This window comes from Zingiber officinale, chromosome 8A, assembly GCF_018446385.1.
Source record: "Zingiber officinale cultivar Zhangliang chromosome 8A, Zo_v1.1, whole genome shotgun sequence".
Lineage (NCBI taxonomy): Eukaryota > Viridiplantae > Streptophyta > Magnoliopsida > Zingiberales > Zingiberaceae > Zingiber > Zingiber officinale.
Genome location: NC_056000.1, coordinates 76464727 through 76535959, shown reverse-complemented (window position 1 = coordinate 76535959; position 71233 = coordinate 76464727). Strand labels below are relative to the sequence as shown.

The following is a 71233-nucleotide window of genomic DNA, read 5'->3' as shown; positions in this document are numbered from 1 at the left end:
ACAATGCCTAGATAGAGATGCATGATCCCTTAGTTTAGGGCAAGACCAAATATACATCTCACAAAGAACTATAAGGTGACTTGTATGTGTTTTAATACACGTTAGATACAAGTGAGATGTTAAGATGGTGAACTAAACTCAAGATGTTGATCTAGTGCATCTTGTTGAGTTTTAGGTTCATCAAAACACATAGTTATGTGTCTTCCAATCATTGGGAAAGCTAATGTACAAGTCATGTGCATTGAGCTCAAAGAACGTGGTTGGATATTGGTTTTAAAAATGATTTCAAAATACTTTTGAAAAACCTTGGTGAAGACTATCTTTTGATAGTAATCATCATTGGAAAGTTAGACACAAACTAGGAAAAAACATTGAAATTTTCAAGAGTTTTCAAATTTGTGTCAATCTTTGAAAATAGGAAGTATTTTCATATAAAACTATTTTTCCTTGATAAAGTATACTCTAAATAATGTCTACATGAGTTTTCATGATGAAAACAAGTGTGGTTTGGTTAAGAAAAACCAAAGTGAAGTTTCGGTTGAGGTTAGTTTCATTATTGAATTTTTAACCTCAAAACTTCAAGTTTTGGCTTTCCTAATTATTTAGGAACCCCAAGTCATTGTTGGTGCAATGATAGAAGTTTAACCATGTTTTTAGGGGGAGTTACTCCTTTAAAACATAAAAATCTTTTCCAAGACCAAAAGGACGTCAAATGTTAAGGTAGCACATGACATTGGTATGGGAGGTGTTGCCAAGGACAAGGGAGAGTCATCCAAGGCCAATAAGAAGGAATATGCTAGGGTAGCATATAATTATAGCAAGGATGAGGTGTCCAAGATTAAGGACAAGAAGAAATTAATCAAAGACAAGGTGTCTAAGGTTAAGAAGGTAAGTTTAGTAGGCCAAGTGTCACCCGAGGTGCATCGAAGTGACCTAGCTATAGTGGATGAGTCACCAAGGGAGGTGACTAAGGTTAAGATTCCTAAGGTTAGGAAGAGCCTTTGGGACCCATGGTAGATGGGTTATCAAATGTGCCAAGTGGTTAGGAGACGGACTTAAGTCTCTAACATAGTGGGTTGGCACAATTGAGTTGAGTTTCATGCATAGAAATATGAATTGGGTTCATATTGCATGAAAATTAGTTTTTGATATATAGATGTCATATAAACTAATGCTAGTGAGGCATTATGGTTTAGTATGGGCAAATACATCAAGAGGAAGCCAAAACTAGGACTTTAGGTCAAGGTTCAATTGAACTTTTTAGCTAGTTTTGTGTTTTATGTCAATCTTGGGATTGGTGATAGATATATTTTTTATATATATTTTTCCCAAGTAGATATTGATATAATAGACCTCTCCACAAAATTTGGGGATTTTTGGAGGTCTGTGAAATTTCTGGCGCATTTCTGAAGTTGGCCAGAAAAGGCTGATTTTTTCATGAATAGTGTACCAGTCGACTGGTACAGTTACCAGTCGACTGGTAACACTGTTCACGAGCACAGAATGTCTCTGTAAGCTCGTTTTCATGGAGGCAGTCGACTGGTACTTCTTTCAGTCGACTGATACGGTCTAAAATTGTTTTTCAGCACTAGAAAATGACTAAAAGAGAGGTGAACATGTATGTAATCTTATGGGAAATTAATACATGATGTCTATGGTCATTAGAGGTCAAAGAGTCCGATAATTGGGATATTGTTGGAGCTCTTTTTGATGTATGGCAAAGGGGGAGAAATTTAGGTTTAAGTGGGAAACCTACATACCTTTGCAAGAAATCCTAACTCAAGGGGGAGCTTAGGTGAAGGGGGAGTGATTGCTCATTTATTAGCAAAGGGGGAGAAGTTTACCTCTGCAATAAATCCTAACTCAAGGGGGAGCTTAGGTGAAGGGGGAGCCTAGAGTTAAGTTCCATGACTTATGCATGAGTAGATATGCATATTTATTTATATTGTTATTACATTTATGTTTCCATAACTTAAACGGATTGCCAAACGTCAAAAAGGGAAGATTGTTGGAGCAATCTAGATGCCTTAGGTTTTAATGTTTGGGCAAAGATTTAAGTTAGGTTTATTGTTGTCTTTGATATGCATTATGAGTGTGTAGGATACAAATACAACAAGGACAATCTAAGTGTGATCTTGGCAAAGGAGGAAAGTCCAAGGGTGAGTCTTGGCGGTGTAAGTCCAAGCATGTAGTGTTGGCAACGTAAGTCCAAGTGTAACTTGGCAATGGATGAAGTCCCGAAGGCGTGGCCTCTTGGCAAAAAAAAACCTGACAATATTGGCAAGGCCGATGGAAGCTCCAGAAGGCAAGACATAAAAAATGGGGAGACATCCAAGGGACGTGAGGCTGATGGAGGAGGCTAGAAGATTAGGTCTAGGTTGTGCGGGCAAGGATGAGTGCATGAGAGACTGTACTCAGGGTAAAATTTCATATTACTGTAGCATTATTGTAGCTGTAGCAGTACTGTAGCAGTCGATTGCATGTTTTAGCAGTCGACTGGCAGCGAACAGAATGTGTGAAATCGAGCCGTTGGGGTGTAACGGTCGAATTTCCACAGAGGGCAGTCGACTGAATGTTTTAGCAGTTGACTGGTAGGCGGGGTTTTCAACCCGCGGGCTATAAAACCAAAGCTTGGGAGCTTGGTTTGAGTCGATGAAATTAGACTTGGTTAAGGTCTAATTAGTAGTCTACAAGTGCTCAAGAGTTTTCCTTGTGTCCAAGAGGTCTTGGTGAGTTTGTGGTGATGTTTCTCCACCCACAAGGAGTTTGAGCTAGCCGGAGGTCTTCCGGGGAGTAATCCACCGACGGATAGGGATCGTCCACCTTACGGACACGCCGTGGAGTAGGAGCTTTATCTCCGAACCACGTAAATGATCGTGTAGCTTGGTTTGCATTCTTTCTTGTCTTGTATTTTGTTTAGCTTGTTTATTTTTGTATTATTCCGCTGCGCAAGCTAACAACGTAGGAAGCGAATGATTTGGGTGAGCCGCTATTCACCCCCCTCTAGCGGACATCAAGGTCCCAACACTATGCACTTTTATACTTCCAGCTTTCCTTTTAGCATATTTACTCTTTTGGTTCGGAGATCTGCTTTTTGTGCATTTCTGTACACAGGAGTCGAAATTGGTGAAGATTATGCGTCCTCGGGCAAGCTTGGAAGGAATTGAAGGGAGAGAGCATCAGGCCGTGTACCACACACGGCCGTGTAGTTTTAACAGGAAGGGAAGAGGACATGGCCATGTGAATCTCACACGGCCGTGTCTTGATTTGAAGAAATTAGAGCAGATGCCTTACATGGCCGTGTAGATTTACACGGCCGTGTGAGGTTTCCAGAGGCCAAGTAGGTGGTGGCCGTGTGCACCACACGGTTGTGTAGCATTTCCAGAGAACAGAAGGGTCCTGGCCGTGTGAGTCACACGGCCATGCAGCTTTGGCAGAGAAGGAACTGGACAAGGCCGTGTGAATCTCACACGGCCGTGTCATGGATTCACACGGCCGTGTCATGGGTTCGTGTGGCGCCCGATTTCCTCCTCTATTTAAACCCTCCTTCATGAATTGAAAGGGGATCTCTCCCCCTTTGGGGAGAAGGCAAGATTTGGTGGTATCCTCCCATTCTTGGGAGAATTTCTAGGCGATTCGAGGGGAGTTCTTGACGATTTCGACTCCGGAGCGAGGATTGGATCCGAAGACGAGGCTTCTTCGTAGATAAGTTTTCTCTTTTCCCCTTTTCTTGGTTTCTTGGATTGGGGATTTAAGAAATGCTTGTAATCTTTATTTCTTCGGGTATTCTTCCTCGATTCATGGAGTAGATCTTGTATTCTAGGATTAAGGGAGTATTTGTATGATGGACTGATGTAATCTCTTATGGATTTGCCAATTTCTTGTTTCAATGACATTGTCTTGCTTGTATCAATTAGATCTTGAATGATTAATGGTGATTTGTGCTTAATTCTCATTCTTGATTGATTGTTTGGATTTCTTGTGGACTTTGTAAAGATAAACTCTCACTCGATCATCCGAGGGATCCACGTGATGTGCAAGCCCGTGTAAGGACGTTTGAGAGATAATCTTGAAGAGGAAATAGGAATATTCAAGAGAGTAGGATGGATCTTGTGATTAGTTTCTTGTATCTTGATAGATTAATAAGTTGTAGGCTTCTATGTTGATATCCGAGGAAGGCATAGTAATAGATGCGCTTCTGTGTAAGGACAACGTAGGTTCACGTCTAATTGATCATATTTAGATACATTTCTCAGTCCTTAGCCGGTTATCTATTGCAAGAGAGAACCGGCAACTTTCTACAAGTGTTTGGCAATTGAGGGATAAGAATTGGTGAACCATTTACATTCAAGAAATCTTACAAAGAAACCGAAACTCCTAGAATCTCCCTTTATCATAACCCAAAACACTAAACTCTTGTTTGTTGATCTTTAATATTAGATTTGTTTACCTTCACTTTGCATTTGAAACAATTGGATAGTTGTTTAGCTAATTCGCATTGAGACATTTCTAGTGCTTATTCCAGTCCCTGTGGATACGATAATCTTTTATATTACTTGCGACATTTCCGTACACTTGCGGAGCGTAACAGTAAATGTCTCCTTTATGTGCCTGATCTGAGTTCTGGAATTTCCGGATTCAAATCGATTGATCGGATCGATTCGGATATCGCGGATGGAATGGTAGACGGAAGAAGATCGGAGCTACTGGGAACGCCTCTCGAGCTCCGGTGATGGTGGAAATCACGGATCGGAGAACGCCCCTAAATCCGGATCGCAAACTGGACAGAACCTCAACTGCGGACTAGGAATGCCTCTGCCACTCTCTGTGACCTCGGACGCTGGTCACCACTCACTCAGAGATCGTCGGCGATGAAGAAGTCCAGCTCTCAGATCTAGAAGATGGAACGGGAGCAACGGTGTCGCGTGAAGAAGAAGAAGCTACAGTGTTTTTGTCACGGAAATGTCGAGCCCGAGCAACACTATAGCTTCTCAGTAGATTTAAATCTCTCCCTAATTTGATCGGACGGCCGAGAATCATCGGAGCTTGATCAACGGTGGAAAATAGCCTAAAATCCTATTCAACAGTACTGATCTTCATCTACAGTCCAGATCTGCTCCTCATTAGGTCGAATGGACTAGATGCTTGACAGATGGCTCAGATCTCTCCAATCTTTAATGGACGGTCCAAATTGATCCAAAGCTTGATCGCCTCGTTTAGCCCTAGATTTGAGCCCAAATGTGGCATGATCTGATCAGGTCCATAACTCTTTTGATGCCTACAAAATAATAAACAAATATTAGCATCAAATACCATGAAAATAGACTAATTTGCAATTAGGTCCAAGATCACATGCAATTTATGAAATGTAGAGTAATCATGAGTTTAAGCTATGAATAGACCAATAAAAACATGCATTATGAGTCAAAATAATATAACAAAATCATGATTATCAAATCCCCCACACTTAGTCTTGGACGTCCCGTTCAAGTCAAGAAAACTAAAAAATCATCTCCACACAAATTCTCTTAGCAATACCTAGAAGATGATAAAAAGAATTTAACTAAGATCATCTAAAAATCACAAACATTTATAAATATAATCCAAACAATAATCAGTAGGTATGGTAGTTCCAATCCAATTAAAAAATTAAGCAAGTTGCAATCTCACAAGGCATTTACCTATTCTAGCCCTCACACTCAAATTTGCACATATGTGGAGCTCACTCAGTGCAACTCACAACATTTCACTACCATAAGCTTGCTTATCTTCTAATTCTCCACCACTATAAACATAGCATACATGAATCAAAAGGATTTTTTATCATGAAGAATTGAAATGGAATAAAAAAAACACTTAAAGTAGATGAAATGGCAAAAGAAAAAGTATCAATGAAGAAAATGAGAGTATGGAAGGAATTTACTTGATGAGTTGACCATTTGATGTAAAAAGAGATGTATACCATTTGTCATTACCAATTCAAAAGATCAAGCTAAACTCCCCTTCAATTCGATGGCTATCCAAAAATTTTGATACTCTATCTCTACACTTGATACTCTTTTGTTTTGCCATTGTTTTTCCTTTCTTCTTCACTATTTTTGCACTTCAATTTCAGCTTTTTGAAACTAAAATAATCTCACATCAACTTGCCAAAAAGAGTTCCCTTGGCAATCCCCCACACTTAAAACATTGGTCGTCTCGGACAAAATTATACATCAAAAGATCAACCCAAATGCAATCAAAATGATAACTAGCCAAGGCAACCAATAATTCTGCAGTTCTAGAAATCTGCTCCAATATGTTTTGCCTGTAGAATATATTTCTTTTGTATTCAATATACAGCAAAGCTTTCTCACAATCCATTAAAAGGGCATAGAAATTCAGCATGAATTTAAACTTCCCATGATAGCAAAGTCATTTACCAAACACATACATTTCTGTTATGTATCAAATTCTCAGCTCAAAAATTTCAGAACCCCTTGATAAAATAGATAAGCATTTAACAATACCAGAACAACAGCAGGAATTCAATTTTACAGTGATTAGCTTACACAAAAACCCAAGTAGCACAGCAACAGCAGGTTCTGAAATTTCTGTACAAGTTCTGGACTTGAAATTCATAACATTGCCTCTCCAATTTGATCTCATCTATCCCATTCCATTTCCTTAACACTTGATCTTCATGTAAAAAGGAATACATTTCAAGTAAACTAGATCACAATCACTGAAATTTCAAAACCCAAATTTCTGCAAATTACTCTCATAGATTTTTCAACCTGCAGATTCAGCTTTATGAAACAAGATTAGAATTTAGTTTCAAAAATTCATTTCCATATCCTCTGTTTTCTGATTCTTGCTGCTAAAATAATGAAAGCATTTTAGTTTCAATTCCTTTTGAACTAGGTTACAATTAGATCCTTGTTGTAGAGTTTCAACAGAGAACATGACCCTCCATTTGTTCAAATCCCCAACTTTTCTCTTGTACTCTTTAACCTGATACATATTCTTTGTATCACTATTCTTCATCATGAATTGAAACAAGCCAAGCTTCCTTGAGAATTTCAGTACTGCAGGAACCAATTGCTGGAGATTACATTCCAATTTCAGATACAACAGTACACAGGATTCCAATTTCATATTCTTAGAAATCCAGTATATAAGAAACACAGAATTCTATGCACCAGTAAATGCAACTTAAGTTGAACAATAATCAAAAGGTTAAGTGCAATTTCAAAATTTCATATTTGCCCTTCTTGAATAATGTTTCATAATCCTGAAATTCAGTATCAGTTCTAGTTGCTTCTAGTTTTGAATTGAATTCTACTCTTGAATTATGATACAACCTTTGATACAATATGATCAGCTTCTGATTCCATGCAATAGCATTGAGCAGTTCAATTCCCACAGCCTTTTATTTGTGTTACAATTTCAGTTCCTGCACAGACAAGACTACATTTTAGAATGGGTAGACACAATATTATTTCAGCTCTCCAACAACTCCAAGAAATTAGTCAATTCAGAAACAAAATCTGAATAGAATGCCAATGCTGAGGTATTACTAAGATGATAGAGGTTAAACTTCAGCATTCGTACATAAATCGGAGCACAGCTAGCTGCAAATCTGGATCCTTATAGAGAGTTTTTGACTTTGTATCAATTTGCCCCTGTTTAGCCTAAAAAATTTCAATACTTCTTCATCTTGTCTCTTACTACCCTTTACAATGCATAACTGAGAAGTTTACAAGTTCTAGCAACTCTGCATGCCACGATCCATTTCCCAATTTGGCACAAAATCTCCACATTTCTTTGCAAAATATGCAATGCTTGAATTCTGCACTATATTCATTTCTGTCATTCCAACATCATCCTTCACTGCTTCCTACATAACAGAATTTTACAACTGATATATCTTGACTCCAATCTCAATGATAAGAATTAGCACATAGTTAATCAATAGGAACAAGCAAACAATTGGTATAATTTGAGTTCTGAAACTTTCAGAACTTCCAGAAATTTGAAAAGATCACAAAACCTCAAAGATTCTGATTTTTAATTCTCAATTTCTGAACATTACAGCTTCTATCAGTTCTCCAGTACTGATAATTAGGATTCAGAGATTTAGACAAAGGAATCAGCTTTAATGGAGTTCAAGAAATTTGTTCAGGATATCAGATTTAAACTTAAAAATTTCCTGCATTGTTCAATCATTCTTCACTCTAAAATTCTATTATAAAATTTGTAGAGGCCATAGAAGTAGGAATACTATCTGTTACAGCACGAAGCAGAACTTAGCTTGAGTTTCACATTGGTTTAATTGCTTCTCCTGAATTCTGGCACAATTTTGATACCTTCAATTTTCTGCAGAATTCTACACAGCAACTTCTCATCTTCACTATCCTCAATAACCTATACTAACCCAACTAATTTGCCACTTTTCTTCTATTCTCCTTTAAGGATTACTGATAACTTCATTCTATAAAAGCTATAGCAAAGCTCTTGTGCAGCAACATCCAACAGAATTTTTTAGATTTCAGCATTTTCAACACTTTCTTCCTTTGCATTGCAGCATCAGCTTCTTAGTTTCAAATTTGATCTCCTACATCAGTCCCTGAATTCCATTTGTTGCTTCACGTTACAAAACTTCATGTAAACTTCTCCTTTTCCTAGTTCATTTCTGAATTTCCTTTTACTCATCTCTCAACTTTTACAGAATTTCCCAGTTCTGCATTTCTTTCACAGAATTCTGAATTCCAGATTGGTACATTGATATCCACATCTAATGTTACTACTTCTTCTATCCAAGCTTCAACAATTAATTCCCATAGAACTTAACAATATTTAATCACATAATAACTTGAATTCACCTCTTTTCTCAGCTTATAACATCAATAAGAAAGCTTACTGCAAATTCAAAATTCTGCACTTTAATGCTATCAGCATTCTGTCCAACAAATTTGTAGAGTATGAAAAGGAATTAAACACAAATGATAGCTAGAAATTCAAGAATTTCAATTCATTCCCAAGGGTTTCAAGGGCTGATAATGAAAGAGTTGCACACACTTGTTTCCATCTTTTTCTGAATTCTGTTTCCAGCATTTGTTTCAACTTCCAGGTAGAGTTTCTAAATTCTTCTTTTCTTCACATTGCAGATGACATGCGTGTTCAACAAATTCTTAAAGTTAAATGAAGCTCCCCTCATTGGACATTGCATTCTGAATTATGATACAATTCTGATATAGAATTTCAGCTTCAACTTCAATTCTGCAAATTTCTATTTCTACAAAAACTGACCATGCATACAAAATTTCAATCTATTCACAATCAAATATATCGATATTGGAACAATGACCACAACAAATTTAATAAACCGTGCTCCCTTAATTCTGTAGAATTCACTTCCTCCATCAAAAAATTCTCCACCAAAACAAAAGAACTCAATCAAACTAAACACCTCCCCCACACTTAATCTTTTGTCCATCAAACCAATCAAACTCATCAAGAATCCAACCAAAACTCCCAATGAAATGAAAGCAACGCAAAGTGATCAAGAATTAGAATGCTTGATGAGACTGTTTCAAGAAAATTGTGGAAGAAGAAATTAGAAAGTGTGAGGGAACAAGAATAACAAAGATCCTTCATTTCCATGCATACAAATGCTCTTGTGACTTTGAAAAGAAGCAAAGCAAGTTCTAGAGTTCAATTGTTGTAAGTACATGCCACACAAAAGTATAATAGAGTATAAGCTTGTAGTGGTCCTCTCTAGGTATTTTTATGCAATATGGCTCAATCAATCAAAATGGAATCCACCTCTAAACTAACCAATATCATGTAAGAAAAGCATCCAATCATGTCACATGATCTAAAATTGATGATCAAATTTAAGAGGCTTTTACCATCTTAAAGGTATTACTAGAAAATTTTCCATGAATAATTTTATTCAAATTGAAATGTTATTTGAACTAAACAAAATGCAAAATGTGGAAGCAAAGTGTGGAAGTAAAATGCAAATATAGGAAAATGAAACTAAAGAAATGTATAAAGGAAAAAAGAAATAAAAACAAGGAACAAACTCCCCTTAGCTCCGAGCGGTTGAAGAAGATTTAAAAGAAGAAGTCACGCCGGAAATGGAGTATCCTTGGTTGCAATCAACTTCTTTTTATTTACCATTTTTCCATTGAAAGCTTTTTCTGGAGGGCGGAGGCGGTTCAATTCAAGCATCCACTCCGGGAGCTTATATTCTCCTACAACATCATTAAAAGACAAGACCTCCCATACACATGTGGGATAAAAAGAAAATAAGAGAATATTAGTTTTGATAGAAGATATGTCAAGAAATGAATCACAACTAATAAAATCAACAAATGGTACCTCTATTGAATTTCCTGATAAATCACAAGAAATACTCACTTTGTCCTCTAGAAAGGTACCTAGAGTGGGATTTGTTACCTCCTCTTCATCAAATGAATGCCCAAGTTCTTGTTCTGGTGAGTGTTCATCCTCATGTAGTGATTCTTGGGTGCATGGCTCCATAGCACAAGGTCCTACACTTTCATCTTCAATTCTTGGTGATTCTTGAGGTAATGCTTCCAGTAAGCATTCCCCTACACTTAAATCATCTTCAAAAACATGTTCAGAACCTGAATCACTAACATCATCTTCAACAACAATATCAGTAGGATCAGAAATTTGCATAATTACATCATTATCACAAAAAATACTAGAAAAATCATGTGAAGTAATGGAAGTAGAGTCAGGCATGACAGAATTGCTACTTTCCATCTCTCTACTGGAATTTCATGCTTGCGGCTGATTGATAGATGATGCAATTTGATCTAATTGAATCTGTATGTTCTGTATCCTTGAAAATTGTTGCTCTTGATGCTCACTCATTTGCTGCATAATCTCTCTGAGTTTCCATGTTGTCTCATCCATCTGAGGTTCATTCTGTTGATAAGGATGTGACATAAAAGATGTTGAAATCTCTTGGAACTCATATGAACTCTGGTAAGTTGGATATGACTCAACAAATGGTCCTTGTGCACTTGCATACCTGAAACATGAATTGTCCACCCAATTGGCATTAAAACCATTAGAAAATGACTCATACCTATTTTGTTGATCCATGTTTGGATAAAATTGATACTCAGGCTGAAAATGATAACTCTCCATTCCACCTCCAAAATTCTGAAAATATGGATCCATGCTAAAGAAATCTCCTATTCTTCACTACAATACTAAAAATCAAGATTAGAAGATTCAAGGGCATAAAGTTTCAAACACATGAAAATGTGAACAGTAAAGCACTTAACAATTCAGGAATAAACCAACATGAAAATACAAAAAGAATAGGCAATCAAATCAAGAAAAATGCTAACAAATAAAATCACTCAATGATCAATCTAAAATAAACACACACTACTAGTTACTTCCCGGTAACGGCGCCAAAATTTGATGTTGGCTATTTTGCATGTCAAGAGGCACCCCAAATTGATAAAGATTGGAAACTCACTAAAATTAAGACACATGTCATACTAAGGAGTCTCAAGTCATATTTTTCCAAGGATGACTAGTAAGTGTGTGAAAATCATAGAATTGGTTCAAATGAAATTATTACATCAACAAGTTCAACTTAACACTTCCATTTATCTCACAATTCAAATTAATCTCATCTAATAAAATCAAGAATAGAAACAAGGAAGGGTAAGCTCATCTAACATTATTCTCTTCCGTCTCATCAAGTCAACAACAATTAAGCATCCTTGAATTAAATAAATCAATATCTTTCTCTCCAATTCACAATCACAGTTTCAATTAAATTCTTAAGCTCAAACAAACTGTAGATGAATAGAGGTAGCAATTAAAACATCAGGTCAAGCATTCACCAATTAAACTAAATTACAGTAGCAAGTAATCTCACGAGCTCAAACACCTCAATATTGAACAGAAACTATATTCAAGAGCTTAAATCAAACATCAAATATTCATGCAAGATCATAGTCACAAGATCGGTTGTATCGAGCTAGAAATTGTTGATTAAATAACCAAAGTAACAAGTTAGCAGTTACCTAAACTACAAACAATTAAAACAAAATCCGGATTGTATAAAATGAAACTGCAAATGGAATTCAGATATAGAATTGCAATTGAGATTCAAACAAAACAAAATAGCAAAGAAAGGAATCAAATCTGATGATCTGAGTAGATGTATCAGAAATAAAAAGAAAACAAAACTTAAAATCAAACGTTCACCCCTCACAGATCCTTGCCGCAAGCTCCTTCCCACTTCCGTCACACAATGCCTCCTCTGGGAACGCCTCTCAGGAAATCTTCGGAAATCAGCCAAGCTCACAGCTAGCACAGACGAATTGCGCAGCTCCTGGGAACGCCTCTCAAGCTTGCAATCGTCTGGCACATCAACGCGCAAAGAACAGAGATGCTGAGTTCTGGAATTTGTGGACTCAAATCGATTGATCGGATCGATTTGGATGTCGCGGATGGAATGGTAGACGGAAGAAGATCAGAGCTACTGGGAACGCCTCTCGAGCTCCGGTGATGGTGGAAATCGCGGATCGGAGAACGCCCCTAAATCCGGATCGCAAACTGGACAGAACCTCAACTGCGGACTGGGAACGCCTCTGCCACTCTCTGTGCCCTCGGACGCTGGTCGCCACTCACTCAGAGATCGCCGGCGATGAAGAAGTCCAGCTCTCAGATCTGGAAGATGGAACGGGAGCAACGGCATCGCACGAAGAAGAAGAAGCTATAGTGTTTTTGTCACGGAAATGTCGAGCCAGAGCAACACTGTAGCTTCTCAACAGATTTAAATCTCTCCCTAATCTGACCGGATGGTCAAGAATCATCAAAGCTTGATCAACGGTGGAAAATAGCCTAAAATCCGATCCAACAGTATTGATCTTCATCTACGGTCCAGATCTGCTCCTCATTAGGTTGGATGGACCAGATGCTTGATGGATGGCTCAGATCTCTCCAATCTTTAATGGACGGTCCAAATCGATCCAAAGCTTGATCGCCTCGTTTAGCCCTAGATTTGAGCCCAAATGTGGCCTGATCTGATTGGGTCCATGACCCTTTTGATGCCTACAAAATAATAAACAAATATTAGCATCAAATACTATGAAAATAGACTAATTTGTAATTAGGTCCAAGATCACATGCAATTTATGAAATGTAGAGTAATCATGAGTTTAAGCTATGAATAAATCAATAAAAACATACATTATGAGTCAAAATAATATAGCAAAATCATGGTTATCACCATCATAAGAACTAAACGAGCTATCTAGTTTCACATCATTCCGAGCTCTCTAGGTTCATCAACTAATTTTGGCTGAATGAACATAAAGAGTTTCGACCAAAATCAGTTGATGAACCTAGAAAACTCGGAATGATATGAAATCAGATCATATGAGTTCATCTAGTTCTTATAATTATATCTATACCCTTAGACATCAATTTTATCTACTATATTGAGAGTAGTGATTTTTTGAATACGAATATATCCGAAAAACTAATTCGTATTTAAAAAGTAATTGCTATTGATCCTGTCCAAAAGCTGAATCAACAGACGTTGGGCACGTGGCGCTCTCCCAACGGCTGACGTAGATCTCCTGACTGCCCGCACGGACCTCCGGTGAACCTGCACAGAAGTCGGGCCGGGAAGGGGTTCCCGGCGACGACCCTCCGACGCTCAAGTCAGGTAAGTGGACAAGAAAGTGGCGTCAAATATATGAGATAGCGTACCTCCGGTGAAGTGCGAGGCTCCTTATATAGAGCTGGGAAGGAGCTCATGCACACATACTGAGGCAAATACGTGTCCTCAGCCCATACCTTGGTAAGGGCCTGTCAGCAGGCTTACCTGACACCATACTGCTACAGTCCAAGCATGTCTTCGATGGGACAGCGGAACCCCTTGTCGTAAGATTTGAAGTATGGCCAGATTATAGAGCATACCCGCTGTCAGAAGATGTCCCTTGTCCTTTTCTCCTTACTCCCTGCCGGGCGTCCGGCCGGCCAGCACTCGCCTTAAGTCTGGCCGGTCATATATAGTGATCTACTTGGGAGATTCTCGGTAATGTGCTCTGTGGAGACTGTTAGCAGTATGCTACCTTATGTCTTCGGCCGAGCGTGCCATCCGCTCGGCCCTACGATCCTGTTCAACGAGCGTCGGAACCCCGACTCTCGCCGGGGCGCCTTTTGCCATCAGTTGGACACCGGTCGACCGGCCGAGCAGTCGGCCAACCCTTCTCCGGTCGGCCTATTGATCCAACCTTTTCTCGGGTGTCCGGTCAGTTCATCCTTCTCCTATCGACCACGTGGCCCTTTGACTTCCACGTGGTGTTGACTCCCCAGAACGGGGGTCCCCTGTTCTTACCGCTGGATCACTTGCCTCCCCTTCAAGTCTAGTCGAAGGAGGCGATTAGTCCGACTGACTGGACTGCGAGTTTAGCCAGGCGGCGCCTTCGCGCCATTATCCTTCGCTCGGCCTCCCGCAGGGATGGCCGTAAGGTTAGTCAACAGCAACATTCCTCGAATCTCCTCGTAATCTACGCCAATCTCCGACATTAAGGCTGAGCATGCGCTCATTAAATGCATCGAATGGCTGACTGCCACGTGGCGCACTGCCGTCATCGTACGGCGGCGGCATGGTCGAGCGACGAGATCGAGGTGGTTTGAAATGAACGGTTGGATGTGTGCTTTGGCTCCCGTGACCAGGATCCGACGGTGGAGGTCGCTCGGGCTCCGCCCTATAAGAGCTTCGCTTTCTCCTCCATGGTCTCACTTATGCTCTCGCGTGCCCCCGGTTATTCCTCGCGTTCCAGAGTTCAGGTGATCGTGTTCTCCTATTTCCGGCGATCTCCGGTGGTCCTCCTTCGATCCTCCTCTTCCTTGTAAGGTTCTCTTCTCTCTGGTCTTTGTGCTTTCTCTGCCTTTCTTTCCCAAGTTCCAATCCTTGGGGCCTCTCTTCGTTTGTTGTCTTCTTTCTTCTGCCTTTCTTGGCCTTTTTTATTCCTTCCGATCGGACCATGGCTAGTTCTTCTTATCCTGAAGACCAGTCACTCGGCCCATGGTACACTACCATGGAGTCACGATTTGATCGTCGTGATTTTGATATTCTGACAGATAATTTTGAAATCTCCGGTGATTTTGAACTTCTTTTAGCCGGTCCCTCCGCTCGGCCACACAGGCCGCCGCGCGGAGCTTTCTGTGTCTTCCGCAACCAGTTTACTTCCGGTCTGCGTTTCCCTGTACATCCCTTCATTATAGATGTTTGTAACTTTTTTGGTGTTCCGCTCGTCAGTCTAGTACCCAACACCTTTCGCCTTCTCTGTGGTGTTGTTGTTTTGTTCAAAATCCACAACATCCCCCTCCGATCGGAGGTCTTTTATTATTTCTATTACCCCAAGCAGTCCGAGCCAAGCACCTTCATGTTCCAAGCTAGGCCCGGCTTAGTCTTCTTTAATAAACTGCCTTCTTCCAATAAACATTGGAAGGAGTATTTTTTCTATATTCGTATGCCCGATCAGGCCAATTTTCGGACCAAGTGGCAGGTCGACCTACCCCCCACTCCTGAGCTGAAGAAGTTCAAGACCCGACCGGACTACCTCCATGCTGCAAATATACTAGCCGGTCTGCGGCTTGACATCAATAAGCTTCTTCACGAAGGAGTGATGTACATCTTCGTCCTGAGTCCAATACGGACTCCTCTTCCGAGCAGCTTCGGTAAGAATTTTACTTGGGCATATGCTTTGATTGCTAACTGATTTCTCTTCTTTCCTTTGCAGCGGACATCGTCATGGAGTCGGTAATGGCCGGCATTTTGAAGAAAAAGGCGGCAGCTCTCGAAGCCGCGGCAGCAAAGGAGATGGAAACACTCGGCATCCAGTCGGTCGGCTCAAACAAAGAAGAGAGCAGGACACATGCTGGGGAGTCGGCCGCTCAGGCTTCTCTCCCAAAGCCAGCGGCTGGAGCAACTATTAGTCAAGGGCCTTCCGCTCGGGATGAAGGCTCAGCTCCGGAAGAAGAGCGGCCTCTACAAAAAAGGCGCCGAGTGGAAACTCCCATCCGATCAGCCACGTCTGCGGTTCAACCGTCCGCCCGAGCCACTGCACGTTCTCGCGGCAAGGCTCCAGAGGTCGAAGCTATTTCGTCCGACCGGACGCCCTCTGAATGGGACGAGCCGGCAACCCCTATTGAGCCTATTCCGGTCAGCACCCTTCCGGCCGCTCAACCAGTCCATCGTTCAACCATCCAATCTCAGTTTTCGGCGCCGTCCTCTGATCCTCTTCCGACCGCCGGTCGGACGACCCCCGGTCATGGCCGCACTGTACGGGTCACTCTTCATCTCCCGACTGAAGAGCTGCTGCCAGAGGCCGACCGCCCAACCGCGCCCGAGCACACCATCACCTTGAAGGGGCCCCTAGCTGAAATGTGGGCCGACGCTCGGGCGCGCGTCGCGCTGATCCCCCTCCGAAATTTGGCCAATAGCCACATGCAGGAGGCCACGGGGGTAAGTTTGTTTTCTTCGAAGTTTGGTATGCATTATCTCCACTCGGCCACTAACAACTTCTAATTTTCTTTTGCCAGGGATGGGTGGAGGAGATAGCCGTCCCCAACCGCCTGGCGATGGTAGACGAGGAATTGAAGCAACTGAAGGCAGCAGGCGGTCCGTCTGGCTCTCAAGGCCCTTCGTATGCCGAGCTGCAAAAGGAGCTGAAAAAAGCTCAAGATTTGTTGGCGGCCGAGCAGAAGAAAACGGCCGATCAGGCCCACGCCTTGGCCGAGTCCGAGCGACAAGTCAAATCGCTCGACACAAAAATAACCCTGGCCACCACTCACAAAAACACGGCCATCTCTGATCTGGAGAAAAAGAATATTGAGGCTCGGGGATTGGAGCAGAAAGTCAAAGAGTTGATGGAGCAGCTCGACCAAGAGAAGGAGGGCCGCGCGGCCGACGCAACCAAGCATAAGGACGAGCTGAAAACTCTGCAGGAGTCCCTCGCCGCTTCTCAACTGGCCTTTAAAGAATACCAAGGGGCCGAGCCGAGCCGGGTCGCTGCTCTGAGACAGAATTACATCCGCTCGCCCGAATTTTCGGAAAAAGTTTGCGAGCGGATGTATACTGCCTTCGACCTTGCCATGGCCGCCACCACTACCTACTTGAAGTCCAAGGGGCAACTTCCCGAGTCCCTAGTCATCCCGGCTGCAGATCAAGTGGCGCTCCTTGACAATATCCCCAAGGATCTTTATGATTATTTAGAGTAGAAGCTCAAATGTAATCTAGCCGTTCGGCTATAAACTACCCTTTTTTTTGTAATTTGGCTGCTCGGCCTTATTTTCTTTAATGTAATCTCCTTTTGCTTGCTGCTTCTTTGATATGATATCTTGAATGGAAGTTTATCTGTGTGCCATCCGCTCGCCTTTTATCACACCTTTAGTATTCGAAAGGGATTTTTACGAAGTATTTTGCGTAATCTTTCCGCTCGGCTAAATATGTAATGTTCTGCTAGATAGCAGAGGTCGCTCGCTAGATGCCGATGAAGTACATTTAGGTATAGTGCCGAGCGGATTGGATACAGGAGCGGTCGAACGCTTATCGATGGCGAATACCTTCGGATACTTATTTGCAAATCTTTTTTATTACCTTTTCCGCTCGGAGGGTTTATAGACGCCAGCTCATCTCTCGATTTTTAACATCGAAGCTCGACGGTCTTCCGCTCGGAGGGTTTATAGACGCCGGCTCGTCTCTCGATTTTTAACGTCGGAGCTCGACGGTCTTCCGGTCGGCGGGTTTATAGACGCCGATTCGTCTCTCGATTTTTAACGTCGGGGCTCGACGGTCTTCCGCTCGGAGGGTTTATAGACGCCGGCTCGTCTCTCAATTTTTAACGTCGGAGCTCGACGGTCTTCCGCTTCGGAGGAGGATGCCCTCTCTCGATTTTAACGTCCGAGCTCGACGGTCTTCCGGCGGCGGGTTTATAGATCGTCTCTCGATTTTTAACGTCGGAGCTCGACGGTCTTCCGCTCGGAGGGTTTATAGACGCCGGCTCGTCTCTCGATTTTTAACGTCGGAGCTCGACGGTCTTCCGCTCGGAGGGTTTATAGACGCCGGCTCATCTCTCTATTTTTAACGTCGGAGCTCGACGGCCTTCCGCTCGGAGGGTTTATAGACGCCGGCTCGTCTCTCGATTTTTAACGTCGGAGCTCAACGGTCTTCCGCTCGGAGGGTTTATAGATGCCGGCTCGTCTCTCGATTTTTAATGTCGGAGCTCGACGGTCTTCCGGCCTGCTGGTTTATAGACGCCGGTTCATCTCTCGATTTTTAACATCGGAGCTCGACGGTCTTCCGCTCGGAGGGTTTATAGACGTCGGCTCGTCTCTCGATTTTTAACGTTGGAGCTTGACGGTCTTCCGGCCGGCGGGTTTATAGACGCCGGTTCGTCTCTCAATTTTTAACGTCGGAGCTCGACGGTCTTCCGCTCGGAGGGTTTATAGACGCCGGCTCGTCTCTCGATTTTTAACGTCGGAGCTCGACGGTCTTCCGCTCAGAGGGTTTATAGACGCCGGCTCATCTCTCGATTTTTAACGTCGGAGCTCAACGGTCTTCTGCTCGGAGGGTTTATAGACGCCGGCTCGTCTCTCGACTTTTAACGTCGGAGCTCGACGGTCTTTAAAGCTAATTTGAACACTGCCGTTCAGCGAAGCTATTTTTCATCCTTTGTCATTTTTGTTGCCTGCATTACAAGTACATAGGCGACCAAAACGTATGCAAAATTACATCAGCGCACCTCTTACCCAGCTCGGTACGGCTGGAGATTATTCGCGCTCCATGGTCGATCCAGCTGCCGCCCATCTTCATACTCTAAATAATAAGCGCCCGAGCGGAGCTTTTCGATGATTTTGAAGGGGCCTGCCCAGGGAGCCTCCTGTTTGCCGACGTCGCCGACCGGCTTTACTTTCTTCCAGACAAGGTCGCCAACTTGGAATGCTCTAGGGATCACTCGCCGGTTGTAATTCTGTTTCATTCTTTGCCGGTACGCCATCAGCCGGACGGATGCCTTGGCTCGCTCTTCTTCGACCAAATCCAGCTCCATGTTCCTCGGCTCGGCGTTATCACCATCATAATTCTGAATCCGGACGGACTCGACGCCGACTTCGACAGGAATAACCACTTCGCCGTCGTACACCAGATGGAAAGGCGTGACGCCCGTTCCTTCCTTTGGGGTTGTTCGGATGGCCCATAGGACGCCCGGCACTTCATCGACCCAGCTTCCTCCCAAATGGTCGAGCCGAGCGCGCAGAATACGAAGAATTTCCCAATTGGTTACTTCGACTTGACCATTGCTTTGTGGGTACACCACAGACGTGAAGTGTTGCTCGATGTCATAGCTTTTGCACCAATCTTCGAGCAACTTCCCCGCGAACTGCCGCCCGTTATCGGAAATAAGTCGACGGGGGATGCCGAACCGGCAGATGATATGTTGCCAGATAAACTTCTTGACCATATGCTCTGTGATCTTGGCTAGCGGCTCGGCCTCCACCCACTTGGAAAAATAATCGACTGCCACCAGTAGAAATTTCCGCTGTCCGGTCGCCATAGGAAATGGACCCACAATATCCATTCCCCATTGGTCGAACGGACAGGACACAGTAGCTGCTTTCATTTCCTCCGCCGGTCTGTGTGAGAAATTATGATACTTTTGGCAAGAAAGGCACGTCGCAATGGTCCGAGCGGCGTCTGCTTGTAGGGTTGGCCAGAAGTATCCGGCCAGCAGGATCTTTTTGGCCAGCGATCGTCCGCCCGGATGACCTCCGCATGATCCTTGATACACTTCTTGGAGGATGTACGCCGCGTCTTCTGAGCTCACGCATTTCAACAGCGGGCGGGAGAAAGCCTTTTTGTAGAGTTGATCTCCAATGAGCGTGAACCGACCGACTCTCCTCCTTAGTAGCTGGGCCTCATCCTGATCGGACAATGTAACACCCGAGCGGAGAAACTTCATGATGGGTGTCCGTCAATCGCTCGGAAACGAGAGGCCCTCCATCCGGTCGACGTGCGCCACCAAAGATACTTGTTCAATTGGCTGCTGAATGGCGACCGGGGATATTGAACTCGCGAGTTTAGCTAACTCATCTGCCGCCTGATTTTCCGCTCGGGGTATCTTCTGGATAATGACTTCTCTGAAATTGGCTTTAAGCTTCTCAAAGGCTTCAGCGTAGAGTTTGAGCCGAGCGTTGTTAATCTCAAAAGTACCAGAGAGCTGCTGAGCGGCCAACTGAGAATCTGAATGTATAGTCACCCGTCCGGCTCCCACATGCCGGGCTGCCTGTAAACCGGCTATAAGAGCTTCATACTTTGCTTCGTTATTTGTAGCTCTGTAATCTAGCCGGACGGATAAGTGCATCTTTTCCTCTTGGGGAGAGAGCAGTAGTACTCCAATCCCGCTCCCAAGCCTAGTGGACGACCCGTCCACAAATATCCTCCACATGGCTTCGAGTTCTGGCCTTTGTACTTCGGTGACAAAATCCGCCAAGGACTGCGCCTTTATCGCCGAACGGGGCTGGTATTGAATGTCAAATTCGCTCAATTCCGTTGTCCATTTGATGAGCCGCCCGGACGCTTCTGGGTTCAACAGCACTCTTCCCAATGGGATGTTCGTCCGGACAATGATAGTATGAGCCAAGAAATAGGGACGGAGGCGCCAAGCGGCGAGAACCAAAGCGAAAGCCAGCTTCTCGAGTCCGGTGTAGCGAGATTCAGCATCTTTTAAAATATGGCTCAGAAAATATACAGGCTCTTCTCCGCTCGCCCTTACTAGTGCCGAGCCGATTGCTTGCTCGGTTGAAGATAAGTAGATACAAAGTGGCTCACCCGCAGCTGGCTTGGCTAGTACCAGGAGAGAGTTCAAATATGTCTTCAGATCTTCGAACGCCCGATCGCATTCTTCGTCCCAGTGAAACTTAGTAGCTTTGCGCAAGATTTTGAAAAAAGGTAAGCTCCGGTCGGCGGTCTTGGAGATGAATCTTGACAAAGCAGTTATCCGATCGGTCAAGCGCTGCACTTCCCTCAGATTTCTTGGGGGTGGCATATCTTGTAACGCTTTCACCTTGATGGGATTTGCCTCGATGCCCCGCTCGGTTACTATGTAGCCCAGGAAATGCCCGCCTTTTGCTCCGAACAGACACTTCTGAGGGTTTAGCTTAACTCCATATTTCCACAGCGTTCGGAAAATTTCCTCCATGTCTTAGAAGAGATCGGCCGCTCGGACTGACTTGATGAGAATGTCATCCACATATACTTCGAGGTTTCGCCCGATCTGCTCCTTGAACACTTTGTTCATTAAGCGTTGATAAGTGGCTCCCGCGTTCTTCAGTCCGAACGGCATCACATTATAGCAATAGGTGTCGTCGGCTGTAACGAAACGAAGCTGACTTTTTCTTAATCTTCTCGGGCGAGCGGCACTTGATGATGTTGGAGTGTATACTGAAAGCCTAAGCTTTGTAAACATTCATTATGAATAAAGAATCACATTTGGTCAAATTTTCTACATTTAGTTGTAGTTGTTCAATTAATTTATATTGTAGATAATATAGTATGTGGTGTCACATACAGAAGATGATATTATCAGTACCTTATAAATTATAAACAGTAGCTCACGACCAAAATGGAAAGGAATAAACCATTAGAAGGTCGTAGTGTAATTAGGTGTCAGTTTATCTTGACTGTATAATTACACTAGTACACTCAGAGTGTATTGAGTAGGACCATTTGAGGTCGTTTCTTTTATACTGACTTTATAAAGAAACAAAGACCTCGGTTATTATGGAAGTGTGTGCTCTTAATCCTAATATAATAACAAGCACATATATTTGATATTAATTTCTTTAATTTATCAATGGGTGAGATTTAGTTCGATAAATCAACAAGCCCGATAAATTGGGAAATGATATCACTTATAGTGTGTGTTGTTGATTATAGAAGGAAACTGTGTCCTAGAGATACTAGGTTGATAATGTCCTCAAGAGGAGCTCATAAGGATTGTCATGTTAAACCCTGCAGGTGGACTTAGTCCGACATGACGATAAGGTTGAGTGGTACTACTCTTGGACTTAGATATTAATTAAATGAGTTGTCAGTAACTCACTTAATTAGTGGACATTCGATATCTTAAACACAGGGAGACTAACACACTCATAATAAAAAGGAGCCCAAAAATGTAATTTGGGATTGGTGCGGTAGTTCAATGATAGTTCTCTAGTGGAATGAATTATCATTGATAAAATTAAGTTGTGTGTTCGGGGCGAACACGGGATGCTTAATTTTATCGGGAGACCAAAACCAATTCCTCCTCTCGGTCCCTATCGTAGCCTCTTATTTATAGAGTTCTATACCCACCTATACTCACCTTATATACCCACCCAATAGGGGTCGGCCAAGCTAGCTTGGGAACAAGCTAGGGCCGGCCTAGGTATAAAATTGGGTGGCCGGCCCTAGCTTGAACCCAAGCTAGTAGGGCCGGCCAAATTAAATTAAAAAAGAAATTTAATTTTAATTTTTATTATTATGTGGAAGATATAATTTAAAGAGAATTAAAATTAAAATATCTCTCTTGTAAAAGATCTACAAAAGATTAAAGAAAGAGATTAGATCTCTTTCCTTATTTGTAGATTGGAGAGATGTTTTATTTTCTCTTTAAAATTATTCACATGATAATAAAATTAAAATTATAGAAATTTCCTTTTATTAACCATGAAGAGATTTTAAAGAGAAATTTTATTTTTTAAAATTTCCGGAAACAAATAAGGAAAGTTTTAATTGTTGATTGAAACTTGTCCAATTTGCTTCCTCTTGATGTGGCCGGCCATTAGAGTTTATTTGGGAAATTTTATTTTATTTTTCTCAAATAAATCATGTCAAGGAAATTAAGGAAATTTTATTGTAAATAAATTTCCTAATTTGCCTAGGCCAAGGAATATAAAAGAAGGGGTAGGGGTGCCTTCATGAGACACAACATCTATTATTTTCTCTCCCTCTTTTGTTCCTTGGTGTGGCCGACCATCCTCTCCCTCTCTTCCTCTTGTGGTGGCTGAACCTCTCTCTTCCCCTTGGAGCTCTTGTGGTGGCCGGATACTACTTGGAGAAGAAGAAGAAGAAGGAGAGAAAGCTAGCATCTCTTGGAGCTTGGTTAGTATTTTGGTTTTTCTCCTTGGTGAAGTTTTTCCTTTGTGGCCGAACCTTGCTTGGAGGAGAAGAAGGTGGTTGGTGGTTTCTCATCTCGGTAGATCGTTGCCCACACAACGTCCGAGGTTAGAAGAGGAATACGGTAGAAGATCAAGAGGTTTTTCTATAAGGTATAACTAGTAATTTTTATTTCCGCATCATGCTAGTTATTTATGGAAATAATACCAAATACAAGAGGCTTACGTTCTAGAATTTCGAATATGTTTTTTCGATGTTGTGTTCTTTTGTTTTTTCTTTTCCTTGTGATTTGATTGTTCTCTTTGGTTAACCTAAAGTTATTTTAGGAAATTAAATATTAGCTTTCTATAAAAGGTTTTGTCTAGTCGGTGGTGGTTGCTCTCATATCCAAGAAGGCCATGTGCCTCGCCACATCAGTACTGGGAACCAATTATGGAAATTAATATTTAATGGAATTAATAACTTAAGGAGACTTGGGTCGAACGTGTAAAGTTCCGCAGGAGATCCAAGTCAAAACCTAAAAGAACAAATAGATTAAGTTTTGGATCAAACGTGTTAAGTTCCGCAGGCGATCCAAAATTTAATTTAAAAGAACACATGGTAGCTAGGAAAAGGTTCAGATCTTTGTACAAAATTTTTGTACAGTGGAACCTATAGGTTTTCCGAGTAGCAACCAACAATTGGTATCAGAGCTAGGGTTTTGCCTCTGTGTATTTGGTATTTAGTTTAATTATGCACATGTCATACATAATTTAGGCAGGTTAATAGTAGGATGTGCTAACTTTGTGGATGTAGGATCCAACTATTATGGCTTTTAGTTATTATGTGTGTGATTGGACCCTTGGACATGTCAAGGGCATTTATATGTGTGTGCATGATTGTATTAAAATACAGCAGGAGCTGTATTTAGTTTTATTAGGATTTTATTTTTGATCTAGATACATGTACATTCCTTTTATGGAATATAGGATCAAAATGTAAAATTCTATTTATGTCGCGGATCGAATCTTGCAAAGCGTGGAACCTTCTAAGGACCAGAGGCGCAGCGGAACAAGGAGCAAGATGGATGCGACAGCTAGACCCGGTGGCGGTGGCCAAATATGGCAGCAGCTTGGGATGACAACACACGGAGGACAACTAGAGATAAAAGCCATAATAGTTGAAAATTAGTTTCTCTATTGCTTTTATATTATGTTGTGTGTGCATGTTAGTTTACAAGTAAAGTAGGCTAGCATAGTTAAAATTCCTCATTTATAAATAACTAAGTAGGAGAGGGATTTTTAAATAAATCCCATGGTCTCCATTACTGGTTTGTAAGTGAAGCAAACAAGCTTGCGCGTTGGCTCTGAGTGCCTTCCTTCATAACGGATGAGCTTGTTTGCGGATCACTAGAACAGACTTCCATTTTTGGATGACTATAGGAAGTTAATTAAGAGCGTGTGATCTTCCCCAACGGAAGGGGCATAATCTTATTAATGGACTTAGTGTCAAGTAATGGTATACACTTAGACACATCTAATAGTATCCTCCCAAACGGAGTCACTGCTATTATTTGTGTGACCAAATGATACAAACTATTAATTTTATTTGTCAAAAAGTTAGGTTGACAAGATAATAAAATTAATGGGTTAAAACCCTCCTTTTACAAATGTTGAATTTGTATACGTCCACACTAACGTGGCATACAAAATTCACGGTGTTATGAGGTGTTGGTTAATTTAAAATAGTATTGTTTGAGGAATCAATATTATTCTAAATTTAGAGTTCTGACCAAAAGTTATTTGTGATTCTTAGGATGTCTTTCAACTCACCGTCCATCATACTTCAACAGAATAGACTTCTGGACCAAACTACATAGATTGGAAAAGAAACCCGGACATTGTTCTTACTGCTGAAAGCTATAAATATGTATTGATCGAGCAATGCCCTGATGCACCCATCGGTGAATCTACCCAAGAGGAGATTGAATATCATAGGAAATGGGTAAGCAGATGAGATGGCGGTGTTACATTTTGGCTTCAATGTCAAATGTATTGCAACATCAACATCAAGATTTACCAACTATGATATTATGAACAATCTCAAGGAACTCTTTGGTCATCGTGATAGGGCTTCTAGGCAAGAAGCCATGAGAAAGATAATGACAGCCACCATGCAAGAGGGTACTCGTAAGGGATCATATCCTAAAGATGATGGCTTATCCGAACGAGATACCTTGGAGGAGAAATTGATGGGAAACCCAGATCGATATGATCCTTCAAACGCTACCTAGAAGTTTTGAGCAGTTGAACTATAATATGAATAAGAGGGTTTATTCATTAGCGGAACTAATGAAGCAGCAGAAGGATTATTTCGTCACAATGCTCAAATTCACTATCTCGAAATGGTTCTACTTCTAAACCGAAGGAAAGAAGAAGAAGAAACAAGTCGGTTCAAGAAAGAAAGTGAATAAATCTCGAGTACGAGATTTAAAGTTGGAATGAAGAAGTCAAGGGCAAGTGCTTCATCTGCAAGGTGACATTGGAAGGCGGACTGTCCTCGTAGGAACCAAAACAAAGGTATATCTCATACTCTAGTTGTTGAAACATGTTTAGCGGTGTTATCTACCAAGACCTGGTGTGTAGATACGGAGCCATGATCATGTCTGCAATTCCTTGCAGGGGTTCCAGGAAACCCGACGACTATCGAAGGAGAAATTACCGTCTGCATGGGCAATGCTACTAAGGTGACAGCTATTGCAGTGGAAGACGTCTACTTATCTTTTAGTAGAAATAGAAATTTGATTTTAAGAAATTGTCTTTATGTACCCAGTTTTAGAAAGAATTTAATTTCAGTTTCTAAACTGCTTTTAGATGGATATTCAGTTTCTTTCAGTAACGATGTAGTTATTAAAAGAAATAAAGTGATTATCTGTTCTGGTGCATTAGTTGGCAATTTGTATACTTTAAATCCAATTTCTTCCACAAAGCAAAACATGGAAATTTATAACTCATCTTCTAACTCTAATAAGAGAAAAGAACCTTCGGAAATGAACCAAGCATATCTTTGGCATCTAAGGCTTGGTCATATTAACTTAAGTAGGATTCAGAGGCTTATAGCCGATGGACTTTTGAGTTCATTTGAGTTGGAAAATTTTCCAACTTGTGAATCTTGCTTGGAAGGTAAAATGACCAAGAGGTCATTCAAGGCCAAGGGGTATAGAGCCAAAGAAGTGTTAGAATTGGTTCACTCTGATTTGTGTGGTCCTATGTCTGTCCAGGCAAGAGGACGTTTTGAATATTTTGTCTCTTTCATAGACGATTATTCAATATATGGATACATTTACCTAATGCGCCGCAAGTCCGAGTGCTTTGATAAGTTCAAAGAATACAAGGCTGATGTGGAGAAACGACTAGGTAAAAGTATCAAGACACTACGACGATCGTGGTGGCGAATACCTCTTAGGAGAGTTTAGGAATTACTTATCGAAGGCCGGGATTCAATCTCAATTGTTCGCACTGGAACACCCCAATAGCAGAGCGAAGGAATAGGACTCTTATAGAGATGGTTAGATCAATGATGAGTTATTCAATTACCAAATTCGCTTTGGGGATATGCCCGAGAAATAGCAGTGTATGTTCCGAACTTAGTACCTTCTAAATCAGTTTCTTCTACTCCCATAGAATTGTGGAATGGGCGAAGCCCGTCTAAGACATATTCGATTTGGTAGTCCAAGACATGTGAAACCAGATCGATAAGTTAGAATCCCGCATGAAGTTCGCGTGTTTGTAGGATATCCCAAAGGAACGAAGGTGGTTTATTCTATAGTCCTAAAGACCGAAGGTCATTGTTAGCACCAATGCCCGCTTTTAGAAGAAGACTATATAATGGATCACAAGCCCAAGTGAAAGTTGTTTTAGAAGAACTTAGAGAGGACACGTCTACTTCAGTATCAACAAGACAAGATGAAGTACCACAAGAGACCGCAACACGTGTCACACATGATACACAACCACGGAAGTGCCTCGTCAGAGTGGGAGGGTTGTAAGGCAACCCGAAGATTCATATTTTTGGGAGAATCTTGGATTTGATCCTGTAAACATGAACCCGATCCCTGGACATATGATGAAGCACTCCAAGATACAGATGCAGCATCTTGGCAAAAGGCGATGAATTCTGAAATAGAGTCAATGTACTCTAACAAGGTCTGGGAGCTTGTAGAACCACCTGATGGTGTAAAAGTCGTTGGATGTAAGTGGATCTACAAAAGGAAAAGAGGGACAGACGGGAAGGTAGAAACCTTCAAAGCTAGGCTTGTTGCGAAAGGGTACACTCAGAAAGAGGGAATCGATTATGAGGAAACCTTTTCACCGGTAGTCATGCTTAAGTCTATCCGGATACTCTTATCCATTGCTGCTCATATGGATTATGAGATTTGGCAAATGGATGTCAAGACAGCTTTCCTTAATGGAAGTCTTGAAGAGAACATCCATATGAAGCAACCAGAAGAGTTCATTGAAAAAGGCAAAGAGCATCTAGTGTGCAAGCTCAATCGGTCCATTTATGGACTGAAGCAAGCTTCAAGGTCTTGGAACATCCAGTTTAATGAAGTGATCCAGTCATATGGATTTATTCAAAGTCCGGATGAGTCTTGTGTATATAAGAAGTGTAACGGAAACGTGGTGGTATTTCTTGTACTATACGTAGATGATATTTTGTTAATTGGCAACAATGTCAAGGTATTATCAGACGTAAGGGTATGGTTGTCCAAACAATTTGATATGAAGGACTTAGGAGATTGTGCACACATTCTTGGGATCAAAGTTATAAGGGATCGTAAGAAAAGAATGTTGTGTCTATCCCAAGCTTTATATATAGATACAATCCTTGCTCGTTTTAGCATGCAGGATTCCAAGAAAGGTTTCTTACCTTTTAGACATGGAGTAGCTCTATCTAAAGAGATGTCTCCAAAGACGTCGAAAGAGATAGAGGACATGAAAGCAGTTCCTTATGCTTCGGCTGTAGGAAGCCTAATGTATGCAATGCTATGTACGAGACCTGATATCTGTTTTGCATGGTCACAGACATCGAGTAACCTCGACAAGGACATTGGATCATGATAAAGCATATATTGAAGTACCTGAGAAGGACTAGAGATTATATGCTAGTTTACCAAGCAGACGATCTGCTCCCTGTGGGTTACACGGATTCAGATTTCCAATCAGATAGGGATAACAGTAAGTCTACATTAGGCTATGTGTTTACTTTAGGAGGTGGAGCCATTTCATGGAGGAGTGTTAAGCAGAAATGCGTTTCAGACTCAACCATGGAAGCTGAGTATGTAGCAGCCTCTGAGGCAGCTAAAGAAGCAGTATGGCTCAGGAACTTTCTAATGGACTTAGATGTGATTCCTGGTTTGCCCAAAATCATCACAATTTATTGTGATAATAGCGGTGCAGTTGCAAACTCGAAGGAACCACGAGCTCATAAGGCAAGTAAACATATAGAGCGCAAGTACCACCTGATACGAGATATCGTGAAGCGAGGAGAAGTTGTCATCGCCAAGATTGCATCAGCGGATAACCTAGCAGATCCTTTCACTAAGGCCCTTCCGGCGAAAGCTTTCGATCGGCATGTGGAGGGAATGGGAATCAGATGTATGGTAGAAGATATGGCAGCTTAGTCATTAGTATAAGTGGGAGATTGTTGGAGTGTATACTGAAAGTCTAAGCTTTGTAAACATTCATTATGAATAAAGAATCACATTTGGTCAAATTTTCTACATTTAGTTGTAGTTGTTCAATTAATTTATATTGTAGATAATATAGTATGTGGTGTCACATACAGAAGATGATATTATCAGTACCTTATAAATTATAAACAGTAGCTCACGACCAAAATGGAAATGAACAAACCATTAAAAGGTCGTAGTGTAATTAGGTGTCAGTTTATCTTGACTGTATAATTACACTAGTACACTCAGAGTGTATTGAGTAGGACCATTTGAGGTCGTTTCTTTTATACTGACTTTATAAAGAAACAAAGACCTCGGTTATTATGGAAGTGTGTGCTCTTAATCCTAATATAATAACAAGCACATATATTTGATATTAATTTCTTTAATTTATCAATGGGTGAGATTTAGTTCGATAAATCAACAAGCCCGATAAATTGGGAAATGATATCACTTATAGTGTGTGTTGTTGATTATAGAAGGAAACTGTGTCCTAGAGATACTAGGTTGATAATGTCCTCAAGAGGAGCTCATAAGGATTGTCATGTTAAACCCTGCAGGTGGACTTAGTCCGACATGACGATAAGGTTGAGTAGTACTACTCTTGGACTTAGATATTAATTAAATGAGTTGTCAGTAACTCACTTAATTAGTGGACATTCGATATCTTAAACACAGGGAGACTAACACACTCATAATAAGAAGGAGCCCAAAAATGTAATTTGGGATTGGTGCGGTAGTTCAATGATAGTTCTCTAGTGGAATGAATTATCATTGATAAAATTAAGTTGTGTGTTCGGGGCGAACACGGGATGCTTAATTTTATCGGGAGACCAAAACCAATTTCTCCTCTTGGTCCCTATCGTAGCCTCTTATTTATAGAGTTCTATACCCACCTATACCCACCTTATATACCCACCCAATAGGGGTCGGCCAAGCTAGCTTGGGAACAAGCTAGGGCCGGCCACCCTAGCTTGAACCCAAGCTAGTAGGGCCGGCCAAATTAAAATAAAAAAGAAATTTAATTTTTATTTTTATTATTATGTGGAAGATATAATTTAAAGAGAATTAAAATTAAAATATATCTCTTGTAAAAGATCTACAAAAGATTAAAGAAAGAGATTAGATCTCTTTCCTTATTTGTAGATTGGAGAGATGTTTTATTTTTATCTTTAAAATTATTCACATGTTAATAAAATTAAAATTATAGAAATTTCCTTTTATTAACCATGAAGAGATTTTAAAGAGAAATTTTATTTTAAAATTTCCGGAAACAAATAAGGAAAGTTTTAATTGTTGATTGAAACTTGTCCAATTTGCTTCCTCTTGATGTGGCCGGCCATTAGAGTTTATTTGGGAAATTTTATTTTATTTTTCTCAAATAAATCATGTCAAGGAAATTAAGGAAATTTTATTGTAAATAAATTTCCTAATTTGCCTAGGCCAAGGAATATAAAAGAAGGGGTAGGGGTGCCTTCATGAGACAACCTCTATTATTTTCTCTCCCTCTTTTGTTCCTTGGTGTGGCCAGCCATCCTCTCCCTCTCTTCCTCTTGTGGTGGCCGAACCTTTCTCCCTTCCTTGGAGCTCTTGTGGTGCCCGGATACTACTTGGAGAAGAAGAAGAAGAAGGAGAGAAAGCTAGCATCTCTTGGAGCTTGGTTAGTATTTTGGTTTTTCTCCTTGGTAAAGCTTTTCCTTTGTGGCCGAACCTTGCTTGGAGGAGAAGAAGGTGGTTGGTGGTTTCTCATCTCGGTAGATCGTTGCCCACACAACGTCCGAGGTTAGAAGAGGAATACGGTAGAAGATCAAGAGGTTTTTCTATAAGGTATAACTAGTAATTTTTATTTCCGCATCATGCTAGTTATTTATGGAAATAATACCAAATACAAGAGGCTTACGTTCTAGAATTTCGAATATGTTTTTTCGATGTTGTGTTCTTTTGTTTTTTCTTTTCCTTGTGATTTGATTGTTCTCTTTGGTTAACCTAAAGTTATTTTAGGAAATTAAATATTAGTTTTCTATAAAAGGTTTTGTCTAGTCGGTGGTGGTTGCTCCCATATCCAAGAAGGCCATGTGCCTCGCCACGTCAGTACTGGGAACCAATTATGGAAATTAATATTTAATGGAATTAATAACTTAAGGAGACTTGGGTCGAACGTGTAAAGTTCCGCAGGAGATCCAAGTCAAAACCTAAAAGAACAAATAGATTAAGTTTTGGATCAAACGTGTTAAGTTCCGCAGGCGATCCAAAATTTAATTTAAAAGAACACATGGTAGCTAGGAAAAGGTTCAGATCTTTGTACAAAATTTTTGTACAGTGGAACCTATAGGTTTTCCGAGTAGCAACCAACAGATGATAGCCTTGATAAGCGTCGAGCATGCATATCAACTCGCAGCCGGCCGTAGAATCCACCAGCTGATTGATTCGGGGCAGCGGATAAAAATCTTTTGGGCACGCCTTGTTAAGGTCCCGGAGATAGATGCACACTCTCCATTTGTTGCCCGGCTTGGAGACTAGTACGACATTCGCCAACCAGATAGGTATCTGGACCTCGCGTATGTGGCCGGCCTCCAAGAGTTTCTCGACCTCCGATCGGATGATTGCATTTTGTTCGGCGCTGAAGTCCCTCTTTCTCTACTTCACCAGCCGAGCGTCCGGTCGAACGTGGAGCTCATGCTGCGCTATACTTGGTGAAATTCCGGGCAGCTCATGCGTCGACCAAACGAAGACATCACGGTTTCTCTGGAGGCATTTGATCACTTCCTCTTTCTGGCTTGCCTCCAGATCGGTCGCAACGAAAGTTGTGGCCTCCGATCGGGTCGGGTGAATCTGCACTTCCTCTTTTTCTTCATAAACCAAAGAGGGAGGTTTTTCAGTTATGGCGTTTACCTCGATCCGTGGCGCCTTCCGAGCGAAATTGGCTTCTGCTCGGACCATCTCAACGTAGCATCGTCGAGCCGCTAGTTGATCTCCTCGTACTTCTCCCACTTTGTCTTCTACCGGGAACTTGATTTTTTGGTGGAAAGTGGAGACGGCCACTCGGAACTCGCTGAGCGTCGGTCGTCCCAAAATGACGTTGTATGACGAGGGAGAGTCGACCACCACGAAGTTTGCTGTCCGCGTCCTCCTGAGCGGCTCCTCTCCCAGCGAGACATCCAGTCGTATTTGTCCGACCGTCTGAACTTCATTGCCCGTAAACCCGTAGAGGGGGGTTGTCATGGGCAGCAGCTCGGCTCGATCAATTTGTAGTTGATCGAAAGCCTTCTTGAATATGATATTGACCGAGCTTCCTGTGTCAACGAAGACGCAGTAAATAGTGTAATTGGCTATTACCGCTTTGATGAGCAGAGCGTCGTCGTGGGGCACTTCAACTCCTTCCAAATCCCCGGGCCCGAAACTAATTTCGTGTCCGCTCGCCCGTTCCTGGCTGCAGCCGACCGCATGGATCTGGAGCTGCCGGATGCCTGCTTTCCTTGTTCGGTTGGAGTCTCCTCCGGTCGGACCGCCAACTATAATGTTGATTTCACCTCGGGAAATGTTGTTTCTGTTTTCTTCTTCCCGAGCGGATGGTCTAGGTCGCTCCCTAGACATCCGGGGATTCTCACGCCTCGGAGTGTGATGTCGCTTGGGAGTCGGTTGTTGTTGCCTGTCGACTATCATCCGATCGGCTTCACGAGGCCTCTGTCGCCTGTCGGCTGATGGCGATCGACGGCTGCCACTCCGGGGAATGGGGTGGGCGATTAGGAGAAGACTCCGGCAATCTCTGGTGTTATGTGTGTCCGTCCGATGGAAGGAGCAGAACATTGGGGTCCATTTCTTCTTTGGCTTGGGCCGTGCGGCAGCTACCTCCTGCACGTGAGACCTCACATGGGGGGAGCGGTTTGCTTCGGCCCTCGGTCCTCTGGGCGGTTGATGAGCAATGTGAGGCTTCCGCTCGGCAGGGGGAGCCCGCTCGGTTGGGGTTTCCTTTCTTCGGGCCGCTTGGGCTTCCTCCACGTTGATGTATTCGTTGGCCCGGTGTAGCATATGGTCGTAGTCTCGGGGCGGCTTCCGAACGAGCTATCGGAAGAAATCCCCGTCCACGAGACCTTGTGTGAAGGCATTCATCATAGTCTCCGAGGTGGCTGTAGGAATATCCATGGTCACCCTGTTGAACCGCTGAATATAGGCTCGGAGCGATTCGCGGGCTTCTTGTTTGATGGCAAACAGACTGACACTAGTCTTCTGATAGCGCCGACTGCTTGCAAAGTGGTGGAGGAAAGCCGTTCGGAAGTCTTTGAAACTTGAGATAGATCCGTCCGGCAGTCTCCGAAACCACCGTTGAGCCGATCCCGAGAGGGTAGTAAGAAAAACTCAACACTTCACTCCATCTGTGTACTGATGAAGAGTAGCTGTGTTGTCGAACTTACCCAAATGATCATCCGAATCGGTGGTTCCGTTGTATTCACCGATCGCTGGAGGCACATAGTGCTTTGGCAGAGGGTCTCGTAGAATAGCCTCTGAAAATTGGCGGTTGATCCGCTCGGGCGACACGTCCGCTCGGGGGGCTTTCCCTTTTTTGCTATCTCGTCTTGGTACTTCGTCTGAAGAAGATCCTCGATCACGATTAGTTGCTGCGGCTTCAGGAGGAGTGCGAAATAGGGCCCGACGGAATGGAACTGTGGCCTGCGGTGCTTCCGCTCGGCCAACCGATGCTGATGTTGCTTGCTGCTCAGCCCGCTCGGCTTGCGACTTTTGTCTCTGTTCCACAAGCTTGGCGGCTCTTGTCTCGATCAAAGCATCGAGCTCCTCTGTGGAGAGCATCACCGAGTGTTGTCGTCCAGCTTCGTCCATTGCTTCCGATCGGATACGCGAGCGTTCCCACAGACGGCGCCAAATTGATCCCGTCCGAAAGCTGAATCAACGGACGCTGGGCACGTGGCGCTCTCCCAGCGGCTGACGTAGATCTCCTGACTGTCCGCACGGACCTCTGGTGAACCTGCACAGAAGTCGGGCCAGGAAGGGGTTCCCGGCGACGACCCTCCGACGCTCAAGTCAGGTAAGTGGACAAGAAAGTGGCGTCAAATATATGAGATAGCGTACCTCCGGTGAAGTGCGAGGCTCCTTATATAGAGCTGGGAAGGAGCTCATGCACACATACTGAGGCGAATACGTGTCCTCAACTCATATCTTGGTAAGGGCCTGTCAGCGGGCTTACCTGACACCATACTGCTACAGTCCAAGCATGTCTTCGATGGGACAGCGGAACCCCTTGTCGTAAGATTTGAAGTATGGCCGGATTATAAAGCATACTCACTGTCAGAAGATGTCCCTTGTCCTTTTCTCCTTACTCCCTGCCGGGCGTCCGGCCGGCCAGCACTCGCCTTACGTCCGGCCGGCCAGCACTCGCCTTACGTCCGGTCGGTCATATATAGTGATCTACTTAGGAGATTCTCGGTAATGTGCTCTGTGGAGACTGTTAGCAGTATGCTACCTTATGTCTTCGGCCGAGCGTGTCATCCGCTCGGCCCTACGATCCTGTTCAACAAGCGTCGGAACCCCGACTATCGCCGGGGCGCCTTTTGCCATCAGTTGGACACCGGTCGACCGGCCGGCCGGGCGGTCGGCCAACCCTTCTCCGGTCGGCCTATTGATCCAACCTTTTCTCGGGTGTCCGGTCGGTTCATCCTTCTCCTATAGACCACCTGGCCCTTTGACTTCCACGTGGCGTTGACTCCCCAGAACGGGGGTCCCCTGTTCTTACCGTCGGATCAACTATTAATATATTGAGTCAAATTAATATTTGAGAATATTTATATAATCAGGACAACTAGATGAATACATAAGAACTAGTTTAATATCATTCTGAGATCTATAGGTCCATTAGTTGATTTTGGTTAAAATCGACTGATAGTTTAGAAAACTCCGAATGATATAAAATTAATTTTTTTTTATTCGTCTAGTTCTCATGATTATATAAATATTCTTAAATATTAATTTAATTTATTTTATTAAGAGAAATAATTTTTTAAATATAAAGTTATTATTTTTAAAAAAATAATCAATTTTACACTTGTAGTGTTTGATCGTAAATAATAATAGAAAAATAGAATTGAATACATGATTTAATAATTTTAAAATTAGAAGGGATGATTTAAATATTTTAAAAACTTTTCTACTTACATCCGTAAAAGCTGAAAAATAATCCACTATTCCACTTAATTTTTAAAAAACGATGAAGAAGACAACTGATCTAATAGAATCCGGCAAAGATTAAAACGTCATAAATGAAACTGTCAAAGATCGAATTATTGTCATTAATAGCCATTATTTTGTTTCCTGTGGCATGCTTCTGCCTTCGCCTCTGAATCGGGCGCCGGCGGTGGGCTGCTAACGGCGCTCATAAACTCCACGTCTGCCTCCAACGCCGCCATAAACGGCGGCTCGAGACATATCTCCAAGTCCATGCTTCCACCCCCCTCGCTCCCCGGGTAGAGCGTCACCTTCCCGTCGAACTTGTGCGCCGTCCCGCTCCGCGCTGCCACCGCTCGCCCCCACCCGAATTCGCACCCATAGACGTCGAACCGCGGCGAGCTCCCCATCATCACGCTGAACCGGTCGAACATGCTCACCCGATACGCCACTGGCGCCGCCATCCACTTCGCCACCATCCCCTGTATGGCCGCATCCGTGAGTCCAGTCACCGCCTCGTGGGCGAGCCTCGCCGCCCACCCGAGATCGTGCGCCAACAGCTCCCCGGCGGTGGTCTCGGTCGCGATAGGGTAGATGGAGTTCCCGAAGTAGTCCGGCGAGAGCGGGGGGATCAACCGCCCCCGGTTCTGCGCAGCCAGACGGCAGCGTGTGCTCTGCTCCGACGGGAGGCCGCGGGCACGCGTGATGCATCGCCACAGCATCCCGGAGACGGATTGGAAGGAGGAGATCGTGGAGGCCAATCCGCTTTCTTTATTAGCCTTCGCCTTCAATCGAGCGATGGAGTCGGCCGTCAGGTGGAAAATTCGCTCGCGATAAATTGGTGGCTTGAACCGCTCGATGAACTCCTCCGGCCGCACGAAAGGGAACTTAATTGGCGGCTGGACGGAGCCGTTAACGAACCACCGGTCATGGACTGGAGGACGAGCGAGCTTGGCTTCCTCTCCTTCTCCCGACCGTGCGATCTCCGCCCACGCGTTGAAGAATTGCCAGTACGAAGTGCCATCGCCGACGGCGTGATTGAAGCAGCACCCGAGAAAGACGCCGTCGTCCAGCTCCGTCACCTGCACCGCCAGAAGAGGCACTACTACAGCGTCGTAGTTGACCACTCCGTCGAGGGGGAAAAACGCGTTGACGTAGGACGGGACGTCGCCGTCAAGGGCGAGCACGTCGGCGACCGTCACGCCCTCGGCGACGACGTGAACGAACTCCGCACCTTGGCCGGCGCAGTCGATCGACACGAAGAGGCCCGTGGGGTTGCCCTGCTCGTCGAGAGCTGGCTCAGAGAGGAAGCGGCCAGCTAGAGGGTAGAAATGGAGCAGAGCGACGGAGAGGGAGGTCTTGAGTCCGTCGATGAGGTCAGCAATAGTGAGGTGGCGGGGCTTGCGGAAGAGGAGGCCCTTTTGAATGTATTGTGCGGTGAGCATGGCGAGGTCCCACGGCCCGAGGTGAAGGCGGGTGCGAGGATGCGACGGAGGCTCGATGGTGGTGGCGGAGACGTGGCGGAGAAACGGGGAAGACACCATTGTTCACTTGGTAGGTATCGTTTTCCCTGCCTTGTGTAACAATTCACATGGCCCTTTAAATAAGAAAATGGGGACGGCTTACTTGATCTTGGAATCTACTGCGACCCAAAAACAAAACAAAAAAACAAAAACAACCGCGTTCCCTTATTCACAAAAGAAACCTCCTAACTTTAGCTATAGCAGCACCCAGTAATAATTTGACCTACCTAACTCTCAGACAAGTAGCCGAGTATGGACTTGAAGATCACCAACCATCCACTACTAGACTGCTTGGAATTGATCTCAGCAATGACTTCAGCAAAGACATTGTCAAAATTGGACGAAACTTCCTTGCAGCTGCAATTATAAGCAATTATATCAATTAATTTGTTGACGAAGTTTAATCAACTCTCAAGACGAGAAACAATTAGTCGTGCTTGGCATGTGCACCATTTCGAGGAACTCAAATGCTGTCATGAATGCTTGGCATGTGCACCATTTCGAGGAACTCAAATGCTCTCTTTCATGACATCTGCACCATGAGCTTAGCCTTCAAGTAGAAGTAACGGATCAAATGAGTTCATGTTAGGCAGGAGTAGAAATTTCGTATATCATGCATGATCATTATCGAATGGATAATTTTCTTAAGAAAAAAAGCAATAGCAGTGGTGATATCTAGCTAGTGGCATTGTCAAGTTAATCGCCGCTAGTCTTATTAAATTACACACGGTTGGCCTTATTTGAATGACATTTGACAATAAGTCTGTCTGGCATTTCTTGGCGTCCCTCCCTCGGCATAGCAGATCAATTTCTCAAGTAGCTTTTCTTGTTAGCTGATCTCTCGATGTGCTTTCAAAGATCTTATCAGCGTTGCCTACTTCAAATCCATCACGCCTATGAAATTCCCTTACCTACATGAAACACAACACAGATCCATGAATCAACAGGCACTTGCACAGATTTTGGATACGCAGGTGATGTTGATGACGAACGAGATATGAAGAGAGTGCCTGTAGTATACATGATGTAAATGTTCTACTTGCAACGACTTGCAAGAAAATTTTATGTCAGTGAGGAAATGATACGCCATTATCAATTGTCTATCTTAATCCTGTATAAGCTCTCATGAAATCAAAAATTACCTCGACAATAATTTATATGCACAAAAAATCAACTGAAACTCATAGGATAACATTTGAACTGCCAAAGGAGGGGTATATTTTACTTTGCCTAACCGTTGACATCTTTAACATATAAGATAGATGCAATCTTTGAAAATCTGCAACTTATGCGAAGAAACAAGCACCCATACCTCTTCTTCAGGCATATTTTTATACTCCGGAAGCAAAAGGCGCTCTGCAAATTCGATATATGAACAAGGGGCAGACTCAGTTACACCATCAGCAAAGTTGAAGGAGATTGTATCAGCAACAGTGGAACTTTGAAGTAGAAGGCCATCAGGACTCACTGCACATAAAGATCAAAAGTAATGTAAAGTAGAAGATTTTGGATTCATTAAACCTGGACATCTTCAACAATTTAGATCCACACTTGTCCTCTGGTACTTGTTCCACAGTTCGAGTAATAGAGATCATGCCTACTTTCTTTTGAAAAAATAAATAAAATATCTGAAACAACTCATTTCAAAGAGTGTTGCTTGCCACAATCAATAAAATTTGAGGAATTTTTAAAACAGAGCTTTTTCATCAAACAAGAGCTTTATCCCATGCATAGTTCAAGTTACCAAACGTACAGATAGACAGCTTCTACAATAGCATAGTTCAAGTTGTGGTATGGTTAAATAGGAACGTTATTTGTGAATTCAATGCTTTGCAATTTTTTGTTTGACAAAGTCAGAGAATTCAATCAAGAAGGTATCCATCAAGTAAAACTATCTAGAATCAGCTTCCTAAATCTTTATTCAATTTAAGCAAGGTGTAGTTTGTAGCTAACCTTTTAAAATTCCTCCTTCTGAATTCAATTTAAAGCCATTAGCTTCAATATATTTGTTAAAGCCGTCAATTTTCTTGACATGCGATTGCAGTCGATGAGTGGAAATAGTAACATGGTTCAATGCATAACCATTAACAAGTGTCCATGCAGCATATTCACTCTCCCTGAGAAGGAAGCATAAGAAAGATAATAAGACATCTTTGACATTATTCATAACTCAAGTTTCAGTGAGAATCAATAAACTAGATAGAAAATGTTCTAATGGATAACAGTAATACTTAATTAATGCTCAAGCTATACATTTGTGGTTATATCATGATAAGAAATCAAGAACATATTATCAGTGAAATAATCAAACAACATATTTACTGCATTTACCTAGATAACAATTGATAATCAGAATATGATGGAGTTTCCCAAGTTAGACAACCCAATGTACTTGCAAGAGCAGCATATTCGTACCCATTAGCAGATGCTTTGATGTATTTTCTAATTATTTCCTGCACATAAAGCACACGAACAATATCATTTAATAAGGACAAACATTGTCAGGAAAGCATTCTATTTTGCTAACAAATTTTAAATTTAAGATATAAGCATTCCAATGAGATGCAGGTCCCAATCTGCTGCTCCTGAACTTTAAGCTGAGCACAATAGTATTGTTTGACTGTGTTCATAATTTTCTTCTTTTAGTTCAACATCGTCATTCTTCTATCATTATAGACATGATATGATACCTAAACTATCATGTAAGTAGTATCTTCAGAAGAAATGTCAACCTGACATTGATCACTCATCTGATCCACAAGAAGCTCTGATATGAATATCCTTGGCAAAGGCCCATGAACACCAGTTCCATTTGCATTAGTCTCAGCATCTGGATGAGAAAACCAGAGTGCTTTCAACTTCTTTGCAGGAAATCTCAATTCTTCATGTTGCTTGTAACCAAAATGTAGGAAAATCTTTGCCATTGAATCAATGCCATGCCCATCTATCTTTAAGAAGAGAGGAAAAAAGAACATGATGAACTATTTGCATTTCATAATTTTAATTTTATTGGTTGATGAAAATGAGATAAACAATTTGGCCAAATAAATCCAAATCAGTGGAAGAATATCCTGTACCCCAAAAGATCGGAAAGCAAGATGATCATAGCAGATATGATCTCCATCATATTTCCTAACAAGTTCTAGAATGGCCTTAGCTGTTGGATTCCTGCTCAAGTAGACATTTTCCATGCCTGAGATCAACTTTCTCAGGAAAAATTCATTACCCTGTAGCAAATATGATGAATCATTATTCGTTCATCAGGAAAAAAAACCCTAAGCCAAAAAGAATAAAGACTAACTAATCAACAATGAATCCAATTGATATTTTAAATTGTCTGAAACTCAAACAGCACTTGACATAACATTGCAAGTATGTGAAACAAAGAAAAGTATCAATAAAAAACAATTTTTTTTACATGGTAAGGGAAATGAAACATATTCCCTCAGAAAAGTTGAAGCATAAAACAATAATTTCATGAATTCCGGTGGACATGAGATAATTGTTGGCAACAGATAGCTATCAGATTGTAGTTGTATTGGCATAATCAAAATAGGTTCATAGCACTTGGAAGATTGAGATTGTGGATAACCAATATGGAATTATAGAGAACCTAGTTAGGTCAGCATAGGATTACTAATTACATTATATTGGTTGAAATGGTAGCATTGCCGCATTGGTACGTCTCCAATTCAAATCCGTCGATCACTTGAATGGACTGCATGATTCCATGTTGGGTTCGCTGAAATAAAAATTTTGTGGTTTTGGGATGTTGCCGAAAAATTGGAATGCTGCCCCTAAACCCCAGAGCCAAAGGGAGCTTGATGTCCAAACTCATTGTTCATGCTCCATATAGTCAACAACCAGAGGCAGATTCATGGGGCAGGAAGTTTTAATAGATCTATAATAATTTATTGCGATATTCTATAAAATAATTGCAATTGCCCTTGAATTTCCATACGAAACGTATATTAGTTTTCCCTTCCGAAGGTTGAAAAGCTAGTTCCAACTGAGTCAACAATAGCAAAATGATCACACGAGCAGTGGACCGGATCAATTATGGAAACAAGAAAGTTCAACTTGTATTACTCTCTCCACAAGGAGAAACACAAATTCCAAATTAACGACCAAGGTCACATTTTAATAAAATAACATAAAGGAGCTGCCCTTGAGAACCATATACCCACGAGCCCAAAAGCACCATTGGAAAGCAATGAATAAATAATACAGATTAAAAGCTAAAAGATCAATCAATCAAAGGCAAAAGAAAAAAAAGCAAAATGTTGCCTTTCGAAGGCAAGAAGGAAGCTAATAAAATCAGAGTACCTTCATCATGGATTCTACGGGAGTCTTGGATTCGGAAAGAACGGCCTTCGAAAGCCACCGGTTGCTGCTGGGTCGGAGGTAAAGGGATCGCCGATGGAGGAACGAGAGGGAAGGGCGAGGCAGGAACGACACCTGAGATCTCGTGGGATTATAGGAACCAGAAGAATGCGATCGGATAGAGGAGGAGGAGGAGGAGGAGAGGAAGAGGGTGGGAGATCGTCTCGCCACGCAAGCTTCCATTTGTGACAACGAATCGAGACGTGCGTTCGCTTCTAATGCTAAAAACAAACACAAATGAAGCGGATGAAGATGACACGTGAGATCTTATACGGAGGTCAAATGGGTCATGACTTGGGCCTTGTAACGCTTGTTAATCGGCATGCTCTCAATAAAATTGATCAGTAATTAAGGGGGCGTTTGGTTTAGGGGAATAGGAGTGGGGAATGGGAATGAGAATCATTGATTGTCATTGTTAATGTTTGGATTATAGGAATAGGAATACCAATAAGGGAATGAATCCTTAAAATTGGGTAATGACTCATTCCCATGTACCTCCCCTTCAATGAGCCATTACCCTATTTTCATCAATCAAAATATTCCCTTATTCCCAAAATACCCTTCACTTAAAACTAAAATTTTCTCCATTAATATCCAATATCAAAATATATTTATTTATTTTTTCTTTTATATCACTTCTCTCTCCTTGTTCTCTCTCATCATATTTTCTCTCTCATCATTTTATCACATACTTTCTCTCTCCTTAATCTCTCATTTCACACTCTCTTTCCTTTTTCTCATTACACTTTCTCTCTTATCATACTTTCTCTCTCCTCAATCTCTTCTATCGCACTCTCTTTCTTCTTTTTTTCTCATCACACTTTCTCTCTCATCACACATTCTCTCTCCTCAATCTTTTTCATCACACTCTCTTTTCTCTCTCATCACACTTTCTCTCTCCTCAATCTCTCTCATCACACTCTCTTTTCTCTTTTTTCTCAGCACACTTTCTCTCTCATCACACTTTCTCTTTCCTCAATTTCTCTTGCCACACTCCCTCCTTTTTCCTCAACATACTTTCTCTCTCTCTCATCATTCTTTCTCTCTCCTCAAGCTCTCCCATCATACTCACTGTGTTCTTTTTTTCTCATCACACTTTCTCTCTCATCACACTTTCTCTCTCATCATACTTTCTCTCTCACCATACTTTCTCTCTCCTTAATCTCTCTCATCACACTCTCTCTCCTCAATTTTTCTCATTATATTTTCTCTCTCTTCATCCTCTCCCATCATACTTTCTCTTACATCATATTTTCTCTCTCATCTTCTCTCATCATGCTTTCTCCCATCATACTCTCTTTTCTCATTTTCTCTCATTACACTTTCTCTCTCTTCATTCTTTCTTTCACACTTTCTCTCTCATCATACTTTCTCTCTCATCATTCTCTTTCATCATATTTTTCTCTTACATTTATCTTTATCTCAAATCTAATTTTTTCTCTTATTTTCCTTTAAGGGTAAAAAAGAAAATTTTGATTTATTCCGATAGAAGATATGCAACTAACCAAACATTGCTTTTAAGAGTGATATCCATATTCATACCCATTCCCATTCCACAATACAATGATTCTCATTCCGATTCCTATTCCTAGGAATGAACCAAACGCCCCCTAAGTTTCTAAATTCGTACGTATTTTGATAATTGCAAAAATGTTGAAAACGAACTAATTAATTTAACCGGAAATTAACTTAGTAGTATTATGAATGAGCCCTTTGCCCTACTCCAGCACCAACACTGATTTCGTTTCCACAGCAAATTAAAGTCTCTTCTCTTTACAAATTACAATTGAATGGAATTCAAGTCAAGTCAAACATCACTGCATGTCTGTCTTCAGCCTGCGCACGGACCGATCTAGATTTGATTCCGACAGTTGGAAATCTAATCTGACAGAGGCCTTTTTCATAATTGATTTCTTAGTTAAATGGAAGAAATTTCTCAAGAACCAAGAAACCTGCAGCCATGATTCTCACAATGAAATTTTGGAAGAACATCAGAGAATAATGTAACCAACCTCTCTGCATTCTCTCATCTTTGGTTTGGTTTGGTTAATTAATTAACGGTACCCTAGCTAATTAATTCGTCTCCATTCTTTCTTCGATCATCACTGACTAATTCACTTGTGGAAGAGGTCGAGCCTGTTGTCTCCGAGCGGCGTCTTGTAGGCGCAGCTCTTGTACTCGCGCCACGTGAACTCCCTGTACTGACTCTGCTCACCCTCCTCCATCGCCTCCGGCAGCGGCGCCAGCTTCTCCCCCGGCGGCGGCCCCGCGAAGTAGATCATCGACACCCTCGACTCCCACCCGTTGGCCAACACCCGGTGCCTCACGCTCCTGAATTTCCCATTCGTCAGCACCTGAAACAGAGCATGCGATCCGTGATCATCTCAATTCATCGAGCAGAGAAAAGAATATATAATAATTAAATTAATATAGTGATCGATTTGGTTAATTATTACCTGTAAGGAATCGCCGACGTTGACGAAGAAGGCTTCTTGGTCAGGGAGGACGGAGACCCAGCTACCGTCTCTGAGAGAGATCTCCAAGCCGGCCGTGTTGTTGGATCTGAGCACCGAGATGATCTGCGGGTCGGTGTGCTCCCCGAACCCCGTCAAGAATCCGTTCTGCTCCTGAAGCATCAGGCAGGGAGGGTAATGGTTGAGCCTCAGCATCGAATCGCTCTCCTCGTCCAACGCCAGCTTGCTGAGCACGTCCGTCTGCTCAATCCCGAGCCCCTGCGCCATCAACTCCAGAATCTGACACGCCAGTTTCCTCACTGCTGAAATGTACTCATTCAAAGCGGAGCTGCGAGATCACGGACTACTGTTATCGAGCGCGCGCAAGGAATAATAATTTGATGGTCGTCGGAGATATGATTGAGAGTTTCTACCGGAAAGAGCTCGCGGAGGGCTGCATGAGGAAGGCCATGGAGAAGGGCTCGGAGGTGACAGGCATGAGGAGGTACTCCACCCAGCCAACATCGCCATTGCTGCCGATACACTTGCTTCCGTAGCCGAAGGGATTAGCTAATTTCCGGCCGGAAAGCTCCTTTTCCTCCTCCGGGGAAGCGAAAAATTTCATGGCTTCCTCCTCCAGCTTCGCAATGAGCTCCATGGGGATGCCGTGGTCGGTGACCTTGAAGAAACCGAGGTCCTCGCAGGCTCTCACGAGGAGGGAATCGGAGCCCGGCTCCGAGAGTCTAATCGCTGGGACGCCAGAGAAGATGGCGCTCTTGTTTAGAGCCGGCGAGGAGTTCAAGACCACCATGGCGAAGCGAAGATAACCGGGGAAGGAGGTTGGTTGGCGTTGGTCTGCTAGCTGATTTGTGTAGTAATTTATAGAGTGAGGTAGGAATCGAATCGAACTCCCCTTCCTATAAATTATAAATCGAGCCCATAATTTACCTCACTTCACCTAATTTTGGGATATTAATATTTCCATTTGTTTCAAAATTAGTAAATATAAAAAAATAGAATAATTATTGATCGATTTAGATGGTAATGACGTGCAAGTTAGCCTCGTGAATATGATTTTCTTAAAGCATATTGGCTTTGTTCATTGAATCATCTTCTTTTGTAAAAATATTTGGTGGCTGAATCCCTTTAAGGAGCTAAATTTCAAGGGAAGATCTTGCTTGATTTCATGCTAATTTTATTTTATAAAACATTTAAATGTTTAACTCATTTGCACAATATTGATATAGCTAATAAGATAAGATCCCCAAGTTAGATTCAACTTAAAGAAAGTCGGTTGATGTGGAGATAAAAATCAAGAAGAGTCAACCCTCAAGGTTAGTATAGTCACATGTCTCAGTCGATTAGGTTAACCGATTAGACCGCTTGTCCGATAAAATCCCGAGCCCCTTAGAGTCAATAAAATCTTGGGTTGTATTGGTGCCAAGTTAAAAATGAGTCAAGTGTCACTGTCAAGTGTTCTGTTCGATCGAACCAAAGGTCTGATTGGACACGCTAGACACATTGTTTGATTGAATTGGACTCTATACTCAAGTGTAGTGGTCAAGTACAACAAGAATCCCCAACATAAACTCGAGCGAAATTAGAGTTGGTCGGATACCCGAGCTCAGCTCCCCACTTTGCAAAGGCAAGACTCTCAGATTATAGCCGATTGGCCCCATGGTCAGACAACCCTATGGTCGATCGGACACCCGGGCTCAGCTCCCCACTTCGCAGATGCAGGGCTCCCAGTTTATAGTCAGTTGGCCCCATAATCGGTCGGACCTACGGGACCCAACTCCCCACTTCTCCAATACAAGGTTCTCAACATATAGTCGGTCGGTCCCAACGCTAGTCGAACCTATGGAGCCTAACTCCCTACTTCTCTAATACAATGTTCTTAGCATATAGCCAATCACCCTCAAAGATGGTGAGATTTACGAGGCTTGGCTCCCCATAGGGATGTAAATGAACCAAATGGTTCGCGAGTTATTCGAAGCTTGGTTCGATAAAAAACTCGCTCGAGTTTATTCGTTTATCTTATCGAGCCGAGCTCGAGCTCGATTTCGAGCTCGACAGTTTTATCGAGTCGAACTCGAGCTTAAGGATATTCGGCTCGTGAGCTTGCGAACATGTTCGTTTGTAGGCTCATGAGCCAAAAAATGAGCCTTAAATTGAGCCAAAAAATGGGCCAAAAAATGAGTGTTAAAGCGAACCTTAAAATGAGCTTTAAAAAAGCTAAAAAAATGAGCTCTAAAATGAGCTCGAAAACGGACTCGAGCTCGCTTAACGAATTAGACTCGTTAACTATGATAATCGAACTAATAACGAGCCGAGCTCGAACTGTTCGCGAGCTTGATAATTCCAAATCGAACCGAGCTCGAGCCTTGTAATAAAAGTTCGATTCGAGCTCGAGCTGAGCTCAAGCCCGAATATAATTTAAATGAGCCGAGCTCGAGCATAATACTGTTCGGCTCGATTCGACTCGTTTACATCCCTAGTTATTTGACTTGAACGTCGGAGTACTTGCGCTAGAGATCCATCCCTAGTTCTCACTTTAATGTTCCCGTTGACTCCCATTAGCTCTATTTGTAGTGTATGTAGATCCACAATTTCTAACTCTAAATTCATCCACATCATCAAGATCTTCATCCCCTCATTGTCAATATCTTAATTATCTAACCAGTACACCGTCTCTTCTAACTTCATATAGGATCCCACATCCGGACGGGTTGGCGGGGACACTGGGGGCAAGCGCCATCATATAGGATCCCACATCTATCCCCTCAGATTGGTCTAGTGGCTAGCACATGAGGTGTTGTCATCATAAGGTCAGAGGTTCGAATCTCGACAAAGCCGAGGTAAATGCCTCCTTCATGTACTAGTCATTATTCCAAAGGTTAATAGTCATCCGTGATTTATCTCCTTTGTATTGACCCTGAGACGAGGATGCTGAGAATAAACATATTCACCTTTTTGTCATCATATAGAATCCCTTCTTTAATTTATTAATGACTTAAGATGGCCGCAATTGAATCAAGAGAGTTTGAAAGTTTTATGTATAATATTTTCTTTTGGCACGCATATATATTACGAGCATCCATTAGAATAAAACTTTTAAACCTTTATTTTTTTCCCATTTTAATTAAAAATATTAAAAGCGCCTTTTAATATTTCAAAATTATTCTTATTCCAAATTTATTATATTATTTTAGTCAAAATGCTCAAATCTACTTCATTCGAATAACTTTAGTCAAAAAAATTTCAAACAATTTTAATCGGAATTATTTATGTGATAACAATTTTGATCGAAATTATTCTAATAATATTTGATTATTTTTTATTAAGTTGGAGAATTTTAACTACTATTTAGATGATTTATTAACTACTTAGTAATTTGAATATATTTAAGTAACACGTTTTAGAATTATGGAATATATTTTTAAATATTTTCTTTTTAAAATGAGATGCCAATAATAAAAATAAAAAAAGCCACCCAAAATCTTTTATAACTTTCTTTTTTTTAGGAAGACCCCATTTAGAGTTGTCAAATCTGAATAATATCAGTTATGGCCACTGATTGATCAACAACCGAAATGTAACCTTACTGGAATAGCTCCTCTCAAAGAAGGCTTCATATTGAAGCACCACAAAGCTTATGAGACGAATCTAAGTGTTTTTCATTAGCAAAGTGCCTTTTTTCTTCTTTAATTCAATTCTCTATATATGAAGATTGAAGACCGCGCAAAATATAAATAGAGGAATTAGAAATTTGTTTTTTTTTTTGGAACAAAGTGTTAATTTAATATATATAAATTGTTGGAGGCGACTCATGATTTAAGTATTTTCAAAGGCCTCACTGTCAAGTAGTTAGCCCATCGTTCTTCGCTGACTCGATCTCGATCGATGATAATTCGATTAATCATTTCGATCGATTCATATTTAATTGTTTTATTTGCTCCTCCGAGGTTTCAGTTATGGACGGTAAGAAGAATTGGTGGACGGCATGTAATCATCCTAGTGAGTTTTTCTGAATTATATATTTAACTGGTGGGTAAGAAGGAATCCAAGGAAGTTGACAATTGGTTTGTCAATGTTTAATTATTCCATCCCTACAAAAAGTCAACTTTGGTGATGTGTGTCATAGTTGCTTGACGTGCTAGGCTTGAGTTTTTCAAATAGCTCAAAAAGTAATTGGACTAAAAACAGTAGTTAATTGTAATCGGTCTAGTCCGGAAATTTTTTTTAATTATTCATCGGAATAAATCGAGAGGCGTTCAGAATCTTTTGATTTCAAAATTCAGAATCTTTTGATTTGGAGGAAAAGAAAAGAAAAAAATGGTCCATTCAGGCCAGATGGAAGGAGATCTGCGGCCCGCAAAGGGATGGCCGAGGAAGTGGTTCATGTCTCCATTTTGCGTCCGGGGCCGAATCGCGGGGCGCGGAGAGCGACCCACGAAGACGGTCTCTAGATTCTGGTCGGCGGGATCTGGGCTGCCAGTGTATCTATGATCATTGTACGGCGCAGATTTATGACTGTGCAAATCTAGTACTCTCGCTGTTTGATTTTGATTGCCAGATAGATTCTGCCAATGCTGGATCTGCTGCTACGTCCTCATGCACCACCCACCACCGTGTTTGATTGGAATTTATCACGTATAATAGTACTCGCCGAATAATAACTCGATTAATAATCTAAGTAGCAGTTACAGATCAAATCAGTTATCGGCAAAAGTGCAGGAAAGGAATCGATATAATAAGTCAGTAATACAATGTTCGAGACGTGGCTGGCAAAAACTGACTCAGATTTAGAAAGTCCATTCCATGGTACAGCAGAAAAGGACGGACTTATTTGTGTTCGACTGTTAGTAGATGCGGTTGAGCCCACATCCACATTGGTGGGGTCGAGGGCAATTTGTAGATAAGCTAGCTAGATTTCAAACAGTCTCCTCGAGCCGCCGCCGGGGCGAAGAGGAACATGGAGAGAAATCGATCGCAATCTCTGTTGATGATTTGATCGATGGGTAGAGAACGCTGCAGGTTGAAGTAAACAAAGACTTTTCAGGCCTCTGTGTATCGCGAAAATGTTGGGTGAGTACTGAGTAGTGTTCTTTTTAGGTCTCCAGTAGTGTTATTTATAAAGAAGGTATTCGGTCATGGTCATGATCATGATCTGCAAACTCCGAAATCTATCTGCTGATGCTTAATTTGACACTAGGCTCAACACTATATTTAGCCTTCAGTTATAGTCTTTGTATAATGAATGAGCTTATTATCACTCCAGAATCCAGATGAGGATGATTTGGATTTTTGATTGAAAATGGTAGAAGGTATTTTCGTTATCGTAAGTTTTCCTAAGTTCATCTTACAGGTGTAGGACTTGTAGAGAGGATCTTAACATATGTCCAATATAGTGAAAGATTGATGAGTTCTTTCCTTTCCTTTCCTTTATGAAGTTGCTTAAGATAATCGGAAAGGTTTGTTTGCATTGAAGTTTAGTGATCCTATCCACAGGCGGTGAAGGTGGATAGCTGGCGGGGAGGCTTGCACATGGCGGGTGACTTGGGCGGTGGGCAATTCGCAAGAAGATGTTGGGTCTGTGCGTCACAGAAGAAAGAAGAAGAAGAAAACATAGGTCAGGGACACAGTCACTCTCAAGTTAGATAGGGAGCTGAAGAAAAAAGAGAAGAACAGAATTCCAATAGCAAAGCTTACCTGCGTTGTTATATGAAGACCAATTATATAGTGTTGTTTTATCTTTGCACGAATGTCAATGTATTTCTAAAATATGATCAACCAATTTAACACATCGCAGTCTTTCCTATATTATGTCCGCCATCTCTGCACCTGTAGGGTGGAAACTTCTGTCGTACAAACCGCATATGGAATATTCCAACGGTTTTCTAACAGCGGTTACTCAAGACGACAAAAAGGGATATTGGACTATTGGTTTGTATACTTCAACGGTGGGTCATCCGAGTCCCTTCTATTATCCGATCGGGAATCACTTTTTAATGGGTCTGGTTCACTACAGAAGGCTAGACAACTTGGGGACTCGGCATCTCATCGGACAAGGAGTCCGGTCGGGTAATAGGTCCAGAGGGTCTGATCAAACTGAGAGACTCGGGCTCCAATCAAACCAAGAGGACTCGAGATCCGATCGGATGAGGGGTCCAATCAGATAAATGTCCAGTTGTGCCCTGCGACAGTGCTAGCTGACCGAGGAGAAACATCCGTTTGGAGTCAGTCTGTCGGCCTTGTCTCGTATTCATGGAAGGAATTCAGGTAGCGTGATTTCCCCCGATCGTTGATCCCTTCTTGACTTTGTTATATTAGCGGACCTTCTTGACTTCGACCCCAACTCCTAGGGCCCTACCTTATTTGCCGTATCATTTAGCATGTAGGATGTCAGTTAAAATAAATAATGAGGATCTAGATGATATACCTTTATCAAAAGAATTTCATAACTAATCGTGAAATTTTGGGAGTCGCGGTGGAAATATTTGATTCTATTACTTAAATATACGTTTAGATATCATTTTGAGACTTGTTTATTTTCCTAATATTAGATCAAAAGAAGTTGATGATTTCTATTTATTTATTTATTTATTTTGTAGGTTCAAATTTAGAAGAGTTTAGGAGATGATGCACTATTATGTCAAGCTTTGTTCAGAAATTTCTTTCTTTGGCAGAGATGCCATCTGCAATTTTTACTCAAAACCGATCTAAGATACATGATTTACGCTCTCATGGGTGTAGCCGAGAATTGGTACTCGGATGGTAGAATTGCTACACATAGGATACATGATTTACACTTATATTTAATCCTAGACTATTGGTTCACTAAGATCTTGTTTACTTATCACATATCCGTCTTTTGTTCTAGTTTTCATGATGTTCAGTGTGGCATTGCAACTGATTTCTTGATTTGTGTACATGTTGCTTAAAGCTACTTGTTCTTCTTCATCGACATATGACCCTGCCGGTCAAATGAACCGGGTAATTAAGCCCTCCAGATCTAAGTTATTTACTATGCTTGTGCAAAGCTAGAATTTTCACCTTTTCACCTTCTGCCATATATGAAAATGAAAACAAAGGCCAGCTATCAGACCTGAAATGGATTGTCCTCCAGGATCTCCATGCTCATGAACTAGGGAATTACCATATCTCTTACTATTGAAGTCCTGAAGATACTACTAAGCCCACCCTACAAGCTAAGCGCTATTGCCTTGTCGTATAGTGTGTGACTACTGTGTTAATCACGATCGTTGTTTCTAGATGAAAAATAATGCACATGAAGTTTGCTTCTTCACTATTGTCAATTTTATATGCAGCAGTTCTGTACTTTTTTATTCACAGATAGGTAAGCCAATTGTTGTTGTTGCTGTTGTGTTTTTTAATTTTCATTCAACAATCTTCAGAGCCCATAGCTGAGGCTGAATCAAGGAATAGGCCTGTTCGACAATGACCAAATTAAATGTATAAAACTATTGTGGCATAGGAGGAGATTGGTCGACCAACCTGTACAATTTCTGCATGAATTTGTTCATCTCTCATGTAACTTACTAGTTTCTATATTCAACTGAGTACACAAGCATGACAGAAGTATCATCATGCTTTGTTCAGCGTTTTATTTCTAAAGGTGCACTATGTTTTTTATTTGCTACCATATGCAAGTCTAGTTATTATTTCTGATAACCTCATCAAACACAGCTACTACAGCACCATCCAATGCCAAAACGTGCAAGACTTTCAATCTCCAACTCAAACTCGGTACGGCTCCTCTCTGTTCATCAAGCTATAGCTGCAACTAGTGGTGGATCATTTTTCACAAGTTATTTTTGAATCAAAAAAATCTTTTTTGTTTTGGTCTTATCCTGGGCCAGAAATGTCAACATTAAAGACAATTAGCTCATGTCAATCCTATTTAATTAGGATTCTGAAGATTAAATTTGTCAAACATTGAATTGCACTTGTCCAAAACTTTTCCTGAATAAAGCAGTCGTACTGATAACTTGAAGCTATTGCTTGTATCTCCTTTTCCTAATCCTAATTTTAGCTTAAAAAAATCATTTCATTCTTTCAAATTTTAAGAATAAACATTAAAAAATAATCAGAATTGTAAAGGAAAACAAGAGAAGAGAACTATTTTTTTAAAAAAAGAAATAGGGTATAAAAGCAAACACATTATATATATAACCATGTATGTTTCATCTTATATTGGGCTATTTATTAATTGTATTCGTTGACTTTCCTAGTATTTTTACACGTGATTACTCTATTTAAATAATTACCAAATATAATTAAGGATGACAACCATAAAACATGTTTACCTAGGGACTTTTTATTATATACATGTTGAATATTAATTTGTTGCGAGGCTAACATATCCAACTAAATAGAATAAATATCATATCAAAAATAATATAAATCATAATGAAAAGACATTTTATCCTTTAACCCATAAAATCTCTTTGACAAACTATATGAGATAATAACGGTAATAATAGGTTGTAATAGGAGTTTTTCATTATTATTATCATATCATATCAATTTTTAAAAATCGATCTGACTATTACGTTAAAAATATCATATCCTCGCTATCTGTGCTAGGACCTGAAGGCTTCATCACTGCTACGAACCCCTATTCATATACTTTGCCATTCTGTTCAGGGGCTAATTTATGATTATATTTTTCTTTTAATCTTACGACAAATATTTATAATCAATCCATGGTGAATATTTGGGGAATTTTGGATCTAATGAAGTAAAAGGACAAAGTAAAGATTTCACTCTCGCCAAAATTTTCCTATTTATAGCAATCGACGAGGCCAAGCCTCCACTTTGGTTCCTCACACCCCTCTGGCTCTCCCCCACCCCCCACGAATTGCCGTCGAGACCTCACGAGTCACGAACAAGGGAGGCGCAGCGGAAGTCCATATCAATGGCGAGCAAGATCGCCTTTTGCTGATGCGGTCCGCACGATCGCCTCGTTCCCTCCGCTTTCTCGATCGAAATTGGTGTATTTGGATCGGTTTTTGAGTTCTTGCTGTGTTCTTTCCGCTGTTTTTGTTTCTTTAATCCTAAATAGAATGGCTGCCGTGACCGAGAAGGCGATCGGGTCGGACGATCAATTCGTCCACGGCAAGTCTCCGGCGGAGGAGACTCAGACGGAGTACCAGAGGGATGTGAAGAGGTTGGTTGATATGCTATCCAAATTAAACCCCTACGCCAAGGAGTTCGTCCCTTCCTCTGGGGCTGCTTATGGCGATGGCCAAAAGAAATCTAACAACCGGCTCTCCGCCGATGCGCCCATTTTCGTGGCGTCGAGTGATTATCAATTCAATTACGCAATCACTAGTAAGAATGATAGCAGTAAGGATTCCAGCAGTGACGGATCGTCGCGTAATCACCCTAATAGCAGAGTAATTGCTTTATTTCTCTCCACTTCCTACAATTTCATTACCTTAGTTTTCGCGTTTGTCAAAATTAAGCTTACATCCTCAAAATTTTAATGTTCGAAGGTTTTGGTTTTAGTTGCTTCTTATTTTTCAATCACTCTATCCTTGTATACCTTTTACCTTATCAAAAAATCAAATTGGAATTGGAGGCTAAAATGATCCTTTGTGATAAAATTTGATCTCAAGGAAATATATCAATCTTTTTTTCTATATTTTTAGAATTGTACTACGTATTTACACTTATTTTTGATTTCTATTCCTTATTTTGCAGAGAAGAAATGGCTATAGCCATGGCAAGAGGAGACTTAATTTTAGGCTTCGAGGGGCTGAAAAAGAGGATAGCATTAGGCGAACTGTATATGTTTCTAACATTGATAACGTTGTGAGTAAACATTTATTTGTTCCTTCTATATAAACAATTGTCTGATCCTTCTACCACTAATCGTGTCACTTTATGTGCTCTCTGTGCTAATTAAGTCATTGTCCTATATTTATCAGGTAACTGAAGAAAGGCTTGCTGAAATATTTGCTCCATGTGGGCAGGTAAGTTGTTTAATCTACAATGTTTAGAGAGTTTCTTTTGTTTAGTCTGCAATGTTCAGAGTGTTTCTAAGTATTTTTTTTATATATTTTTTGAATCTTTCTTTTTCAAACAACCTGAAGCCGGATAGCTGATGCAATGACAATCAATATACCAGTAGTAGCTAGTGGCTACTAGCCTAATCTATATAGGGTATCACTATATGCATTCTATTGTGGGGGTATTCTCCGGTTGGGGAATATAACATTGTTAATTGTTTCTTGTGTTTCAAATTGCCCATAGCCATGTTAGCTTTCTACAATGTTGTCGCTTTTTGTTTGGCACTGAAATATTCAACAGTTGTAGAGTAGTTCTGAAATTGCTTTCAGAGTGGAAAATCTTTTGCAGTTAGTTTTTGTTCCTTCGGAAATTCGCAAAGTAGCATTCAAGTAGATGTATGCCTATTTATAGGTACCAACAGAGAGTCCATAGTTTTGGATAAAATTGCATGCCTTTGTCTATCCTGAAATTTTTTCATGCCGAGGCATCTATGTACTGAGTCATCCTTCCAGAGGTAGCCAAGCAAGCAAGAACCTTAACTTTCTTTTTGGTCGGAACAAGATCATAAATTCTTTGTTGTGCAATATAGTGAGTGATTCAAGGACTTCTTCCCAAATCATAGCATACAATTAGATTGATTCATGATGCGCTGCAACTGCCAATGACCAATAGTAGTTTGCCAAAGCTCATGACCAGTACTGGATTGCAGGAATGAAGATTACTACTTATTCCACACACATAACTAACCTGTGTCATGATATCTTCAATTGGGGTTTGTGTTCATGCCAAGTATCCCACAACATTTTTGTTAATAGCAGGTAGACTGTATAGCATCAGTGATATAGCTTGACCTGTGTTTAAATGGAGTTGGTAATCTACAGTTCAAGAATCTCACCTTAATAATTCTGTAACTTCTTTAACTTTATAACTATTTAGTGGTTAAAAAATAGTAAGCATCCTTGTGTAGGGGTGCTCATTCGGTTCAAAGCCGATCCTATTTGGACAGAAACCAATATAAATCAAAATTTCATTCAGTTGAGTTTTTTTTTTTTTTTTTTTTTTTTCAATTTGAACCAAATATTGTAGTATGTGTAGCATATTCTAACTCATTTCAGGCAGTCATCCTTGAGTTATTTGTGCATTTAGAATGGCAGCCTAAATCCTGGATGGATGGGGATCCCACGTTATGAACTAACATGTTCACATTATTGGCTGATGTGACCTTCAAGAGATATTTGGAGTGAACTGCATGATAGACATATTGATGCATCAGGGTAGACTTGTATGTGATATCATAAATGAGTCTCCTATCTGTCTGCCTTGAATAAAACTTGTTTTTTCCCAAAGGATATATAAGTCTCCTGTTAGTGATATACACTTAGGCATTACATTTTCTACGCTTCTAGACATCTATATAGAAAAAACCTAAATTCCAAAAATCCACCCTGTCTTAGAGTATGCTGCCTCTGCTAGCTGTTGAGTTTAGGTCAAGTTGTTAGGGAGTCAATTGTTAGCTGTTTGATGATTCAGCTAGCGTCATTCTTGATTATTTACTAATGTATGGATGATTGTGACCGTCAATAAATCTTGTCTTGTTTAGAGAGTTATGGTAGTAGTGTCACTGTCAAGTAATGAGGATTTAGGGAAGTTTGCAGATAATAATTCCTGCATTTTGCATGGAGACAGAGCATGAAATGAGAATCAATAATCTCTTTATCATACCAAAAAAATTTCTCATCTGCCTTATCTCATGTGATCTAGACTTATGCAGTGAGCTCTGTCTTACCTTCATTCACCAATGGATCTGAGGACCAGACCAGATTATCAACATGCTTCTGTTGGTTTCTTTGAGATGCAAATTTGTTGTCTGATTATTTGTTTAGATCCCAACACATGGTAAGTAATGTCATATCAGTATCTTCCACATGAATAACCCATCTAAGATCCCTAAAATTTTTGTAGTTAGAAGTGCTTATTATCCTTAACTTAAACAAGGACTAGGCTAACAGTGTTTTTTTAAACAGCCTTGGGACATTTGAAAATTGACATTTATTTTCTGTTGATGGACATTATTTCATCTATCCTCTTTTCATGTCACTTGAAAGCACAGATGTATTGAATTAATCATGTATTCAATTCATTATTTCTCATGATATTTTATTTTTCTTTGCTGAAGGTAATAGATTGCCGAATCTGTGGTGATCCCCATTCAAATCTACGCTTTGCATTTATAGAGTACTCTGATGAAGGTATGTTTATATGGTCCTGTTGCCTTCTTGGATATGCATCTGTCACACGTCTAATGCGGTCAAGCTTCTTTTCTTCTTCTCATAGATGGTGCAAGTGCAGCACTAAATCTTGATGGGACCGTGTTAGGTTTATACCCTGTCGGAGTTTTACCTTCAAAAACTGCAATTCTGCCAGTGAATATAAAATTTCTTCCTCAAGTAAGCATGTTTATTCCTTATTCAAACTACTTCAACAGTCTACTTGAAAGCCTGCTTGGATTATCTCATGAAAGGAAGAAGACTAATCTATGCTTGTCTCTTCATTATGAATTTTATTCAAGAATTTGTAACTGTTAAGTTTTCGTGCAGTCCAAAGATGAAGAGGAAATGGTTTTAAGGACAGTCTACTGTACGAACATTGATAAAAAGGTAGCGATAATATTTTGGTTTCTGCATTATCACTTTCTTTTACCTAATTATTTGAAAACTAGATTTTATGGCCGTGATATATCAACAAATTGAATGCAAGAAATTGTTGTATTCTTATTAACTTTTTAAGTGTTGACCTTCTCATCCTGCTACAGATTACTCAGTCAGAAGTCAAAAGTTTATTTGAACATGGTTGTGGTGAGGTTAGATCATAAACCTAGATAAGCATACTGTGAGAAGATTCAATATATTGGATTTATTAATAGTATCTTGCTGTGCAGGTTTCTCGTTTGAGACTTCTTGGTGATAGTATGCACTCAACATGTATTGCATTTATTGAATTTGTTCAGGTAATCTAGTATTTTCTCAATCTGTTACCGTAATAGTTGGATGCAAGTACAATTTAGTTAATTTCACAAAGAAATTGGTTGATCAGATATCAACAAATGTGGCAGATTCATTGTAATCAATTTTTGCTTCGTTTTGTGCATTGTCCTGATTAGTTTACCAGTAGTTAGGCTTTTTACATAAGTGGAAGATATTATCTTTTGTGGCCTCGTGCAAAGAAAAATCACAAAATGAGTTTCTGAACTTATTCTGGCTTTTGTTTAGATATGGAAGTTTTGTTTAGTTTATCTTTAATTTTTTGGCTGTTGATTACCATAAAACATGTATATTATCATTTCATTTAGGAAGTTGTACTTGAATTTTGCAAACTTCTGTTGAAAATAGAATTTTAACAGATCCATATAAGTAAATATTCTTTTAGGTTCCTCAAGATTTCAGAAATATATTGTACCTTCCTAATCTTATTTAGTCTTCATTAAGATTCTTCAGTTGGAAAAGGGGATAGCCGATATGATTCCTTGCATCAGAGTGGTCTGTACCTAGTCAGGTTTAAAATTGAAAATATAAACTAATTATTGAGTTGTTTATGGTATTTTGGTAAAAGAATTTTATGGATGGTAAAAAAATTAATTGTTCTTTCAATCAACGAGTCTTCTTCCATAAAATAACTCTTAAATTGATGTAATCTCCTAAAATAACTCTTCATTGCTTGATCAATGAGGTGCAGTTTAATTAGTTTTTCAATAATTTAACTCTCGCTAAGGTTAATTTTTTAACTATTTAAGTTAAAAATAAAAAAAAACTATATATTCATTTCCAACAGCAATTATTAGTTGTAGCTCTAATAAGTTACCAATGAAAGTAAAATAAATTGGGATAATATGATATGTTAGAAAGTGACCAACAGAATCCCTAGTTAGAAAGTTAATGGCTTGAATTGATTAAAGCAGATGTAAGGGATAGGAGAAAATCAAAGAACCCACTAAATATACTGATTATGTCTGAAATCGGAGAAGATAGAGCGCTGGATAGGTGGCTTTGATGTTGACCATGAGAAGACTTTGAGCTGGGAGAAAATGACGTCGAGTGCTTCTGCGTATCGAAAAAGAACGTAGAAGGAAGAAAACGTCAACAGCCGAGCTAGGGAGGCGTCCCTAGCACAGGCATTCCGACGCTTAAATCAATGAATGATCGAGAGGAAAAGGAATGTGATGAACAGTAGAAATTAACGGTAGTTCTAAGTGCGTATGGTTGCATTGCGTTGCATACCTGCGCCTGTAGGTGGTAAGGTAGAGACCCCCTTATATAGTGTGTGCACGAATATAAATGCGCTCACGAATATAAATGTGCCTCGAGGCATAGTGTGATGAGCCCACAACACGCTGGGTAGTTCATCCACCCAACTTTCCCCAACATGGTCTAGTTTGATTTTGAGTCCTCTAATTATTTCTCTATTGGTGACTTCTGCTTGACCATGACTTTGAGGATAAGAACACAGAGGTGAACGCTTGCAGGATACCATAACTTAGCACCACTCTCGAATTTTTCAACTCTGGAACTGCCTTCCATTATCTGAGATGAGCTTATGAGGAATTCTGAACCGACATACTATGTTTTGCCAAAAAAACTTGATGACCATCCACTCGGTTATCTTTGCCAGAGCCTCGACCTCCACCTATTTAGAAAAATAATCAACGACCACTAAAAGAATCTCCTTTGACCGGGCGCAATTGGGAAGGGTCCTACAATATCCATTCCCTATTGGTCGAACGAGCATGACACAATTGAAATCTTCAACATCTTTGTGGGGCGGTGCAGGATATTCTGGTGCTTTTGACACGATAAACAAGCGGCTACCAGCTGAGCCAAATCGGCCTATAGAGTGCGCCAAAAATATCCAGCTAGTAAAATCTTTCGAGCGAGTGAATAATCGTCCGAGTGGCTTCCACATGAACTATGATAAACTTCTTGTAAGATGTATTGTACATCATCCAACCCGACGCACTTGAGCAAGGGCCAAGAGAAAGCCCTCTGGTATAAATGGTCTCCAACCAATGTGAACTAATGGTCTCCAATCAATGTGAACTGACCGACCTTTTTCTTGATTGCACGCGCTTGCTCTCGATCGGTTGGTCAAATTCCTTGTTGGAGAAATGAAATTAATGGCGTTCTCCAATCACTTTGTAGCTCTAGCTCAGCTTGCTGCTCATTGTGAGCTATCAACAATGTATGCTCCACTGGTTATCCAGAGTCCACGGGGTTAAGGAGCCGACCAATTTGGCTAGCTGATTTGCCTTCTGATTCTCCGATCAGGGGATTTTTTGTAATGTCACTTCTTGAAATCCTGCTCTCAACATATAATCTGAGTCGTTGTTAATCTCGAAATTGCCTGAAAGTTGTTGAGCCGCCAACTGAAAATCCAAGTAGATCAAAACTTGGGTGGCTCTAACATGCTTTGCGGCTTGTAGACCGGATATCAAGACTTCATATTCTGCTTTATTATTTGTTGTCTGATAGTCCATTCGAACAGACAACTGCATTTTATCTGCACGAGATGATATCATAAGTATTCCGATCCCCCTACTTGTCGAGCGGACGACTCATCCGCGTAAATTTTTCAAGTTTCTTATGGCTCTAGGTTCTGTATTTCGGTCACAAAATCGACTAAGACTTGGGTTTTGATGGCCGTTCGGGGTTGATACTATATATCATACTCGCTCAACTCCATAGTCCATTTGATCAATCTTCTCGAAGCCTCCGGGTTGATAAGCACGCGACCCAGGGTGCTATTAGTCAATATAATAATTGGATGAGAAATAAAATAAGGACATAACTCTAAGCGGCTAAGACTAGTCTGTACGCTAACTTCTCGAGTGCAGTGTAGCGGCACTCTGCATCTTTTAATAAATGACTTGAGAAATACATTGGTTGTTGCACATTTCCCTCTTGCCATACTAAAACCAACCCCACAACATTCTTGTAGTCGGCAAGTGTGCCCACATGGGTTCGCTGACTATTGGCTTGGCGAGCAGAGGTGTCCCATTGAAATTTAGTAGCTCAGCAAAGTATTTTGAAGAAGGGTAGACTCCGATCGAACGATCTTGAGATGAATTGTGACAGTGTCGTGATTCACCCGGTTAGCCGTTGGGCTTCTTTCATGTTGCATGGTGGAGCCATGTCTCAGAGAGCTTGCGCCTTGCTCGGGTTGGCCTCAATCCCTCGTTGGTCATTATGTAGCCAAGGAACCGTTCGCTTTTGGTTCCGAACAAACATTTGAGAGGGTTGAGTTTGAGTTCATACTTTCTCAACATTTGACATGTCTCGTAGATGTTAGCACAAAGGTTTGTGGCCCAAAGGGACTTAATCAAGATGTCATCCACATACACTTCCATGTTGCGGCCGATCCGCCTCCGGAACACTTTGTTCATGAGTCGTTGGTAAGTGACAATTGTATTTTTTTAATCCGAACGATATAACATTATAGTAATAGGTTCCTTCAGCTGTGATGAAACTAACCTTCTCCTTGTCCTCTCTAGCCAATGAGACTTGGTGGTAGTCCTGGTATGCATCTAGCATGCATATCAACTCACAGTCAGTCATCGAGTCCACTAGCTGATCAATATGTAGCAAGGGATAATAGTCCTTTGGGCATGTCTTATTCAATTCCTTGAAATCGATGTAGACCCATCATTTATTTCCCAGCTTAGACACCAACACCACATTGGTCAATCAACTCGGGAATTGGAATTCCCAGATATGCCCTGCCTCGAGCAACTTTTCCACCTCCACTCAGATGATCTTGTTTTGGTTTGCTCCGAAGTCTTTTTTTTTTTCTTCTTCTTGACTGGTCGGGCCTCCGGGAGGACATGGAGCACGTGTTCCATGACCCCAGGTGAGATGCCCATAATTGCTTTAGGTGTTCAAGCGAATATATCATTGTTGCGTGTTAGACACTCCACTAACTCGACCTTGAGTTTGGTCGCCAGATTGGCTGCTATCTGAGTGGTGGCTTCTAGTTGGTCGGGATGTATCTGAACCTCCTCCTTTTCTTCGTAGATTAGAGTCGGGGGCTCTTCATGTATTACATTCACCCCTGTCCGATGGATTCTCAGCGTCACTCGGGCTTCAGTTTTGACAACATCCACATAGCACTTACGCGCTACCAGTTAGTTTCCTTTTATTTCCACAACCTAATCGTTCACGAGGAACTTGATCTTCTGGCAAAAGATCGAGACGACCGCTCGAAACTTATTTAAAATCAATCGACCCAAGATTACATTGTAAGCCGAGGGCGCATCGACCACGATGAAGGTTGATCGATGAGTCCTCATCAGGGGCTCCACCCTAAGGATATAGCAAACTTAATTTGTCCGACCAACTGAACTTCATTGTCAGTGAATCCATATAAGAGTGTTGTCATAGGCAGAAACTCACTCTTCTCTATTTGCAATTGCTTGAACACCTTCTTGAAAATAATGTTGACCAAGTTGCTCGTGTTAATAAAAGTACGATGTATGTTATAATTAGCTATAACAACCTTAATGATTAGAGTATCGTCATGGGGCACTTCCACCCCTTCTAAGTCCTTAGGCCCAAAGCTGATTTCGGGCCCTTGCGCTTGTTATTGACTGCACCCAACAACATAAATCTCCAGTCGGTGCGCGTGTGATTTTCTGGCTTTGTTGGAGTCTTCGTCGGTCGGGCCGCCGGCTATCATACCTATATATCCTGAGCGGCGTTGCCGTAGTTTTCTTCCTCTCAAGTCGGTTGGCGTGGTGGCTCGGTAGGAGCTTGAAATGGGGCTCAGTTATTTTGTTATGGGGTCGTTGTTGGTTCTGATTGGTGTTTTCGGGGTCCCTCCCGGGGATCCACTCGGTCGGCGATATCTCTGACTATTGGGAGATAGTCTTCAATGTTGTGGGTCCCCAATCGATAAAATGTACATAACAGCGGGGTCCATCGACAGGGCTTAGGGAATTGCGTCCGCTCGACTTCATCATGTTCAACTGTGTTTGGCCTTTGCTCGTGGGGATGTGAAGGATGGTCCGATTGGGTTCTTTTGTGTGGAAGTGGAGGGGGAGGGGCTTTGTACCCCAGGGGTAGAGACAGGAGCAGGTGCGAAAATCTCCTTCTTTTGAGTAGACTGTGCCTCTTTTACATTGATGTACTTGGTCGCCCTCCCGAGCAGATGGTTGAAGTCTCTGGGGGGCTTCTTGATCAGGGACCGGAAGAAGTCTTCATCAGTGAGCCCTTGGGAGAAGACACTTACTAGAATCTCCGGGGTGGACGAAGGGACGTCTATGGATACTTGGTTAAATCTTTTAATGTATACTCTCAGCACCTCCTTGGGTCCTTACTTGAGGGAAAATAGGCTCAACGTGGTCTTATGATAGCGATGACTACCGACGAAGTGGTGGAGGAATGCCTTGTAGAAATCTTTGAAACGACAGTTGGACTCAGCGGGGAGCTGGTTGAACCATCTCGGTGTTGAGCCAGAGAGAATGGTAAGGAATACTTGGCACTTGACGCCATTTGTGTGCTAATGGAGGATATCGACATTTTTAAATTTGAGTAGATGATTCTCTAAGTCGGTCGCTCCTTCGTACTCTCTGATCGTTAATGGTTGGAAGTGGCTCAACAATTTATCCTCCAATATTTCCTTGGAGAATGACGTACTTACCCGCTTGGGGTAGCTACTAGCCATCAGAGTTTTCCCCCTTCGATTGTCCCGAGCGGGTGTGTTTTCAAAAGACGAGTCTTGGGGCCTCTCCGCTCGACCCATATCATCAAAGGGAGTGCGGAATATCGCTACATGATATGGGGACGGGGACACGGGCGAAAGACTGATCGGTTGCACAGGTACTTGTATGAATATGGCCAAAGGAGGAACCGATTGGAAAGGGCCCTCCACTCGGGTCCCTCGCTCGGTATGAGGGTCTGTTATCGATATAGCCAGGTCGTTTGGAAAGGACCACTGGTTGCTGTTTGTTGTTGTTGCACGAGCCTTTGCGTTTGGGTGGTTATTGTTGGAGCAATCTGGGTACTTGATATTTGGGCAAAGGTTTAAGTTAGGTTTATTGTTGTATTTGATATGCATTGTGAGTGTGCAGGATACGGGTACAACAAGGAAAGTCCAAGGGTGAGTCTTGGCGGTGTAAGTCCAAATATGTAGTCTTGGCAATGTAAGTCCAAGTGTGACTTGGCAAAGGATGAAGTCCCGGAGCGTGACTCTTGGCAATAAAGACCAGACAATGATGACAAGACTAATGGAAGTTCCAGAAGGCAAGGCGTGAAGGATGGGGAACCATCCAAGGGATATAAGGTTGATGGAGGAGGCTAGAAGGTTAGGTCTAGGTTGTGCGGGCAAGGACGAGTGCATGAGAGATTGTACTCAGGTAAAATTTTAGTGTACACTGTATCAATACTGTAACGTTATTGTAGCAGTACTATAGCATTACTGTATCAGTCGATTGGTGTTTTCATCAGTTGACTGGTAGGCGGTTGTTGGCTTGTAACGGTCGAATTTCACTTATGATCAGTCGATCGGTGGTTGTACCAGTCGACTGGTGGCGAGAAACGCAGCTAGGTGTTTCCTCCCGAGCTCTATTTAATAGAGCTCGGGGTACTTGGCCAAGATTGACGAAAATAGAGGTGGTTAACCCATATTAGAGTCTCCAAGGTCTTCTTAAGTGATCAAGAGCTTGTGCGAGTTTGTGGCGAGGTTTCTTCACCCACAAAGAGCTACTCGAGCTAGCCGGAGGTTTTCCGGGGAGTCATCCACCGACGGATTGGGATCGTCCACCTTACGGACAACCGTGAAGTAGGAGCTTTATCTCCGAACCACGTTAAATCAACGTGTTAGGTTTACTTTTTCTTGTTAGTATTTATTTTTTGTATTCCGCTGTGTATACTAACCATTGTAGGAAGCAAACGTTGGGTGAGTCACTATTCACCCCCCTCTAGCGGCGTCAAGGTCCCCACAGTTATTAGTAGCTCAAAGTCTTCTTGCTACAAAATAACTGTACTGAATCGGTCAGTCCTTCATTTTTGCATTTCAGATTTAGGCTAAGATTTCCAACGATGTCAAATTTGATTCTGTCTGAAATCGGGGAGGATGGAGCGTTGGGTAGGTGGCTCTAATATTGACCGTGAGAAGACTTTGAGTCGGAAGAAAACGACATCGAGCTCTCCTGCGTGTCGAAAAAGAACGTAGAAGGAAGAAACATCAGCAACTGGGCCAGGGAGGGATCTCTGACCTAGACACTCCGATGCTCAAACCAGTAATGATCTAGTGGAAAAGGAATGCGATGAACAATAGAAATTAACTGTAGTTCTAAGTGCGTATGGTTGCATACCTGCGCCTGTAGGTGAATACCCCCTTATATAGTATTACTCTTTCTCTATGCATGAACACCAATGTGCTTCCGAAAAAAGACCATCCCTTCTGACATTCTGACAACTTTCCAAAAATGGGCCCACCATTTTTGTGTTTCGCAGTATAGAAGCTTCCTCACACAAACTGCACAGGGAATATTCCCTTAATTCTTTGACCACTGTTACACAAAATGCTAAGAAGGAATATTAAGTTGTTAAGTATGTAGGCCATCTATATGCTGAGTGGATAGGCTTGCCGGCCGATTAGGCCTCGTTTGTCGGGCGGGGTCGGGTCAGCTAAGGAACGATGTCATTCTCAAGGACCCGACCTCCGCTTGGCCGAAGAATCCAGTCGGGGCATATGTCTAGTATTTCCGATCGGGCCTTTGGTTCAATCGGTCAACTGGGTCGTGTGACCTCGCTAACCATGAGTGACCAAGAGGACCTAGCTCTGCCTTGCACTTACACAGCTCGGTGTTTCATCGAGCCCGAGGGACTTTGGATATGATCATACAATGGTTCGATCGACTAGATCACTCGGCCGGGACATGTGATTGAACCCTTTTCGAGTGTCGACTTTTTTTTGACTTTGAGCATCACATCACCCGGCTTCCTTAACTTTAACCCAACTTGAGGGCCCCACATTATTCGCCATATCATATACTGCTAGTGGTTTAGTTTTGTATAGAACTCACTGGAAGCTTAATGAAAGGGCAAAATTCATGTAGCTAAATCTCATATAGTTGGAGACAAACATGTTTTGTTAATACGATTTTTAGATTTATCCTGAAATGTTTCGAGATTCACTTCTCCTTCTACCTATTACTTGATGATGAGATTCCAACGATTCTAGGCGATTTCACCATATCTTACAATTCATATTTGTGAATGTGACAGGCAGAAAGCGCAATTTCCGCCCTCAACTGTAGTGGCGTGATGTTAGGATCTCTTCCAATCAGGCAAGATTTGGCCGACATCACTGCCCTAAATTTAATTCATTCAACTATTGAACTCCTAACACTTAACTCTGCATCTCAGGGTGAGTCCTTCTAAGACACCAGTAAGGCTGCGTGCAACACGAGCTGCTTCAAACTGAGCCTCTGTTCCGAAGAGCCGAGGACAGAATATTTGGTGTTCTCCATTGCTACAAATTATCATCTGAGATCAGTCGTACTCAACATGAGCAAAACCTTCATGAAGCTGTGGACAGAGGATCTTGTTTCATAGCATGGCCTCTCGCTTTGAAACTGAAACTTTCATTCATTTGTTTATTTATGCCGGAGAGGTCAACGACCTTGATCGGTAACTTATCTTATTTCTCTGATAGATGCAGAAGTTTAGACGAATTAGTAGGTTATTTTCTTAAGGATCAATATGAAGTCATCTATTTTTCTAGAACTATTGATGCGTTCCGAATGCTATTTGATTTCCTTGGTATATTTCGTGGCGTGGAATCTTTTGATGTTTGGTATTTTAGAGCAAATTAGGGATGTAAGAAATTCGAACCTAACAAACAATATGCCCATATACAGTTTCTGACACAAAATAGATCTTCACTCGTTGAAAGTCAAAATTAATAAAGACAGATAGAGAGATCAAAGAATTGAATGCCTTCATTAGGTGTCAGCACAGTAACTTGCTGTGATGCAGTACGAAAGTACCTTTTTAGCACAGGTTGTAAAGGTTGAATAAGACATCATGCTATCCAACGCAAGTGGAATGGACGGACGACAGTTGACAATACAACACGACGAAAACGAGTTGCGTCTCTTGAAAATGGAACGGTGGTACCATTTCTATTTATTTTTTCCTTTTAGAAAACGAGGACGATTATTAATATCTTTGTTCTCGTTGCAGCAAATTTCTTTGTCCTTGTTGCTTTACATGTGTATATATTTTGATTGTTCTTTTTCACACACAGATAAGCTATTGAATTAAGGAACTGGAGACCGATCTACAATTCCAATCTTCGCCACCTTCAATCTTCTCGATCGGTTGCATGCACTCATGTGGGCATGCAACACCGAGCAGCATTTTAACTACGAGTGCATGCAATTTGCTCGGGAAATAAAATAGAGGTGCCTTAATTTTCAACTTTAAATGATACTTTTTTGAGTAGTGATTGGTCGACCTGTTGCTTTATTTACTCGTTGAACAATTAATTCTCACGGCAAGCTCATGAAAATATGCATGCCAATTATCATAACTTTACTCATCCATGGCATGGAAGGGATCAAGAGAACCATAATTTCCATAGGAGAAATGATCAAATTTTACATAAAACACACACATATTATATATATTTAATACATTGATAGTATATTTCATTATAACTAAGGGGGCGTTTGGTTTAGGGAAATAGGAGTGGGGAATGAGAATGAGAATCATTGATTGCCATTGTTAATGTTTGGATTATAGGAATAGGAATACAAATAAGGGAATGAATCCTTGAAATTGGGTAATAACTCATTCCCATGTACCTCCCCTTCAATGAGTCATTATCCTATTTTCATCAATCAAAATATTCTCTTATTCCAAAAATACTTTTGACCTAAAACTAAAATTTTCTCCCTTAATATCAAATATCAAATTTTATTTATTTATTTATTTTTCATATCACTTCTCTCTCCTTATTCTCTATCATCATATTTTCTCTCTCATCATTTTATCACACACTTTCGCTCTCCTATCACACTCTGTTTCCTCTTTTTTCTCATTACACTTTCTCTCTCATCGTACTTTCTCTCTCCTCCATCTCTTCCATCGCACTCTGCCTTTTTTTTTTTCATCATACTTTCTCTCTCATCATACTTTCTCTCTCCTCAATCTCTCCTAGCACACTCTCTTTTCTCTTTTTTTTTCTCATCACACTTTCGCTCTCATCACACTTTCTCTCTCCTCAATCTCTCTTGTCACACTCCCTCCTTTTTTTTCCTCAACACACTTTCTCTCTCATCATACTTTCTCTCTTCTCAATCTCTCCCATCACACTCACTGTTCTCTTTTTTTCTCATCACACTTTCTCTCTCATCATACTTTCTCTCTCCTCAATCTCTCTCATCACACACTCTCTCTCCCCTCATTTTTTCTCATTACATTTTCTATCTCTTCATCCTCTCCCATCATAATTTCTCTCACATCATATTTTATCTCTCATCATGCTCTCTTCTATCACACTCTCTTTTCTCATTTTCTCTCATCACACTTTCTCTCTCTTCATTCTTTCTCATCACACTTTCTCTCTCATCATAATTTCTCTCTCATCATTCTCTTTCATCATATTTTTCTCTCACATTCATCTTTCTCTCACATATATTTTTTTCTCTTATTTTCCTTTAAGGGTAAAAAAGAAAATATTGATTTATTCCGATAGAAAGTATGCAACTAACCAAACATTGCTTTTAATAGTGATATTCATGCTCATACCCATTCTCATTCCACAATACAATAATTTCCATTCCGATTCTCATTCCCATGCTCATACCAAACACCCCCTAAGTTGTTTGAATTGATATTAGGAACAACATAATATGCATACTACTATATATATATATATATATATATATATATATATATATATATATATATATATATATATATATGATTTGGTTGTGGAAGCTTAAGTGCAGACTAGCTAGTGTGACATAGGACTGGTGCCATCCATCACGTACATCATTTAAATGAGAGTGAGGGAGAGCAGAGAAATGTGGACGACAAGGCATGCATTTCTTGGGAAGATGACGATAAGGATATCATGCATTTTTATTGTTTTCATTCTTTTTCTTTTGCCTTTTTTTTTTTTTTTGCCTTTACTAAGGTAAGCAAGTTCCCTTAGCTTAGCTTCCTCCTCTTCTCACTTAATTAACTCTTCATTTCCTAATTTTCTACTTTCCCGACATTCCCATCTGCTCCTAGCTAGCCGTACGTGTAGGAAAAACTCCCTAAATCTATATATAATTGCTCATTTGTTGCAATTGCTCATTTGTTGCAATTGCTCATATGCTAATCAATTCAACCTTCTTTTAATGTAAGTTTTCTTTCGATAAGGTGGAACTTATCCATTCCTTTTTCTTCTTTCAAAAAGAAAAACAGCTCAAAGAAATCAAATTAACTAATTAATTAAAAACACATATATTTGCCCAATTAATAGACTCCGATCGACTAGCTACTGGAATAACACTTCAATTAATTTGATTTGGGATGATATATAGCAGTACATTATAGGATAGGATTAATCCATGCTACCTCCTATATAACAACCAAATCAAATTAACCATGCACTAGCTAGTGATCAAACCCTTTATTCGATCGATCCTTAATTTCATGCTGCATCAAACTTAATTGTCACACTTAATGGATCTATAATTAATTACCTAGAGGCCTTTGAGACATGCAAGTACTTGAAAGATCTCACTCCGATGCTTTAATAGTCATGGTCAGATCTAAAGTACTCGGCCCCAAACCGGCCTTCTTGCCGACCCTCTGCATCATTTCAAGTTTGCTATCTCGGCCTTGATCTTCTTGCAGCATCGAAGAAGACGTAGAGGGCGAAAGCGAAAGGGAAAGCGAGAGCACACTAGTCTTATTACCAGTTTCTTCACACTTGTTTTTATCTCCCACTGATCCATCCACATGATCCCCCGAGCTCGGCCTCAAACTTAGTTGCAAGTTGTGATGACTCCACTCTGGGGCTGGGGCTGTACTACTCAGCCTCATCTTCTTCTTTGCTTCTTGCTCTCTTCTTGCAAATTCTTGCTTATGTAACTGCACCATAAATTAAAGTTGCTTATATATATAAACATGAATCAATAGAGTCGAGTTACCTTTTTTTCTATGTAGCTAGATAGTGTCGAATGAATATGATTAAATTAAATTATATTACCTCAAGTCTAAATAGGTCATCGAACTGATACTTGATGCTACTATCAGCATGGCTACTGCTTTTGCATTCTAACATAGAACCAGAAGTGGAGGCTAGTGGTCGCATGCTACTACTACTGATCATCCAATTAAAGCTGCCGTTAATCTTGTTCATGAGATTCCTCTCCATTGTCATTTTTTCTTCTACTGGTGACTGCTCGACCTCGCTTCTCTGCTGGTTGAGCACATGTGGTGAAGTATTGAATGCTTTGGCTTCCTTGTTGAAGAGTTTGTCATAGAAAGATCCAAACTTTTCGTTAATGCCATGCTCCTTCAAGTATAATCCACCTCGTGTTGGTGTTTGCTGGTTAAATGCCCATCCTTGAAGCCTGTTAATTTGATGAATTGAGATCTTTAAATTGCAGACTAGCTAGCTAGCTAGCTGGAGTTTCAACTTGATTTCAAGAGAGAATTAAAGGCCATTCAGTATAGTTGTTCTTACCCTAATTTTCTGGTGCTTAAATCCAGTGAGTGCTGGTAATTTAGTGATGGTTGGAGATTAAGGCTGAAATTAGAGATACTACTCCTGCTGGGGAAGTAGCCGCAGCCGCCGCCGCCACCACCATTTTCCATTAATCTGAAGGGTTGGTACGATGCTGCTCTGTGGTATAGCGTCTCATGAAACCTAGGATCACCTCTTCTCAGGTGCAAATCCATTGGAGATAAAACTACAATACAATGGGAAACTTGATTATCAAAAAGGAGAGAAGATAAAAAACAACATATATATATATATATAGTTAATTAGTTAAATCGCAGGATTAATTAGAAAATTAATTGACCTGAAGAGATTATTTTCTCTTTCCCGGAATCATCTAGTTTCTTGCTTCTGTACATCTGATTCATGCATAAGAATCAAAATTAAAGTCGTCGAAAACAGAAGGGAAGGGAAGGAAAGGGAAAATTAACAAATTAAAAGAGAGAAGAAATTAAATAACTTAATTGTTACCTGCAAATGACTCTTTACATGAGCTATGCTCAACCCTCTCACATTCATCATCTGAAGGACCAACTTTGGAGTGGCTCCTGCAACCCAAAGATGCCAATTAATTAAGATCAAGCTAACATTAATGTTATTAATTTAACAATAATATACGTCCATGAAATTAGTGCAAGAAAGGTAAATCATATATATGTGTATAATTAACTTACTGTCTTGGCCACCAAGTCTCTCGACTGCATGAACAAATGAGAGATGGAGGTCGGGAGTCCACCGCAACCTCGGCGTCTTGGATCTGTTGTACTGCCTCACCGAAGCCAATCTCTCGCTGCTCCCTTCACCATTCGTGTTACCGCTCTCTACCCTCTTCATGCTATTATCTTCCTCTTCATCTTCCTCGTCGTTGCCATCATCACCGTTGTTGCTGTTGCTGTTGCTGCTGCCACTCCTTTCTCCGACCACCTCTGTGGTGCTACCCTTATCTTCATCATCATTATCATCTTCTTGTTCTTCTTCAGCTACATCATGATGATACACGTCCTCGTTAAGATCCAACTTGAGCTGAAGCTCATGCTCATGAAGTAGTCTCCTCTTTCTATTTTGAGTAGATCGCGGAATTTCCTCGGCGTGATCTTGATTAAACTCTCCCCCTCGATCTCCCCCTCCCCTTGCCATATCTGAATTAACCAACTCTGGGAGAGATCCTCTTTCTTAAATTAATTAGGGTATGGTGATCATTTGCCCTAATTGAAGGATGGATGGAGAAAGAAGGGAAGAGAAGAGGAATTGGGGGTGCAAATATAATGTTATTTGTATGAAAGAAGCTAAGGAAGATGAGATAATATTGTGGGGAAATTTGATAGAATAATGGCACAGTATGCAAGAAGACATGGGAAAGTATTCCCTACGTTGACTGGTTTCTACTACAATTGTTTTCTCATTTGTGTGGGGACAAAAAAGAAATGGGGAATATTATATGGATATATGGTGTACTGGAGGAGGAGATAAGAGATGGCTTGGTATTTTACATAACTTGCTAGCTAGCCAACCAATACAGAATGACTCAAGCTAGCTAGTAAATTGACCCAATCTTTTAAACTAATAAAAATGGGGTTTCAAAAAATTCAAAATTTTAGTTTGTGTACCTTTCTTAAGAACAATTATAAGGTTTTCCCTCATGACTAGAGATTTTAGCTAGGATGGGAAAATTGTCTGAAAATATCTTCAACATATTGGCTAGGAATGTACCATCCACATGATTGATATAAAATGATAATCTTGTCAGTGTTAAACCAAATCCTGATAAGATTTAATCCAACTTGTGTACTTTTGGAAAATATAGTATGCATTAGGTATTCATGGGTGATTTCTAATTTCTTAGTATCGCCTCTTTGACCCAAAAATGAGCTTGTAGATCCACCACACTTTTGTCAAAAGTTTCAGTTAAAATTAATTCAAAAAAATATTGCAATTTTTTGATGTGAATTGACTT

The 71233-nt window shown here is 41.1% G+C and overlaps 5 protein-coding genes across 5 annotated transcripts; 1 reads left to right on the top strand and 4 right to left on the bottom strand.

The window, feature by feature from the left end:
• Positions 1 to 35108: 35108 nt before the first annotated feature.
• On the bottom strand, positions 35109 to 36699 carry LOC122009610 (uncharacterized acetyltransferase At3g50280-like). The gene has a single exon (XM_042565828.1). The coding sequence runs from the start codon at positions 36647 to 36649 to the stop codon at positions 35231 to 35233; it is 1419 nt and encodes a 472-aa protein (XP_042421762.1). The 5' UTR covers positions 36650 to 36699; the 3' UTR covers positions 35109 to 35230.
• Positions 36700 to 37260: 561 nt separating this feature from the next.
• Positions 37261 to 41244, bottom strand: LOC122009611. Its single transcript, XM_042565829.1, has 7 exons — positions 40955 to 41244; positions 39706 to 39855; positions 39361 to 39576; positions 38960 to 39081; positions 38582 to 38745; positions 37941 to 38095; positions 37261 to 37539 (listed from the first exon to the last, which is right to left on the bottom strand). The coding sequence occupies exons 1-7, from the start codon at positions 41192 to 41194 to the stop codon at positions 37441 to 37443; spliced, it is 1146 nt and encodes a 381-aa protein (XP_042421763.1). The 5' UTR covers positions 41195 to 41244; the 3' UTR covers positions 37261 to 37440.
• Positions 41245 to 42783: 1539 nt separating this feature from the next.
• LOC122011714 (gibberellin 2-beta-dioxygenase 3-like) lies at positions 42784 to 44320 on the bottom strand. Its single transcript, XM_042568082.1, has 3 exons — positions 43899 to 44320; positions 43468 to 43813; positions 42784 to 43365 (listed from the first exon to the last, which is right to left on the bottom strand). Exons 1-3 carry the CDS (start codon positions 44273 to 44275, stop codon positions 43126 to 43128), a joined length of 963 nt encoding a protein of 320 aa, XP_042424016.1. The 5' UTR covers positions 44276 to 44320; the 3' UTR covers positions 42784 to 43125.
• Positions 44321 to 52320: 8000 nt separating this feature from the next.
• On the top strand, positions 52321 to 65269 carry LOC122009609 (polyadenylate-binding protein-interacting protein 9-like). Its single transcript, XM_042565827.1, has 11 exons — positions 52321 to 52436; positions 52553 to 52886; positions 53194 to 53304; positions 53421 to 53465; positions 55679 to 55751; positions 55837 to 55949; positions 56100 to 56159; positions 56315 to 56362; positions 56441 to 56509; positions 64779 to 64840; positions 64920 to 65269. Exons 1-11 carry the CDS (start codon positions 52432 to 52434, stop codon positions 64975 to 64977), a joined length of 978 nt encoding a protein of 325 aa, XP_042421761.1. The 5' UTR covers positions 52321 to 52431; the 3' UTR covers positions 64978 to 65269.
• Positions 65270 to 68027: 2758 nt separating this feature from the next.
• Positions 68028 to 70658, bottom strand: LOC122009608. The gene is made up of 6 exons (XM_042565826.1): positions 69954 to 70658; positions 69751 to 69827; positions 69584 to 69638; positions 69244 to 69469; positions 68764 to 69130; positions 68028 to 68645 (listed from the first exon to the last, which is right to left on the bottom strand). The coding sequence occupies exons 1-6, from the start codon at positions 70414 to 70416 to the stop codon at positions 68292 to 68294; spliced, it is 1542 nt and encodes a 513-aa protein (XP_042421760.1). The 5' UTR covers positions 70417 to 70658; the 3' UTR covers positions 68028 to 68291.
• Positions 70659 to 71233: the final 575 nt, after the last annotated feature.

Excerpts from the sequence above, each read along its gene's own strand:
- LOC122009610 (XM_042565828.1), bottom strand. The coding sequence starts at position 36,649 with ATGGTGTCTTCCCCGTTTCTCCGCCACGTCTCCGCCACCACCATCGAG.
- LOC122009611 (XM_042565829.1), bottom strand. The coding sequence starts at position 41,194 with ATGGAAGCTTGCGTGGCGAGACGATCTCCCACCCTCTTCCTCTCCTCC. Across the intron at positions 39,577-39,705 it reads TTGCTTTCCGATCTTTTGGG|ATAGATGGGCATGGCATTGA; the intron begins GTACAGGATATT and ends CTCTTCTTAAAG. Across the intron at positions 38,746-38,959 it reads GATTATCAATTGTTATCTAG|GGAGAGTGAATATGCTGCAT; the intron begins GTAAATGCAGTA and ends CTTCCTTCTCAG.
- LOC122011714 (XM_042568082.1), bottom strand. The coding sequence starts at position 44,275 with ATGGTGGTCTTGAACTCCTCGCCGGCTCTAAACAAGAGCGCCATCTTC. Across the intron at positions 43,814-43,898 it reads CCCTCCGCGAGCTCTTTCCG|CTCCGCTTTGAATGAGTACA; the intron begins GTAGAAACTCTC and ends GTGATCTCGCAG. Across the intron at positions 43,366-43,467 it reads ACGTCGGCGATTCCTTACAG|GTGCTGACGAATGGGAAATT; the intron begins GTAATAATTAAC and ends GCTCTGTTTCAG.
- LOC122009609 (XM_042565827.1), top strand. Across the intron at positions 56,510-64,778 it reads CATTTATTGAATTTGTTCAG|GCAGAAAGCGCAATTTCCGC; the intron begins GTAATCTAGTAT and ends TGAATGTGACAG. Across the intron at positions 64,841-64,919 it reads TTAGGATCTCTTCCAATCAG|GGTGAGTCCTTCTAAGACAC; the intron begins GCAAGATTTGGC and ends TCTGCATCTCAG.
- LOC122009608 (XM_042565826.1), bottom strand. The coding sequence starts at position 70,416 with ATGGCAAGGGGAGGGGGAGATCGAGGGGGAGAGTTTAATCAAGATCAC. Across the intron at positions 69,828-69,953 it reads GAGACTTGGTGGCCAAGACA|GAGCCACTCCAAAGTTGGTC; the intron begins GTAAGTTAATTA and ends TTTGGGTTGCAG. Across the intron at positions 69,470-69,583 it reads AGAGAAAATAATCTCTTCAG|TTTTATCTCCAATGGATTTG; the intron begins GTCAATTAATTT and ends ATTGTATTGTAG.